Source organism: Phascolarctos cinereus, unplaced genomic scaffold (assembly GCF_003287225.1).
Source record: "Phascolarctos cinereus isolate Bilbo 61053 unplaced genomic scaffold, phaCin_HiC Scaffold_2;HRSCAF=192, whole genome shotgun sequence".
Classification (NCBI taxonomy): Eukaryota; Metazoa; Chordata; class Mammalia; order Diprotodontia; family Phascolarctidae; genus Phascolarctos; species Phascolarctos cinereus.
The window spans coordinates 324,568,937-324,629,884 of record NW_027555625.1 but is presented as its reverse complement, the minus strand read 5'-3'; the positions used below and the strand labels follow the sequence as shown (position 1 = coordinate 324,629,884).

General features: G+C 42.8%; 1 protein-coding gene across 2 annotated transcripts; it reads left to right on the top strand.

Annotated features, from left to right (window-relative positions):
- Positions 1–952: 952 nt before the first annotated feature.
- On the top strand, positions 953–51,263 carry MYBL2 (MYB proto-oncogene like 2). Of its 2 annotated transcripts, XM_020998778.2 has the most exons (14): positions 953–1,689; positions 4,063–4,159; positions 5,146–5,217; positions 7,624–7,716; positions 10,730–10,950; positions 18,119–18,275; positions 19,750–20,055; positions 29,200–29,598; positions 32,293–32,432; positions 34,481–34,580; positions 35,696–35,809; positions 41,430–41,546; positions 44,960–45,106; positions 47,209–51,263. In XM_020998778.2, the coding sequence occupies exons 1-14, from the start codon at positions 1,670–1,672 to the stop codon at positions 47,335–47,337; spliced, it is 2,112 nt and encodes a 703-aa protein (XP_020854437.1). In that variant the 5' UTR covers positions 953–1,669; the 3' UTR covers positions 47,338–51,263. The 2 variants fall into 2 exon arrangements, with proteins under 2 accessions (XP_020854437.1, XP_020854438.1); XM_020998779.2 differs by lacking the exon at positions 7,624–7,716.
- Positions 51,264–60,948: the final 9,685 nt, after the last annotated feature.

Sequence of the window (60,948 nt, the reverse complement as noted above, 5' to 3'; positions counted from 1 at the left end):
AATATTCCACACTCACATTCCCCTACTTATGAAAAAAAAAGATCTAGAGAAGCATTTTGTTTTATTTTTAAAAAAATCAAAATGTTGAATTCATCCAACTTCTCCATAAAGTCCTTCCTACTGGCAGCATTAAAACCGGGAGAATCAATCAATCTCTTAATTTTCTTAATAGTTAAAAAAAAAGTTTGCTGTGGACTATGGGTTTCAATTTTCTTTTTTTTTTTAAATTTTTTTTCCTCAATTTTTTCATCTGCAAAGTAAGAGGATGTTGGACCAGATTACTTTTTAGGTACCCCAGAGCTCTTGATCCCATGAATCTAACTTCCTATTTAACTGAAAACATCTACCCTCCACTCATCAAATGCAACAAAACTACATCCCATGATCTAAACTTTCTATTTAACTGAAGACCTCTACTTTCGACTCAGCAAATGCAACAAAACTACATTTCCCAAAACCCCTTGCAACAGGGGCTTCAGTTCAGCCCAGTTAAAAAGCCATATCTGAGCATTTAATTTGGCGAGCTTTTGGTTATTTTTGGACCCGGCGGAGCCCCGCTCCCCGTCTCGCTATGGGCTTTAAAGAAGAGTCATTTTCCAAGCGGAGGGCACCGGGACGTGTGCGGCTCCGTCCCCTGCCCGCCTTGGCTGAAGTCTCCCTGGCCCCGGGGACCTCGGGAGAGAAGAGAGCGCCGAGGGTCTTCTCGCCTGTAACCCGTAAGTTGGGGCGCGGTGGGGAGGCGTGCATGGATGGACGGATGGGCCGGCGGGTGGCGGGGGCTTTGCAAAATTTCTTGCAGTTTACCCGCGCGCGCCTCTTTTCCCCTTCCTCCGCCTCCCGCCCGCCCGCCAGCCACCCAGCACTCTGCCTCTGGCTTCCCGGGCGTCCGCCTCGCGCACGCTCGCGCGCCAGCCCCGGGGAGGGAGGGAGGGAACGAGGGAGGCGGCCGTCCGGAGTTGGCGCGAGATAGGAAAGTCCTCCAGTGTCTGCGGCGGCGGCGGCGGCGGCGTGTCCCGCTCTTCCACGCCGGCTGCAGGAGCGGCCCCGTGCCGGGCAGCCTTGGAGGGGAGGGGGCACCCCCGGCCCCGACCTCCCCCTCCCCTCCCCTCCCCTCCTCCTCTCCTCTAGCCAGCAGTGGCATTCCCTAGCGGGGGCTTCTAGCGGCTGCCGCCGGCGAGCTCCGGAGCAGGGCAGGGCAGGGCAGGAGTCGGCTCGGCTAGGCGGGCTGCTGCCCTCCCTTCTCCCCATTTCCCCCCTTCGTTCCCTTTCCCCCCTCTTCACCTCGCTCTCCTCTCTTCCCCCCCATTTCCACTTTTCTTCCCTTTCCTCCTTTCCCCCCAATTTCCCCTATTTTGCTTCCCTGTCTTCTCCCCCCCCGTTTCCCCTTCTTGCCTTCTTCTACCCTCAATTTACCCTTCTTTCCTTCTCCCCATATCCCCCATTTCTCCTTTTCCCTTTTTTCCTTTCTCTCCCTCTTCCCCCAGTTTCCCTTTCTTTCCCTCCCTCTCTTCCCCCCATTTCCCCTCTCTTCTCTTCTCCCTTTTCTCTTCCTCCTTCCCTCCCTTTCCTCTTCATCTCCTTTCCCCGCTCTTTGCAGCCTGTACCCCCCTCTCCTCCCCTCCCTCCGCCGCCTTTATGACCCCCTGGCCCCAGGGGCAGCAGAGAGGGGATGGCTCGCCGGACTCGCGGGTAAGTTGGACGACCCTGGGGGACTTCCGAGCTGTTTTATTTGTCCACGGAAACACCCCCCCCTCCCCAGTTAACTAATGGGTGAGAGGGGGTGGTTGTGGACTCCCCCCCCCCATTGCTTGCCCTGTGTGGTGGAGTCGTGGGGTTAAACAGAGCCCACTTTGTCCTCCCCACCCCCATGGGTGGGTGTCTCTGGTTGCTTTGGTTAATGGGTCAGTTTTTCAGCTTTCTGGGGAAGGAGGTCTGGAGTTCCCCAGGCGCTGCCACCCCGCCTCCCGTGGGTGGACCACAGGCCCATTGAATCCGAGAGGCGTCCCTTGGCCAGGTGCTCTGGGCTGATTGGGGCGTAGTCCGCACTCTGGGGGTTTGCATTTTGTCATTCGGTCCCCAGTTTAACACTCTGTAAAATGGGTGACAATAGGGAGTTATCAGAAGGCTCTAGGATTCTTTTGTAAGTGGTGCAAAATAATCTTTGACCCAAAGCTCCCTGAGGGCAAGGACTGGTCTAATTTACCCATCTCAGGCTTCAGCCTCTTCCTCTGGTGCGTGCCCAGTAAATGTTGTATTGAACGGTATATTAGAACTGGAAGGGACTTTAGGCCTTGTTCAGGATCAGAGGATATTAACCTAATGTCATGATCCCCTTTGGCACTGTGGTGAAATCTGTGGTTCTCTTCTCAGAGTAATATTTTTAGATGCATAAAATAAAATATGTAGGGTTACAAAGGAGACCAATTATATTGAAATAGTTATCAAAATATAAAAAACCAAAAGGCAGTCTGACGTAGGACCTCTGTATCCACCCCAGCTTTGCAAAGGAGGAATTTGAGGCTCCGAGGAATTAATTTAATAACACAAAATATTGACTATTCATCCTAAAATTGTGAGCATAGACATCATCCATAAACTTATCTTGGTTATTGTGAAACTCTGGTGTAGAGGAAATGAGTTCTTATAAATTGAGAGCTGTGGAGAAGCCTAAATCCATCCTTTCCAAAGCAAAGGGCAGTGGAGGAGAGGGGTTTTATCATTTCTCACATACTTCTGGATCATACCAGAGGGCATTATTATTTGGAGGTTCTTTGTGGGAAGTTTTGGTGGCCTGGGTTTATTAATCTCTTTGTTAAGTATGGAGGGTGCTTGTGCATGTGTGTGTCAGGCAGACAGACAGACAGACACACACAAACACACACATTCCCCCCCCTCCGAAGGTCTCCTGCCTCTTCTAGGGGATAGGCAAAAATAAGACAACATAGTGCCCCTCAAATTTTCTTGCCCCCTGAAACATAAGGCTGATGTTATTTATGAGATCATGCTGCACATATTTATTAAATGCCTATATTAATTGCCACTTTTCCTGGGTATTTTTTTGCCTTAGCTATCAGTTCCCAGCTTACAAACATCTCACTTCTCAGTTGTTCCTTGCCTGCAAACGGTCTTTGTCTGTTAAGGCTTCTTTCCTCCCTGGGGTCATGGGAACATGAGGCACTTATTTCTCTTTGCCTGTCAGCTGCTGTGATTATTTTCTCTTGTGGCCTGAGGTCCAGCTGGGTTGAGGTGGAAGGGGGTAGTGTTGCTGTTGTCCTAAATAATTAATTGGAACTTTAGATGCATTTTGTTTTCTGATAGAAACAATGTTAAAAGTGGTTAAGTTCTATTTCAGCTACATTATAGGCAAAATGGACTTTTCTGGGTTCATAGCCACCTTTTAAAACATTGTTTGTGAGGGGCAGCTAGGTGGTGCAGTGGCTAGAGCACCGGCCCTGAAGTCAGGAGAACTTGAGTTCAAATGGAGCCTCAGACCAAACACTTGACACTTACCAGCTGTATGACCCTGGGCAAGTCACTTAACCCCAATTGCCTAAAAACAAAACCAAAAAACCCCCATTGTTTCTGAAAGAGAACATTTGGAACACAACCTATTCTTGTGCTGGGTTTGACCTGTCTTGGACATTTAGATTTTGCTTCTAGGAAATTGTCCTTAAAGATCTGGTCCGGGGGTTTTTAACTTTTTTGTGTCATAGCCCCTTTGGTAGTTGGGGGGGCCCTTCTCAGAAGCATGTTTTTGATTCATAAAATAATACATAGAATTACAAAGGAAACTTGTATTGAAATATAAAAATTTTTTGTTTTAAGTTCACACTGATCTGATGAAAAGAGGAAAAAGTTTCAATCAGTTTGTCACATTTCCCCAATAGTGTTATAACTTTAAAATCATTATTCAGAACACATTTTGAAAATACCAAGTACTAGTAAATAAATTCCTTATGACTAATTGGCCTGATTCCGTGTTAAATATTACAGGGAGGAGAAAAGCTGTCTTCTGTCTTAATGAAGTCTTACCTTTTAAACGGATGCATTTGTCATTTTTAGCATCGAGGATCAAGATGAGTTGCACTGTCAGGACACAGATTCAGATGTGCAGGAACAGAGGGAAAGTAAATGCAAGGTCAAGTGGACTCACCAAGAGGTATGTGACCTAGAGAGGATGATAGCCAGGCTTACATCTTGGCAGGTATCACTTTGTTTTGAGAGAGAGACTGTGAGGAAGATCAGAAGGGAGGGATAAAAGAATGGAGGGTGTAGAAAGAAAGGGGAAAGAGTAAGATGGAAACAAGGGCTGACCTGACCATCTAGACTGTCAGCACCTTTTCATAGTGCTCTAAGTTGGTTGTAGGTAATACAGAAAAGAAAAAAGTGCAGGGGGAAAATAACTTGAATATTGTTATTGTTATAGGTAACTAGTGAGAAGGGTTTTCATCTAGTTTTCTAGCATGGCTCATGGAGGATTGGTGGTTTCCTTCCACATGGAGTACTAACCCCTGGTTAGATCTAGGGTCACATAGTGGTGGATTTCATGATTGTGGTGTCAGCCCCAGGGGCTTCCCAGGACTCTGCTCAGCCTGAGCAGAACATTCAAGTTGTGCTTTGTGAACCTGTATTCATTTCAATTTGGCAAGCCTTCATTAAACTTCTCCTACTGGTGAGGGCTCTCCTGGGAGCAGGGGGATACTGGAACGAAAAAGGAAACAGCCCCTGCCCTCAAGGTGCTTACATTCAATGGGGGGGGAGGGGGAATGTCACCTATACACAAGTAAATATAAATAAATCATGTCCAAATAAAACTGAAGTCTTTCTAAGAGTTAGAGAATACTAATAATCGGAGTGAGAGATCTGAAAAGGCTGCTTATATGGGAGGTGGCCCCTGAGCTGTGCTTTAGAGGAAGGTAAGGGATTTGATGAGAAGGAGAGTGTTTCAGGTATGATGGAGGATTACTTCCTCAAGGACATGAAGACAGAAGAGGATGCAGTGTCATCGGTGGGGAGCAGTAAGCAGGGAGGTTTGATTGGATCGGAGCAGGAGTGTGTGGGGACTGGGGAGTAAAATCCATCCGGGGGGCAGCATTTCTTCTGCAGTGAACCACGTGAGATGATGCCTTTTCTGGTCCTTTTCAGGATGAGCAGCTGAAGGCACTCGTGAGGCAGTATGGGCAGCAGGACTGGAAGTTTCTCGCAAGCCACTTCCCTGTAAGCATGGAGGCTTCTGGGAGCTCCTGGGAGTTCAGTTTCTGGTTTATGGCCTTGTTTTCAGGGAGGGAATGGATGATCAATTTCTGAATAGCCATTGGGTGTGGTACTCAGTACACAGTTTTGTTTTTTGTTTGTTTTTTGTTTTTCTCAGAGAAAGGGGATCATAGAATGTCAGAGCTAGAAGGGACCCTAGAAATGATCTAGTCAAACCCCTTATTTATAGAGGGGGAAACTGAGGTAGGGAGGTGGATTGATTTGCTCAGGGTCATATAGGTACTAGGTTTAGCAGAGTAGGGGTTAAAACCCAGGTCTTTTGACTCCAAATCCCATGCCCCATCTGTTATACCATGCTAATAGTATCTTCCCAAATTTAGCAAAAGATTATTTTAATTATTTTTTCCTTATCTACAAGTGTGAGGTATTCTCAACCTAGACACCTTGAAATTGTATCTTCAGTACAATTTTTTTGACAGTGATTTAAAAAAATCCCATTATACACAATTTTAAATACATTTGCAAATAACTTACTATAACAGGATACAGCTAGTAGCTCTTAATGAATTTCTACTTTCTTTAGGAGTAAATTAAAGATAGATGACAAAAGGGGAAGAGTAATAGGAGGCAGTATCTTAGAAGAGACCAGAAAGGTGGAATCCAGGGCATGGGTAGGGGGATGCGAAAAGAGAAGGGCACTCTCTTCTGAAAGACTGGAACAAAGAAAGAGATTAGGGACATAGTTCTTCCAGCTGTAAATCTTTTGATCCTGTCCAGATCAAGGCATGCCATAGTCCTGTTGCTTTCTGCTGTGGTTAGACTATATGTAGAGTATAAAAGGGAGTTAGTAAATAACTATAAATTATTCTTAAGGGAGATGTGATAAACTGGCCACTAGATGGCGCCATAGATAGTGCCAGGCCTAGAGTCTGAAGGACTTGCCTTCAAATCCAACCCAACACATTTACTAGCTGTGTGACCCTGGGCAACTCACTTAACCTCTGTCTGCCTCAGTTTCATCTGTAAAATGAGGATGATAATAGCACCTACCTTCCAGATTTGTTGTGAAGAGCAAATGAAATAAAAATTGTAAAGTACTTAGCACAGTGCCTGTCCCATAGTAGGTACTATGTAAATGTTAGTTATTATCATCATCATCACCATCATTGTTATTATTTTGGTAACCTGGGAGCTAGGCAACATAGTAGATAATGTCAGGCCTGGAGTCAGGAAAACCTGAGTTCAAATCTAGCCTCAGAGGGCTTACTAGCTGTGTGACCCTGTGTGTCACTTAACTGCCGTCTGCCTCGGTTTCCTCATCTGTAAAATAGGGATAATAATAGTACCTACCTCCCACTGTTATCGTGAGTCTCAAGTGAGATAATAATCCCAGTGCATTGTACTGTCACCTGGCACATTGCTGTAAGTAAGTGTTACGATCAGGTAAGTGTTACCAGGCTAGTGAAATATCTGGAAGCGCTGTCGCATGAAGAGTGGTTGAACAAACTGGGGATGTTTAACCTGGGAGAAAAAGACACTATAGGAGAAGAGTCTGTCTCTTGGCTCTCTAAAGGTTTACCAGGTGGAAGAGAGGGATTGCACTTGGTTTTGCGCCGTCTCAGAGTGAAAGTAGGATCGGAGTAGAGTTTAAAGAGAACCGCAGAAGGTTCTTGAGCAGGGCAGGGCAGGGACGGCAGACTTGTGCCTTAGGAATGTTGCCTTTTCCTTTGGAGGATGGATGGGAGAGGGGAAAGGCTGGAAGCAGGGAGGCTAAGTAGGAAGCTGTTCAGTGGTTCAGGTAAGCAATGATTGGGCAGGGAGAATCCACAAGACTTGACAACAGACTGCATGTGGGGGAGGGAGAAGGGGAAGAGAGGGAGGGGTCAAGGGTGACCTTGACTGGTGAACTTTAAACTGTTTTCCAGCTTTGGGGGAGGGGCGTGCATTTCTTCCATATCCTCTCACCTGATCCTGTCTTTGCTAAACATTTGGAAGATGGTTGATTAGGCAGAGTAAAGAATGAACTCTACTTACCCCCATGTAAGGATTGACCCTGTGGCCTTGGTTTGTGAAAATCAAGGTCCTCATTTGTGCCCTCAGTAACTGAGCTGGCCTCATTGGGCCTGTTCTGCTTATTCTGCTGTTCACTTGTTCTCTGTGGGTATGGAAGGTATAGAAAGGCAGATTTAGGCTCAGAGTAAGTAAACTTTTCTGCATTATTATTGTCCCAAAGTAGAATGGGATGCCCAGGGAGGTGGGGAGGCTGTGTCTCTGGCCAGTTGTGGAGGTGGCCGCCTGGACGGCCACTTTGTTGGGATGTCATGAAGGGGTTGGATTAGATAAGCTTCTCCGACTGTGAGATTTCTGTGATTTCTGTCTTCTCCCACGTGGCTGAATTCATCATTCTAGAATCGCAGTGATCAGCAGTGCCAATATCGGTGGTTGAGGGTTTTGAATCCGGACCTAGTCAAGGGACCTTGGACAAAAGAAGAAGATCAAAAGGTAAGGCCATCGGGTGTCCTGATCTCTAGGAGGATGTCTTTCATCTGGTAAAGAGGGCACAGGGCTTGAGTCAGGAGACCAGGGTTTGAGTCCTGGTGCTGACACACTTAATAGCTGTGTGGTGACCTTGAGCAAGTCACTTCCCCTCTCTAAGGTTCCTTCTGTGTTTATTTGTCTGAAAAGTGGGTGTAATAACACTTTGCTATCTTCCTTTGGGTTGTTTTGAGGGAAAACCTTTTTTAAAACCTCAGATCAATTCAGAAACGTGTTACTCATATGCAAATAGAGTCATTTAACTCCGGTTGCCTCAGTTTCCTCATCTGTAAAATGAGCTGGAGAAGGAAATGGCAAACCATTCCAGTATCTTTACCAAGAAAAACCCCAATGGGATCAGAAAGAGCTGATAGGACTGAAATGGCTAAACAGTGACAACAGTCTACCTCTCATTTGAGAGCTGAGGAAACTGGGGTTCGGGAAAGTTAACTTGCCAAGGTCGCAGGAGTCGTAAGTGTCAGAGGTTGGATTTGAACCAAGGTCCTTTGACTCAGTGTCAGTACTTTTCCTCTATATCGCACTGGAATATCAGAACGAATTTGACTTAGTTTGGGTGATCTTGTCAGGTTTCTCATATGATTTTCCCACCTTGACGTTAGATATGGGTTATGAAGCTGCTGTTACCTTTGTGATGCTTTTTTTTTTTTTAATAGGGGCCAGTCATTTAACCTTCTGTGCTTTAAGTTTTCTGGTCTGTAAAGTGGAGATAATAATAGCAACTACCTTCCAGGGTTTTTGGGAGTATCAAATGGGATAATATTTGTAAAGTGCTCAGCACAGTGCCTGGTACACAGTGGGTGCCTCATAAATGCTCGAGGCCTGCCTTTCCTTTCTTCTTAGATCTCTTAGAACTCTTACTAGCACAGTTCCTGACCCGAAGTAGGTGCATAACAAATGCTTGTTAATAGTTTGATTATCACCCTGTGGAGAGACCAAGGGCCCCATGAAGTGATGGTTTTTGTTGCCTTGGAGCAGAGGGTGAAATCAGCTCTGGTGGTTCCTTTGTCGCTAGCTCCATCTAGTTTCATCTTCCTTTTGTCTTCGTGGTTTTGCAAGATTGTTACTGTCGGTGTGGTTCAGTTCTTTAAATAGGAGGTCACTTTGTTGGCCACTGGACAGCGAATGTCTTGGAGTCTTTGGTCTGGACCCATGATTTCCTTGGTGTAGGGAACTCCCAGGTAACTCCCAGTGCAGACCTGTGCATATTCTGCGTCTTGTAATCTTAGAGAGGCATGAGGGGTTCTGAAAGGGAGATTTACAGAGGGACACATGATTGTGTCTGTGTTAGGATTCGAGGTGGGCCTTTAAAGAGGTCTGGTATTTCAGCTTCTGAAGCTGACGCTATCTATCATTTCGTCTGGTCCCCCTTCGTTCACATTTAGAATGCTTAATGTTAATATTTATGGGTAGTTTCAAAATCCTTAGTGTTTCCTCTTCCCTTTGCTGCCAGGTCATCACTGTGGGAAGCAGGAGAGGGCCATTTTGAGTTTTTCTTTAATTTCATAGGCTGCCACAACCCAAAAAATTAGTCATGTTGTGATGACAGGCTTCTCCATGATGAGCTAGGTTGGTTCATTTTATTAAGAAGACAGCAGGGGCAACTAGGTGGCGTAGTGGATGAAGCACCGGCCCTGAAGTCAGGAGGACCTGAGTTCAAATGTGGCCTCAGACCAAACACTTGACGCTTACTAGCTGTGTGACCCTGAGCAAGTCACTTAACCCCAATTGCCAAAAAGAAAAAAAAAAAGGACAACAAGGAAGACTGAGTTGGTTGCTAGTACTGTATTCAGAGTCTTTCCCAAGGGTAGAACAGATTGAGTTTATACTCTGCTAACATATACTTTCAGAACTAGGCATTGGACTTGGACTTTATTCTTTATTTCATCTGTAAAAATGGGAATAAAAATTCATACCCTCTTGATAGGAGAAAATGAAGTAAGATAGTTCGGTGATACAGTAGATGGAAGTCAGGACTTGGGGTCAGGAAGATCTGAGTTTTTTTCCTGCCTCAAATATTTCTTAGGGTTCTAGGCAAATTACTTAACCTTTCCCCATCCTATAAAATGGACATCATGATAGAACCTACTTCATAGAGTTGTTGTAAAGCTCAAATGAGTTTGCATATGTAAAGAGCTTTGCAAACTTTAGAGGGCTACATAAATACAGCTATTACTAATGCATATTTAGAACACTGTCTACCATGTCAGTGTTAGTCCATTAAAATCTATTGATGCCTCATCCTAGCTTAGCAGCGATCTATCCAGTGTTCTCCGAGGCTCCTCTTAAGTAGTGTTCAGGTTCTGGTGGTTCTGTTAAATTAGAAAAGTTTAAAGTCCAGGCCTAATCTGTTATTTGAGGACCAGCTTAGCTAAGTAGAAAGAAGCTATAGACTGGACCACCAGTAAGCAGATGAAGAATTATATTCAGTCATAGAAATGCTTGAAGACTATATATTTGCTGCCAGGATTCTTAACCTGGGGTCTGTGAACTTGTTTTTAAAGGGTATCTAGATAATTTCAATGTATTTCAATGATAGTGGGTTCCTTTGTAGTCCTATGGACTACATGGGACCTATTTTAAGCATTTAAAAACATTATTTTGAGGAGGGGTCCCTAGGCTTCCCTAGACTGCCAAAAGGGTCCATGACCCCCAAAAAGGTTAAGAACTTCTCATCTGCTAAGATGTATTAAGCGTCTGCAGTCTACGTAGATGGAAGGAGCATCCACACTGATGGAATCAGGGCTCCTTGTAGTGAAGTTAAAGCATAATTATAAGCTCTTAATATTTGCTCTCTGTTTGCATGTTGTATCCTCAGTGGGATATGGGATTATTCAAGGCAGGGACTAGTTTTCATTTTTATTTCTCATTTCCTCCAGGCCCTTGCACAGTAGTGGTCACTTACTTAAAAAATGCTTGTTAAGTTGAATTATTTTATGGTTATTTCCCCCATTCCCCAAAGGTCATTGAACTGGTGAAGAAATATGGCACCAAACAATGGACATTGATCGCCAAGCACTTGAAGGGACGTCTGGGGAAGCAGTGCAGAGAGCGCTGGCACAATCACTTGAACCCAGAGGTGAAGAAGTCATGCTGGACAGAGGAGGAGGACCGCATCATCTGTGAGGCACATAAGGTCCTGGGCAACCGCTGGGCTGAGATTGCCAAACTCCTCCCTGGAAGGTGAGGCAGGGTCGTGGTGGGGGGCAGGGGTGGTCAGCCTCTCCAAAATCACATCAGGTCATCATTCACAAGAGGTAGTGAGAAGGTATGAATGGGGTACAGGAAGGGTTCATTTAGTTAGCAGAGGCTAGGTTGGAGCTTGCAGTTGTCTGAAGTTGGGGCTCCCAGCAGGAGCAGATGGACAGGAGGGTAGGCAGGCAGTGGATACACATCTGGACTCAGAAGCCAGAGCCCCTTCTGCTTGTCTTGGCTTTGCTAGTGTCCATGTCATCTGGAGTGAGTTCCTTCCCGCCTTTGAGCATTAGATTCTTCATCTGTAAAATTGAGAGCCTTGGGCTAAAGGTCCTTCTAGTTCAAGCCTTCCTTTGTGGTTTTCTCTCAGCGTGAGGGCTGTGGGGTTGGGAGGAGTGGGTTTCTCCCTGTAGACAAATCCCTGCAAAAATCAACTGTGATTTAAGTATCTCTCATGCCTCTTGCTATAAATTAAAGCCTGCCGTTGTATTGTTGTATTGTCACACTGTCCTTCTCTGGCCCACCAGAAGATACACATCTGTGGCCTTTAGGGGGCAGGGGAACCACAATTTCAAGGTCAAGATGTAGTTTGAAAAGGTTTCTTAGGGGGAAAATAACTCTTTCCAGTGTATAGCACAGAAGATGGCCCAGAGGTAAAGCAAGACTCCCAGAGATCATGGAAAAAAGTCAAACCTCATCTGCTTCATCCGCAGCATTAATTATGAGATAGTGGAAAGAACTGGGCACTTTCCTCTGCCACTTACTGAATAACTGTGGACAAATTTCTTAGCCTCTCAGGATTTTGATTTCTTTATGTCTAAAATAGGAATGGAAATAATGCATATTTCACTAGACAGTTTTTTAAAAGAACAGTTTTTGATTATTTTTATGGTACCCACATATCTCTCCTTGTATCCTCCCCATTCCTCCTCCCTTATGACAGACTTTATTTAAAAAAGGAGTAAGAGGAAAAAACCTAGCAAAGCCAGTTGACATGTTGAAAAAGTCTGATATTAAATGTCATATTTTACACTTGTGGGAATCTTGCTCCCCCTCTCCCTACAAAGGATTGTCAGGAATGGGAGAAGCATCTATCTTTTGTTAGGGACCATATTTATTCTCTATCACTTTGTAGCATTTGGTTTTGATTTTTTTTTTTGTGGTGTTTTTTCCCGTTTATATTGTTTGTGGTCATTGTACATATTGTTTTCCTGCTTTCGTTTGCTTTGCTTTGCAGTAATTCATACTTCCTCTGTATTTATCATACTCACTTCTTAAATCCCAGTATATCCATGTACCATATTTGTTTAGCCTGTCCCTAATCGATGGGCATGTTCTTTGTTCCAGTTCTTTGCCATCACAGAAAGTGCTGCTCTAAATATTTTGGCATATATGAAGCAGAGGGCAGATTTGAGGGTCAGACTGCGTAAAGCATTTTACGCCTGTGAGGAAATGTTAGCTATTATTATTACCATTGAAGTGATGTTACCTGCTTTATATAGTGAGAAGGATAATAATAGCTCACTTGGCTGTAACACCCTGCAGCTCACATTAAATAAAATGTACTCACTGGGAGTTCCTTATACCAATTAACTTAAAGGTCTGGTCTGGGAAAGAAGTGTGCCTATGTGCAGAGGATGCAAAGACAAAAATTGAGCCGACCGCCTCCTGGTGAACTTGAAGATGAGCTGTCATTTAATTGGTATAAGAACTTTCCTGGAGTAAACTCCCTTCATCAATGCAGATTGCCCTCTGCTCTGCCTCTTATTAAATACAATGCTGCCTGGGGCTCTTAGAGGTTAATGACTTGCTCCAGGTCACAAAGCTAGTATGTGGTGGTTAGGACATGAGGTCTCAGGGCCCTACACTATGCTTCCTGGCATATATCAGCCAATTTAATCATGCTTGTTGGTTGAATCTTCGTCACTAAATAAATAGTAGCTTGTGTTTCTAAAACGCTTTAAGACTTATAATACAGTCCCCCAATATATAAAGGGCAAGGGGGGAATTAAACTTCATAGGACTCTGAGCCACCCAAGCTGTGGGCACGGGAGGGCCTATTCTGCATGTTTAGACACTAAACAAGTGCATGCGTCTAGGAGCCCACTCCTGCATGAGGAGCTAATGGGCCCGCTCTGCAGTAGGAAATGGAATGTTATTGTCCCCATTTCAACCTGCCTCCCACATATAATATTTTCTTCCTGCTCTTGGAAGGAAAAAAATCTTGTAACCTGGCAGTAGGAGATTTTAAACTCCCATAAGATGGCTCTTTATTCTCTGAATTAGCTAAAGGTGCTTCAGCCTTGGTTTTTCCTCTGGTGTGTGGCCTGAAAACTAGACTCTTGCATCCTTTCTAGAATCCATCTTTTCACCAGGATTACTTTGTTAATCTGTGGGCTCCTCATGGAATTAGATGTGGTTTCAAAACTGTTATTGAAGGGAAGGCATGGGGTATTCCAGTTCCCTTACTGTCTTAGTTGTCTTCCTCTAGATTTGCTCCAATTTGTCAACATCCCTCCTAAAATCTGATGTCTAGAATGGGACACCATACCTCAGAGGAGGGCTGGTCATTGCAAAGGACCCTCCTACAGACTGTAGTTCTCTTTCTGAAGCCTATAGTGCTCTCTAACATGACTGCCTTATAACTGTTATTCATTGAGCTTACAGTCTCCATGTTTGTTTCTGTACCATTCTAATAAGGTCTCTATTGTAGGGTTGTAACCTTATGAAATAATTTCATTACCCAAGCCCCGGAAGAATTGAAAGGGTGAGAAATACAGGAAGCCTTCCGCAACACTTTCTTAATTCCAATGCCTTCCCTCTGTTAATTATTTCCCATGTATCTGGTATATAGCTTGCTTTATGTGTATTTGTTTGCATTAGATTGTAAGCTTCTTGAGAGCAGGGGCTGTCTTTTTTTACCTCTTAGCACGGTGACTGGCACATAGTAGGAACTTAAATGTTTATTGATTCACTCATGATTTCTCTCCCTTTTGATTGGAACAATGATAATAATATCACATATAACACTTTTAAGATTTGTAATTCACTTCACCTACATTATTTTGTTTGATCTTCACAACAACTTCGGGAGACCTAGATGCTATTAACATTATTATTATTGTTATTGTTACCATTTTACAGATGAACAGACTATGGCTTAGAGAGATTAAGTGACTTGCCCAGAGTCACTCAGGCAGGAAATACTTGAAGTAGAATTTCAGCCCAGTTTTACCTGACTGCAAGTCCAATTTTCTATTCACTACACTGTACTGCCTCGTTGGGGGAAAAAATAGAGACAAGAAAACTCTAATTTTCTTTCTCTCGCTTTTTTTTTTGTTTTGAGAATTAAAAAGATTTTATTGTAAGTACAGCAAGTACAGCAAGGTTGCTAGGCTGATCACTGAAGATCAGCCCCCTCTAATTTTCTTTGGGCCAGGAAGAGAAAATATTTTCTTTTTGTATTAAAATATAACTGAGTGATTCCCAGTATCCATGAGAAGAATTTAGAGGAGGTAGGCATCTTATGGATGAAAATACTAAATTATATTATTTATCAAGTTTATTTTTAAAAAATAAAGTTTTTAAAATTTTTTTTAACATCACTATAGTTTTCTTCAGTATTCCTTCCCCGCCTTCCTGTATAACAAGCAGGACTTTTTAAAGATTAGAAAAAAGAAAACACAGAAAAAATCAGCATAACCATTAAGTACTTTGAAAAAGTCTAAAACTGTGCAGTATACAGTTGTTGTGGACTACTCACCTCCGCAGAGGATGGGGGGAGGAGTGGGAGTGTCTTTTCATAGCTCCAGTTTGAAGGCATGCTGGGCCTTCATAATTATCCAACCTTGACTTTGGGCTTGCTTCTTTCCATTTACGTTGTTGTCATAATGTATACTGTTTTCTTGGCTCTGCTTACTTTGCTTTGCCTCCCATGCTTCTCTGTGTTCGTCACATTCATCGTCTTTTGTTGTTTGGTCATTTCATGTCTAACTCTTCATGATCCCATTTGGAGTTTTCTTGACAAAAGATACTGGACTTGTTTGCCATTTCTTTTTTCTAGCTCATTTTACAGATGAGGAAACTGAGGCAACCAGGGTTAAGTAACTTGCCCAGGTGACATAGCTAGTAAGTGTCTGAGGCCAGAATTGAACTCAGGAAGATGAGTCTTCTTGACTCTCAGGCCTGGCACTCTATCCGTCATGCCACCTAGCTGCCCCTGACATTTTTTACAGCCCGGCAATATTCCATTACGTTTATATACTGCAGTTTGTTCAGCCATTCCCTAATTGATTGGCGTCTATTTTGTTTCTGATTCTTTGCTATCACAGAAAAAAAAATGATGCTATAAATATTTCAGTGTATATTCTGTTTTCTTCTTATTAATGATCTTGGAGTATAAGTCTGGTAGTGGAATCTCTGGGGTCAAAGTGTATGAACATTTTAGTGAATTCCAAATTGCTTTCCAAACTGGTTCTACTTATTTACAGCTCCACCCACAAATCTCTATCGGGCCTGTCTTCCTCCCTCTCCCCAACATTCATTATTCCCTTCTTTTAGTGTCTTTGCCAATTTGCTGGGTGTGAGGTAAAGCCTCAGGGTCGTTTTGATTTGCATTTCTCTAATTATTGGTGATTTCCTATTGTTAATAGTTTATTCTTTAAAGAACTTTTTATTCATAACCTTAGATCACTTATCAATTTGGGAAATTTTAAATTGGCTAATTGTTTCTATATCTTGGAAACCCTTTTTAGTGAAATTTGATGCAAAGATTTTTTTTCTCATTTAACCAGTTCCCTTCTCCACTATCCTTTCTTACTTCTTATCCTTATCTACAGTATCCCTCTTCCCCCACCTTCCCCTTAAGAATGGGTGTACTGATTTCATTTGTGCTGAAGCTTTTCTGTAATCAGAGTTAATCTATTTTACCATCTGTTATTGCCTCTATCCCTTATTTGGCTAAGAATATATACACTCATTGCTGTGAGCAATATATGATTTGCTTCTCTTAAAACATTTTTGCAGTATGATCTTTAACATAGATTCATTTAGAAAGTTTTGTGGAATATGAGATAAATTGTTGATCTAAGTCTAATTTTTGCCAGACTGCTTTCAAGTTTTCCTAGGAATTTTTATCAGATAGGCAGTTCTTTCCTAAGTAATTTGTGTTTTCTAGTATATCAAAAACTTGGGTTATTGAGATTTTTTTTTTGTTTCTGATTTCTTCCTTGTCTAGTCTATTCCAGTACTACCAGATGGTGTTGATCACTATTACTTAATAATATAGACTGAGGTTTGGAAGTGCTGTTCTTCCTTCACCTCTACCTACTTATATTTTTTCTTTTCACATTTTATTTTTCAAGTGAATTATATTATTTATCAAGTTTTGTTAAGTATCAAGTTCTGATAAATAATTGTTATTTATAAAATTCTTTGATTATTTGATTGGTATAGCATTAAAACTGTCATGTTTATTATATTGGCACAACCCATGGATGAGCACTGAATACTCTCCAGCTATTTAAGTTGTTTTTTATTTCTTTAAGGAGCACTTTATTAGTTTATTACATAGATTATTACTTTATTAGTTATTTTGTGTGCATTAGTATGTTGCTTCTCGGATTTTGTAGTTATTTGGAATGGAACTTCCTATTCTATTGCTCCCTTTTGAATTTTGTTATTATTAGTATATAGAAATGCTGTCAATTTTTGAGGTTTTATTTTGTAGCTTGCGACTTTACTGAAGCTATTGCCTAAATTAGTATCTTTGCCAATTCACTAGGATTTTCTAAGTAAAATATCATATCATTGGCAGAAAAGAGGTAATTTTGTCTTTTTACCTATCTATATGTTTTTAATTTCCTTCTCTTATCTTACTGTTTTTGCTAGGATTTCCAGAACTATATCAAGTAATCGTGGGTAGAGTTGGCATTCTTACTTTACTCTTGTATTTGCTGTAAAATATTCTAATGTATTTTCCTATATGATACTTATTTTTGTTTTTGTATAGGTAATTTTTGTATTTAAAAAAAGTCCCTCTATTCTTATACTTTTTTCTCCCATAAATGAGAGTGGTACTCAATCAGTAAGCAAACATTAAGCTTATTGTGTGCCAGGCACTGTGCTGAGTGCTGGGGATACAAAAGAGGCAAAAGTCAGTCTCTGTCCTCAAGGAGCTCGTAATCTAAGGAGGGAGTCAACTGGCAAACAAATGTATACCAACAAGCCATATGCAGGATAAATGAGAAATAATTAAGTGAGAAGGCACTGAAAATAAGAGGCATTGAGGAAGTCTTCCTGTAAAAGATGGGACTTTGTCAAGTTTTTTCTGTATCTGTTGATATAATCATGTGGTTTGGGATGTTCTTGTTTTTAATATTATTATGTTGGTTGTTTTCCTAATGTTGAACCATCCTAGCATCTCTGGTATAAATACAGCTTAGTCATATGAATGGTTTCTTAGGTGAATCACTGTAATCTGTTTTGTGGGATTTTATTTAAAAATTTTGAATCAGTATTAGTCATCTCAGCCCATAGTTCTCCTGTGTTTTGTCCTTTTGTGGTTTAGGTATTAGGACTATGTTTTTGTTTTTGAGGAAAGAGGCATGAGAGGGAAGGCAGTTGGGGCTACGTGACTTGCCCAGGGTCACATAGCTAGTAAATATCTAAGGTCAGATTTGAACTCAGGTCTTCCTGTCTCCAGGCCATGCACTCTCCTCACTGTGGTACCACTTAGCTGCCCCTACATTTTTCTTATAAAAAGCAACTGGTAGTATGCTTTCTTTCTCAGTTTTTGAGACTAATTTGTGTAGTATGGGTGCTTATTGTCCTTTGATAGGATGCTCCTGTGAATCCATCAGAACTGGGCGGTCTCTTAAGATCAGTGAACACCCCATGTTAATACCCAGGTTCTTTGTTGTTGTTTTTTTTTTTTGCTAGGCAGTGGGGTTAAGTGAATTGCCCAGGGTCGCACAGCTAGTAAGTGTCAAGTGTCTGAGGCTGGATTTGAACTCAGATCCTCTTGACTCAAGGGCCGGTGCTGTGTCCACTGCACTACCTATCTGCCCCTACCCAAGGTTTTGTACTCTGAGCGATTTTGTGCTATAGTAAGAGTGATCACAATCAGACTATAAAAAGTTACCAATCTCTTTGACAGGACTGACAATGCGGTGAAGAACCACTGGAACTCTACCATCAAACGGAAGGTGGACACTGGGGGCTTCCTGAGTGAGACAAAGGACCCTAAATCTGTGTACTTGCTGGTAGAAGTGGAGGATAGGGAGGGTCAGAGTGTCCATTCAGCAGAGAGCCAGGTAAGTCCGCTAGGCCCACTTTCTTTGGAAGAACCAAAGCCAGTTTATTAGAGTGGAATCCCCCTGAGGGTGGGTACTGTTTTGACTTTGTATCCACAGTGCTTAGCACGGTGCCTGAGACATAACAGACATTCAATAAATGTTTATTGGTTATTTCAGGTCAGTTCTTCTTTCTCTAATCCTCAGTTTCTCCATGGTAAGATGGATTGGTTGGATAGAGGATGCCTGAAGTCTCTTCCATTCCTAAATCCTCTGATTGATTAGTCATTCAGCAAATGTTTATTAAGCCCCTTTTACCTGCTGGGTCCTTTTCCTAGATGCTAAGGTAATATTAAAAGTGAATAAGATGGGTCCTGCAGCCTAATGGAGGAATTAAGATAGTTCCCAATAAATAACTCTGATGTAAAGTAGTCGTGAGATACACAAGAGGAGGATGAAGTGCTATGAGACGAGGTAAGGAGAGATCAGTTTCAGCTGGGTAGAATCAGGAAATGCTTTGTGGCACTGGTGGCATTTGAACTAGACCTTGAAAACCTAGTTAGGAGGTCAGCAGTGGGAGGAGTTGGCAGTGAAGAGGATTTTAAACAATGGGGAATGCAGAGGCTCAAGGATGCGAAAGTGTGGGATAGGCTTGAGTGATAGTAGTCCAGGCTGGGGGCCTTCAGTACCAGGCCAGTGAGTTTGATATTTAGACATAGCACTGGGGTTTTGGACAATGGAGTGATAGCATTGTACCTGTGCGTAAAGAAGACCAGTCTGGACTACTGTTCTCACAAGGAAACTATGTGGTTCAGTAGGCCTTTCTTTTTAATTTTAGCCCTTTTTTTTAAATTGCAGACTTACTACTCACAGAAGCATTTAGATAAATAACATAAGTGGTCATATAGATATGCATGAACTCCTAATTGCTTGCAATTTTTTAAAAATGCCTGTGTGGCTGGGTGTGATGGTGCATGCCTGTGATCTCTTTTACTGGGTAGGCTAAAGCCGGTGGCTCTCTTAAGCTTGGTGGTTCTGAGCTGCAGTAGGACTAAAGCCAGTTGGATGTTCTCACTGTGTATAGCACCAATATGGTAAGGCCCCAGGAGCCCCAGGGGACCCAGGGCTTCCTAAGGATGGGCAAACCAGTCTATCAGAAATGGAGCAGGTCAAAGCTTCTCTGCCAGTCAGGAGTGGGATCAGAGCCATGGGGGCCCCCTCTGCACTCCCAGCCTGGTTGAGATAGGATCTCATAAAATAAAACTGAAGTAAAGAAAGGAAAGGCAAAGAAAAGGAAAAAAAAGCCGTTATTAATTTGAATAAGGTAGTAACAAGTGTCCTGTTTGCTGTCCTGTCCCTCTGTGTGGTTTTTTTTCCCCTGGATTTTGTTGCTGCTGTTTTTATTTATTTTGCCATGAACAATTTTTTTCCTCGGCAGTGTAGATCTTTGTGTAACCTTGATTCTTCTTTCCTCCCTAATCACTGTGTTAAACAGAAGAACCTTACTACTGATTGGTCCACTGGGGTCATGGAAGTGGAGGAGGAAGTCAGTGAGGAGGAGGTAGCGGCCACATCAGGTGTCAAGGCTGTAACCACCTCTGTGGAGCAGCAGGAGAGGTCTCGTGAGGAGCCAGCCAAAGACTTGATCCCCGATCCCATGGAGGAGACTCCCAAGGACCTGAAGTCTGAGGATTCCCCCATTGAAGTTGGCTCCCCGTACAAGTGGGTGGTGGAGGCGGCTAACTTCTTGTGTCCAGCTACAATGCCAAACCTGACAGATGCCCTGGATCTGATAGAATCGGTAATGATCATTCCTTACATTAGTAACAGGAGTTTGTGACTTCATATTCCCTTGTTTTTCAGAATTTTTATTTGTGTCTTTGAATTTGGTTTTGTATGTGGTTAGTAAGCTTAGAATTTAAGAAAAAAAGATTCCTTGCATTTATATTGGGCACAGTACACAAAGTTTACACAGCGCTGTTGTTGGCTCTGACCTCATTTGTTCCTCATCAGCCTTTGAGGGAGGCAGGGTTTTTAGCATCATTTATAGATGAAAAAACTTGAGGTCCAGAAAGAGATGAACTAACCTGTCCAAGGTCCTGTAAACACTTGATAGAGAAGAGAGCCCTAGGGTGTCTTTTGACTTCTAGTGTTTCTTGATTAAAGAAATAGTTGAGAAAGAAGAAAGTATTAGGTTATGAGGAGGAGGTGTGCGGGGTCACACAGAACAGTTGTCATAGGGAAAATTCAGGGGGAAAAGTGGCTTGGTTCTGTAACCAGAAAAAGGAGCCCTGGTGGTTCTGTTACTTTGGATGACTGGTTTCCTCATGTTGTTCAAAGTGGCACCTAGCACATCATCTCCCATCACAGATAACTTTCAAATCATTGAATCCTTTACTCTTGGCATTATTTTAATACTAACAGCAGAGAGAGACTGTAAGACTAGTTGACATTTCTGTAGCACTTTGGACAGCTAGGTGGTAAAGTAGATAGAACATAGGCTTGGAATCAAATCTGCAAGACTCATCTTCTTGAGTTCGAGTCTGGCCTTAGACACTCAGTAGCGGTATGACCCTAGGCAAGTCACTTGATGCCGTTTGCCTTAATTTTCTCACCTGAAAAGTGAGCTGGAGAAGGAAATGGCAAGCCATTGCAGTATCCTTGCCAAGGAAACCCCAAATGGGGCCATGAAGAATTGGACATGCCTGTGTAGACAACAACACTGAGAGATAACCTTGGTGGTCCCTTCCAGTTTTGTGATGTCTGATTGATTCTATGAAAGGATGACTTGGAGGTGCCAACCTCGATTGAAGAGGAGAATGAGGATTTCATTGATATAAGACAATGGGTAGAATGTAACAAAGGGAAATCCAGTAGGGATAACTGTAAAGCCCTGTGTACTTCAGTTTTTAAAAAATCAGCTGCCTAACTTCAGGGTGGTGAAGTTTGTAGGAAAAAGACCCAGGAGCTCTTTCCTCAAAAAGGTTGAAGATCCTTGTGTGTGGAACATTGTATTTATTTTCAGACTTTTTTGATGTGTAGATCAGTTTTGCTGACTTTTCCCTCCCCTCTTCCTTTTTTTTTTCTTTAAAAGAATGTATTATTTGGGGTGGCTCTTTGGGAGAGGAAAAGGGATACTGGGAGAAAATTTGGTGATATTAAAACAAAAATTATCAATAAAAATTTATTTAAAAAAAAAGACCTTGAGGATTTCAGTTGACTACATGTAAGAACAATATGAATCAACATTGTGGCAAGGCTGGCAAAGTTAATTTGATTCTAAGCTGCATCAATAGAAATATATTGTCCAATTAAAGGAGAATCCCACTGTGCTCTGTTAAGTATCTATTCTAAGAAAGCCAGTCATTGTTTGATCTTTTTGAACAGAAGCCATCCAAGTTTACTGTTCCCCTTGCCTTTTCTGATGCTGGTCTAGGTAGTTGACTTTCCATTTTGTGTTAAAGAAAGTGATTTATTGTTGATTTGAAAGCCCTGGGAGAGTCAGTTCCTGGGGCCAAGCCCTGAGAGATTGACTTTAAGAGATATCTAATATGTGACTCTCCCAGCCAATCTAAAATAGTCTTTACCAGGTTGGTTTTGGAGTGACTATTGAGGTTTTTATTTTTTCAGAGGGTGGATGGTGGAGAAAGGGATTAACGTAGGTTTAGTGGTACTAAGTTCCTTAGAGCTCCTTAGAAATGTCTAGGAATTGTTTTAGACTTCTGAGATTTCCTGAGGTTTCGATTTGACAAGGGCTTGAGCAAATATGTCTCTACAAGCTACTGCTATTTTTTTATTTGTTCATTCATTTGTTGACTCATTCATTCATTCATTTTGAGGCTAGTTTTCTCGTCTTATCTAGACTGAAGTGTAGCAGCCTTTCATCTTGGCTTTGATTCTGCTGCTGATGGGCGCAAAAGCTTTAACCTGCTCTATTTTTCCAACCTGGACTGGGTTGCCGCTTCTTGCATATACCTGTGATGTTTCTATCCCCCTGCTCTTGCTTTAGTTGGGACGTCCAATTTACTTTATCATGGTACTCCAGTGAGCCACCATCCTTGATTTCCCTAGCAACAGGGACTATCTGCATGCAGTACCACGTGTGGCTAGTTTTTCAGAGAATTTGAGTTGGAAGAGACCTCAAAGGCCTTCCAGTTCAACTCTTTCCTAAAAAAACTTGTCTCCTACAGCATTTCTGATAAATGGTCATCCATCCTTTGCTTGAGGACCTCTATACCACTTTTGTATAGCTTTAATTGATTTTTGTGTTTTAAAAAAATGTTTTATTAATGCTTTTTTGTCTTTATATCCTAGCTATTTCACAAATACCCCTCTGTCCTCTATTGATTCTTTCCTTGTGACAGAACCAATTAAATAAAAACTTCCAGAACAGTCACCACATCTGACAATGTATACAGCAATTTTCTATACTAAATAATTTTTTTTTGCTAGGGATGACGTTGGTTTCACGATCTATTGCTTAGAAGCATTTTTCCCCTCCGTTTACTCATAGTTGGATTTCCTTTTAATGATATTTTCATTTAAATTATTGTTGTTATGTATGTTGTTCTCTTGGTTCTGTTTGTTTCACTCTGCATCTGTTCATATAAACCTTCCTTCCTGCAGTTCTCTGAATTTGTCCTTTTGGTCCTTTCTTACCATATAGTAATAGTCTGTAAATTCATTTACCGTCATTTTTGCAGCCATTTCCCAATGGGTGGCTACCTACTTTGTTTCCAGTTCTTTGCTGCTTCAGAGAATGCTATTGTGAATATTTTGTTCATATGTATATTGGACCTTTGTTGCTGTCTGCTTTCCTTGGGGTATAGCCCTGGTAGTAGAATGGCTGGGTGAAGGATATGGTTTCTTTTCCTGGATTGTCCTTAATTTTTTGTTGTTGTTTTTGCTTTTTTTCTTGGGGCAGTCGGGATTAAGGGACTTGCCCAGGGCCACATAGCTAGGAAGCGTCAAGTATCTGAGGTCGTATTTGAACTCAGGTCCTCCTGACTCCAAGGCTGGAGGCCTTGGCTCCAAGGTGCCACCTCGCTGCCGCCATTGTCCCTAATTGTTACCTAGAACAGTTGGTTCACTTCACAGTTCACCAACAATGCATCAGTGTTCTTTCAACACTTAACCATTTATGTCATCTTTGCTAATTTGTCAAGTGTGAGTAAGAACCTCAGACTTGCCTAAATTTGCATTTCTCTTGCTATTAGTGATTTGAGTATGTTTTCATGTGGTCATTTATAGTTTCAGATTCTTTGGAAAATCCACTCCCCCCCTTGGCTAATGGCCCTTGGCATTTATGTATGTGTCTAATCCCTGTATGTTTTGGATATCAGTCACAAGCAATGCAAACATATATCTCACTCTAATTTTTCAATTCTAATTCTATCTTCATTGATTTTATTCATTCAGAGGCTTTTTAATTTTATGTAGTCAAAATTGTCTATTTTATCTTTTATGATCTTACTCATTCCTTGTTCAATTAAGAATTTTCCCTATGGCCATAGTTGTGAAAAGTACCTGAACTCTTTAAATTTTTTTTTTAATGGCACGGCCTTTTATATTCAGTTTGCATATTTATTTTGAGAAGTCAGTGCACACCTGTCCATTGGTTGCTACTTTTGTCTATGGTCCTCCCCAATGCTCACCATTCCATCCAACGTGCTGAAGGCCCTCCTTGCTTTCTCTTGATATCTCAAGGGTGTATACTTGGGCCATCCACCTGTTATCCCTCACTCTTGCATGCCTAGCCCATTTTCTTCTGTCACACAATTCCATCATGATATCTATCATACTCATTTTTGCTTTTTAAGTTCTCATGGTTTGTATGATGCATTGTCTTCACTCACCTTTCCATTGCCCTCTGTGTGATGCTTATCTTTAGTTCTTAAGAGACCATAAAATAACACCAGTAAAATGTTAGTATTTAAAGGACAGGCTTTTGTGTTGTGGGAAGCTTGGGGTCAGTAAAAATGCTTTGCTGTTTCCTGCAAGCTTTCTAATCCACTCTCTTCTTTTTCAACTCTTGGCCCAGTTCATTGTCCATCTGTATTGTCTGTCCCAGATATAAAAACTCTAGGCCAAGCTCTATGGGGTGTACATTTAGATGCATGTTGGAATCAGGGCAATAGATATGCTTTATCTTTTTGGTCTTTCCTGTGTTAATGGACCAGCTAAACTCCTTTGAGTAATAATAGAACACATCCAGGAGGCTCTGCAATGTCTTGAAGCTCAATACAGTCAACATAGTGTCATGCACAAGAGTATCTTGAGGGCCTCATCATCCATAAGGAATGCTTCCTGGCCTGGATTCTGTCCTGAATCTCCTGTCAAAATGGCAAATGCTTTTGGCAAGCGTGTGCCTCCTTGTTTTATCCCTTGCTTGATATTTATTATTAATTATTAACTGTTATTATTAAACAACCCAGTTATAAAAGATCTGGCAAATCCTACTGAGTTGGCTGTTTGTTTTTTTTTAATTGACAAACATTAAGCAAAATGCAGTCTTATATTCTCTACATATTTCACTCATTGGCAAGATGATAAAGACTTGGGCCATTGTTGAATACTGATTGAGAAAGCCTAATTGTTACTTTATCAAGGATGTCCTCAGTTTGTATAGAGATGTCTTTTTTTCTTAAATTCATTCATTTATTCATTTATTTATAATACTCATTTTTTAAACTATGAGTTTTTTTAGTTACATGTAAAAACAATTCTTAACATTCATTTTTAAAAATTTTGTGCTCTAAATTTTCTCCCTCCCTTCATTCCCTCCTTTCCCTGAGACAATAAGCAATTTTGATAAAGGTTATACATGTTCAATCATGTGCAACACATTTACATATTAGTCATGTTGTGAAGGAAAGTACAGACCAAAAAAAAAAAAACCAAACCCAAGAATAATGAAGAAAGTAAAAGAAGTTTCGATCTGCATTCAGACTCCATCAGTTATTCCGATGGTGGATAGCATTTTTCATCATGAGTCCTTTGGAATTGTCTTGGATCATTGTGTTGCTGAAAATAGGTGTCGTTGACAGTTGATTATCATACAGTATTGTTTTTACTATGTACAATGTATAACATTAGTTTTTTAAAATTTTGAGTTCTAAGTTCTTTACTTCCCTCTAGCCCCTGCACCACCTATTGAGAAGGCAAGTAACATGATATCAATTATATGAGAGATTTCTTAATAAAGATTTTGTATAGATGGAGCATAGGTATAAAGGTTGGTAGTTTTGATACTCTTTTGGTCACTTTTTTTTTTTAATTTGCTACCACTAAGGTCCCAAATTTTCTGTCTTTGGTATCTTTCCCTCCTTTATGGCCTTCTAGCACATATGTTTGCTCTTTTTAGTCCTGTTTTTACTTCCTCTAACGCTCTTCAGAGACTGATGTTAGGGACCAGGTGTGGTGGTTCCACTTGATGGAGAAAACAAGTTTGTTCTAATAATCGTTGCAAATCTTGTCCATTTTTCTGAAGTTTGTACCCACCCTAAATGGCCTTAGGATGATTTTGTTCCATTTTTCTGAAGTTTGTACCCACCCTAAATGGCCTTAGGATGATTTTGTTTAGTTGGCTGTCTTGTCATTTTTTGGATTGGTTTTACCTTTCGCTGCTTGTCTCTTCTCTATGGAACTATACTATCCATAATCGTCATCCTTAAGATTTATTTCTATTCTAGTTTATACTCTTACCCAGGGTTGTTTCTGGCAGCCATCTGTCTTAGATGAATCAGTACAGTGCTTGCTGACTAAGCCAGAGGGACAGGGGTGGAGCTGGAACCAGATTAAAATGTAATTAGGAAATTTTTAACAAGATAAATTAAAATACAATACAAATAATGTTAATTTGTGGTTTTCTACGTGACCCCAGGGATCGCTTTCTATTTCAGTTTGACATCATTGGACTAAGACACTTTGGGGGCTCTTTTGGTTGTCTTTTGAGTAGCAATTAATTTATTGGTTTAACTTTTGTATATAATTACTTTGGACAAATGTTGATGCCATTTCTGTTTATTTCCTATTTTTAAAATGTTTCAATAACCTGTTTAAGTAATTCAGGGTCAAATCTTCTTAATTGTGTGCCATATTTTTTTCTTGTCTATTATCAATTCTGATCTTTGCTCTAACAAGTTGGATTGTATAGGCAGATGACTTAAGGAAAATGCCAATTTCCATGATAAGTCTTTTCCTCTCTGTTAAAATATAGTCCCTTTTATTCTTTTATATTATTCGGTGCTTTCCTGTTCCTTTTGAAGGAAGTAGTTGTTATGTTGTGGATTGTGGTATAAAATGCTGGTCTAAACTTAATTTCTGCCAAACGGCTTTCCAGTTTCTGCAGAAATTCTTGTCCGGGAAGGAAGCCTTTACTATAGTAATTTGTGTTCTGAGGTCTGGTGATGTTTGGATAGTTTATTTGTTAAGAAATTTTTTTTTAAATTAGATCTTACTCTGCCTTTCTGCAGCTTATCCACGTGTTGCTCATAGTTCTGTCACGTGAGGCCTGGTGGAACAAGCCTAATCCCTCTTTCCTCCTGACAGCCCACCAGCTGCTGAAAGATGACTATCAGATCTCCATGAAGTCTTCATCCCTTCAGGCTAAGCAATCCTAGTTCCCCAAAGTAATCCCCCTATCTGTTGGTCTTGTTTCTGTAGTCGTTCTTTTCAGTGTATCTGTTGCATTTGACAGCACTGACCCTCCCTTCCTCCTGGATGCTCTTGTCTTTTCTGAGTTTTGAAATATTCTCTTTCTCTGTTGTCCTACTTGTCTAACCACTTCTCAGGCTCCTTTGCTGGCTCATCATCTGTATCGTTGCCCAAAACTGTGGATGTTTCCCTGGGATCTGTGCTGAGTCTTTTCTCTATACTCTCTCATCAGCTCCCAGGGATTTAATTATTATGTCTATGCAGAAAGCTCCCAGATCTGTACATCTAGTTCTCATTTCTCCCCTAAATTTTACCCATCGGACATCAAACTATATGTCCCAAAGAGATCTCAAACTCAACATGTCCCTAACCCTAACCCTAAACCCTTTCCCTCAACTATTTCTCTTCCAAGTTTTCTGTTTCTCAAAAGTACTGCTCTTCTATTAGTCTCTCAAGCTTATAACCTCAGCATCATCCTGGATTCTTCTTTCTCTCACCCCGTGTATCTCGTGCATTGGCCCTTTTCTCTTCAATCACATAGCTAAGGACTTTGCTTAGGCCCTTATTATCTCTGGCCCAAGTTATTGTACCAGTCCCCTAATAGGGTCTCGTTGCTTCCCGTCTCCAGTACACTGCTGCCATATTTGTTTTCTTTAGTGCATATCTGACTCTTTAACTTGGTCAATTTTAGTGGTTTTAGGATAAAATAGATATTTAGCTTTTAAAACCCTTCCCATCCCAGTCCCAACCTGCCTGTCTAGCCTTATACATTTCTTTCTGGCAATCTGTAATCCAATTAAATTGGCCTTCTCTCTGTTCTTCACATGTGACCTTCCATCTCATTTCTATATATTTAGGGATAAGGATTCCACCTGTGGTTTTTTTTTGTATATAGTATTTTATTTTTTCCAATTACATGTAAAGATAGTTTTCAGCATTCATTTTTATAAGATTTCGAGTTTCAAATTTTTCTTTTTCCCTTCCTCCCCTCCCCCCAAGACAGTTTGCAATCTGATATAAGCTATGCATGTACAGTCATGTTAAACATTTTCACATTAGTCATGTTGTGAAAGAAGAATCCAAACAAAAGGGAAAAAGTATGAGAAAGAAAAAACAAAAAAGTGAAAATAGTATACTTCAGTCTGCAGTCAGACTCCATAGTTGTGGATAGCATTTTCCATCATGAGTCTTTTGGATTGTCTCAGATCATTGTATTGCTGAGAAGAGCTAAGTATGTCATAGTTGACTCTTGTACAGTGTGGCTGTTACTGTGTACAATGTTCTCCTGGTTCTGCTCATTTCACTCAGCATCAGTTCATTCCACCTGTTTGTAGGGGGGCTGCCAGTGAGACATTTGCTCTACCAGTTCAGATTGGCATCTTCCTGCAACTTTTATTGTCTTGGGGAGTTTTCTTAGAGAACTAAGAATTTAAATGGCTTGTGAAACCAAGGCTACTCAACTCTGAGGACAGCTTTCTATCTATTACGTATACCATACTACCTCTCACTTTGTATTTATTTAATTCTCTTTATATTATATATATATATATATATATATATATATATATATATATATATATATATATATATATATATATACATATTTATATTTATTTACGTTTATACTTTTTGTCTCCTCTGTTAGAAGGTAAGCTTCCTGAGGGTAGGAATTTCCTCTTTCTTTATAGTCCTCTCTAGCACCTAGAGCATGCCTAGGACATAGAAAGTACTAAATGAATTCTTAATTGATTGATCTGAACTTCAAGGTTCTTCCCCATCCTGGTCATCCTCCTTTGGACATGCTCCATTTGGCCAGTGTCATTCCTAAAATGGAGTTAATAGAACTTAGCTCGGCCCTCTAGTATGGTCTGATGAGGGCAGAGTGCTGCAGGATCATCACCTTCTTGGTTTTATATACTGTGCCTGTCTTAATACAACCTTAAATAGCATTAGCTTTTTTGATGGTTATCACACTATTGACTTATTGGGTTCATAGTCCCCTAAGACCTCCAGGTTCTTTTTAGACCCATACCTCTCCAGTCTCATACTTGTAAAGTGTGTTATTTGAACCCAGTCATACTTTTATACTTATTCTTATATTTAGGTGCATTTTCCTGTGTTTGTTGGACCATTCTAGCCTGTCACCATCTTCTGGATCCTCAGTTATCAAAGTTGAGAAGCGTGACTCGAGTAGAACTCCCTTGCCCTTATGCCAGACCTGTTTTTGCACTAGGGAAGTTAATCTGAGTTGAGTTGCTCGTGGTTTATTGGTGTCACTTATTCTGCACAGGATCCTGATGGGTGGTGTGACCTAAGTAACTTTGACCTGCCTGAGGAATTATCCAACGGTGGTGGTAACAGCAGCAGCAGTAGCAGCAACAGCCCCGTTAAGCAGACATTCAGCAAACCTACAGTCTCTGCCCACAGCATGACGGAGTACCGTTTAGATGGACACACCATCTCCGACCTGAGCAAGGGCAGCCGCGGGGAGCTGATCCCCATCTCGCCGAACACTGAAGTCAGCTTTAGCACCCCTCCCTCCATCCTCAAGCGGCAGAAGAAAAGAAGGGTCACTCTTTCTCCTGTCACAGAGAACAGCCCCAATGCCAGCTACTCCTTTATGGATTCCTGTAATAGCCTCACCCCCAAAAGTACACCGGTGAAGACACTTCCTTTCTCCCCATCCCAGGTGAGTTGCCTGCCAGACCTTAGCACTCTTGAGGTACCCCAGGGTCCCTGGATGTTATACTGGATGTGCTGAGGAAAAGATTGACTAAGAGACCAGGCACATTCTGTGATACCACTGAGCCTAGGAAGCAGCTCTGGTCACTGTCCTGTGAGCCATTCCTGCAAATGGCTGGAACCCATTTTTAACCTGATTCATTCTTTATACCTGTCCATTCTTTAAACTGGTTTGAAATGCATCTTCTTGGGGTTTGGGCGTGGCTGATCCTAGCAGGGTGTCCAGGCATTGCTCTTCTCCGTGATGTTCCATGACCCCCATTCCGTGAAGGTGTCACAGAAAGATTCACTGCTCATATATCCACTAGAGACAGGTCAGTTTTTTTCTTTTTCTTTTCTTTTTTTTTTTTTCTGCAAGGCAGTCAGGGTTAAGTGATGTGCCCAGGGTCACACAGCTAGTGATCCTGATCACGTATCTGAGACCATATTTGAACTCAGGTCCTCCTGACTCCAGGACTGGTGCTCTCTCCACTTGTATTTTTGTTTTTTGAAAGGACCTTAGAGGTTATCTAGCTCAGGGCTTCTTAACCTTTGGATCCCTTTTCAGAATAGTGTTTTTAGATACATAACATTAAATAGAGGGTTATAGAGGAAACCAATTATATTGAAGTACAATTATCAAAATGACAAAATTTTAAATTATTTCAATAATTTCTATTATTCCAATTACCAGTGATAAAAAAGCATGTTCATGGACGCTGTTAAAAACAGTGGTCAAGCTAATACACATTTTTTAGATGAAGAAACTGAGGCCATTAGTGGGATGATGACTTGTCCAAGTTGATTTCCCACAGTGGTAGACTTGGGACTGGGACCAAGGCCTTCCCATTCCTCATCCAGTATGTTTCCCGTTATACTCAGCTATCTTCTGCTGAGGGAGGAGCTTTATAGGCTCATAGATTTAGAACTGGAAGAGGGGCTTAGAAGTCATCTGGTCCAAATCCCTCATTTCTTAGATTAGGGAACTTGCCCAAGGTCAGACAGGCAATGATGGAAAAGCTGGGATTTGAACCCAGGACCTGAATCCTAGTCCTGTGCCCTTTCCACTGTACTGTCCTGCCTTTCTAGCTCTAATCTTTTGTTTTCTAGGGGAGCCCAGGACCCTGATGTGGTGATTTTATTCTTTGTCAAGAGTTATACCATGGCAGTAATGGCCCTTGGAATCAGGAGAGGCCTTAAGTTTGCACACAGATCTGTGAGAAAAGTAGAAGGAAACTTAGGGAACCACAGTTGTCATTGATTAGGGGTGAGCCACGTAGGGGCAGTTGCCATCACCCATCTCTCATTTTCTTCTTAATCCTAACCCAGGAGTTGTTCCTGGTCCAAGGATGGTATTTTGGGGTTGAGGCCAGGAGTCTTAGTTTGAGTTTCTGCTTTGCCCATTGTGGGCAACTGGGTCACATAGTAGACACCCTTGGCAACAGGACGATCTGAGTTCAAATACTGCCTTAGACATTTATTAGCTGTGTGACTCTGAGCAAGTCAATTGACCTCTGACTGCCTTCATTTCCTATTCTGTAAAATGGGGTAATAATGGTATCTACTTCTCAGGGTTGTATCTTATCTGAGTACCAGATAAGATAATTGGCAAACCATAAAGTGCTATATAAATATGATGATGGCAGTGGTGGTAATAGTGGTGGTAGTCATGGTTATATTCCATGGATTCCCCAGGTTTTACTAGCCTCTGTTCCCTACTGGTGAAATAGAAACAAAAGATTTTTCTTTTGGCAGGTGATAATTGGCCTTTTACTTGTTCCTATCCAGATAAAGTAGAGGTTAAGGGAAATTTTAGATGATGATGATGGCTTTGATTTAAAAAAAAAAATCTAGTATCATAGTCATCTTTCTGGTGCTGTCTTGTATAAAAGCAGCAATTGAAGTTTCAGCATGCCTAAAAACAAGCTGAGTTCAGGAACCATCACCTTATACCTATAATCTGGAGCCAGGGGGCAGCTTGTCTAGGTTTATTGGATGACTTCTCCTCCTTCCCCTCCAGACCATCACTTCTTACCATTCTCAAGGGGTAGGAATAGCAATCACAGCAGCTTATGCCTCTCTTAGACATTTAGGAGGCTGTTTTCTCTGACAACAACCCTATGTAGTATAGGTCAGGCAAGTAGTATCCTCATTTTACAGCTCAGGAAACTGAGGCAAAGAGGTGAAGTGTCTTGCCCAGGGTCACCCAGCTGGTTATAGTTAGTACCAGAGGCTGCATGTAAAATACCAGGCTTCTGATTCCTAAGTTGAAGATATTTCTACTGCCTCAGTGCTGATTTTTTTTTTTAACAAAAAAGTCCAGTGGGAAAAGAAATGGAATCTAATGACTAAAAGGGAATTTTGTTGCATGGGTCTTGGAGATTTCAGTTCTCCATTGCCTGGGGTAATTGAAAGTTGACCATAAGTGCTGAGCACCCCAAATTGAGAGTTGAACATAAATGCTGGTGAGCACCCTCAAATTTTGGGAACGCCTTTGCCCTTCACTGGGCTTGCATTTTCAACTAAATGCCCTCTAAGGTCTTTCTTTTCCATGCCGGAGTTTTATAAGACTGTGATTAGAGAAATCCTCTATGGGGGCTTCCCAAAGAGCCCAGGGCCTTATTTTATTGTTATCTTCTCATTTTTTCTTTTTCTTTTGCAGTTTTTAAACTTCTGGACCAAACAGGACACTTTGGAGCTAGAGAGCCCTTCATTGACATCTACACCTGTGTGTAGCCAGAAGGTCATTGTCACCACCCCACTGCACCGGGACAAGACCCCGCTGCACCAGAAGAGCAATGCGTAAGTCTCCCTGCACCCAGACTTAGACACTTCCGGGATTTGTACCTCTAGATAGTTACCATGTGACCTGACAGGGTCTCCATCGCTTCACCAAAACCTCTTCTTTTCTCCCTGTGCTTTAGTTTCCTAGGTAACCCCAAACAGCAAATGTGAAAGAGGCTAATAACAAACCAGCACCTAACTGAGACATTCTCTCAGATCAATTAACAAGCATTTATTAAGTGCTTTCTGTATGCCAGGCACTGTACTAAAAGCTCCGCGGTTACAAATATGAAAGTTTTTTGCCCTTAGGGAGCTTACAGGATATAATCAAGAAATTAGAATCATAAACTTCAAGCTGGAGAAACCTTGGCGACTGTTGAGTCCTACCCTGTTACTTTACAAATGAAGGAACTGAGGCACGGAGAGGTGAGGCTGCATCAGACTGCCTGGCAGGTGTGAGTCCCAGCTCTGACACCTAAAAGCTGTGTGACTAGAAAGCTTGCTGTACCTCTCTGACCCTCCATTTCCTCATTTGTAATATGGGAATAATAATAATAATGTTTGTACTGTTTACCCTTAGGGATGTTGTAAATACATTGCTTTGTAATTCTTTAGATAGGGCTTGGACGTCTAATTGTATTGGCATAACATTTTCCCAAATGAGGGAAATTCCTTCTACCAGTGCAAGTTGGCATCTTCTCTACAGCTCACTTAAATGAAAAATTCTTATGTAACAAGCAAATGTGAGAGGCCAGGGCAGAGCTAGCACCTAGAGCCCCTAACTGCTAGGTGATGTCCTAGGTAGAGCACTGGACCTGGACTGAGTTCAGATCCCACCGCAGACACTTCTTAGCTGTGGGTCACGGGGCAAGTCACTCAACTCTTGTCTACCTTAATTTTCTCATCCGTAAAATGAGGGTGATAATAAAAGTACCTCTCTCCCAGGGATGATGTGAGGATAAATGGATATAATATTTGCAAAGTACTTTATAAAGGATAGTGCCATATAAATGCTAGCTAGCTGTTCCTCTCCCCCTCACCCCCCAGTATCTTGCTGTCTTCCTCTAAAACACCACTGAAAAAAAGAGGTCTTTGGAGAGGAAGTAAGTCTCCATTTAAAGCAAGGCTTTTTAAACCTTTTTTGTGTCCTGGACCTCATTGACAGTCTAGGGAAGCTTATGGACCCCTTCTCAGAGTGATGGTTTTAAGTACATAAAATAATCTGTAAGATTACAAAAATAATAAATTACATTGAAATTTGGTTGATTCTTTTTTTATATTCCTAGTGTTTAGCACAGTGCTTGGTACACAGTGGGTACTTAGTAAATATTTATTGACTGGTTATCAAAATAATTTCAAAATTATTTCCCCCCAGCTTAAGAATTCTTGGCTTAAAGTATTTTATGCTGGGGACAAATACTCATAGATTTGTTGACTTGGGAATATTGAGAACTTATACTCTATCAGGGATGGGGAACCTTTGGCCTCTAGGCCACATGAGGCCTTGTAGGTCCTTGGGTGTGGCCCTTTAATAACAGAATTTGTTCTGTAAAACTTGACTCAGTCAAAAGGCCGCACCCAAGGACTAGAAAGCCTCATGTGGCCTGGAGGCCCCAGGTTTCCCACCCTTGCTCTAGGTACTAAATTACAAGAGTTACAAGACACACTGTCTTTTCTCCGAGAGGATGGAATAGTGGTTAAATGCCGAATTTGGAGTTTGGGAAACATGATTCCAATCCACCTTATCCATTCATTTGCTTTGTGACTCTAAGCAAGTCACTCAGTCTCTCTCAGCTTCAGTTTTCTTATCTGTAAAATGGGGATAATCATGCCTGTAGCACTTACCTCCCAGAGCTGTTGTGTGACTCAGATGTGATCGTGGATGGAAAACACTTGGCACATGTTAAAGGGCTACAGAAATGCTGGCTATCACTATTATTATGAATAAAAGGTAGAGAATGTGTTTATGAGTCAGTTGGGAGTCTCAAGCAACCACAGGCATCGGAGGAGGGAGGGGAGGACGTCTGTATTTGCTGGCTCTGAAGTGCTCCTCCATTTACTGGCAGTTTCGTTACCCCGGATCAGAAATACTCGATGGACAACACTCCCCACACACCCACCCCTTTCAAGAACGCCCTGGAGAAATATGGACCACTAAAACCTCTGGTACGTGCCCAGTGTTACAAGGATTTCCGTCCTGCCTAGGGCCTGGGATGCTCTCAATGGCCTGTGCTTCTTCAGACTATTTTTACTCTCGGTGCAATTGAAAATTAATAGTAATCTGAAACTAATAGGTTCAGATTTTTCTTAGACTTCCCTTGCATTGATATGTGCTGGTATTTCACTATGGAAACTCAACAGGTCTAAGGCGTGCTTGAGCATGTTGTCCTGAAAGTGGGTAGTTCCTTCATCAGAGTGACCTCTTGGCCTTTGGAATCTAAGCTCAAACCCAGCATTTCTAGAAGAACACTTGGAAATTTTTTTCCTCCTTCAGTTGAAAATAAGGGAAAGATGAGGTTTTTGCCAGTGCTTGTGTTTATTCTAAGCTGTACCCCAGTGAAGAAGTTATGGACCCGAGGACAAGTACAGGCTCGGTTGTTCCCCCCGAGCTATATTAGCACAACAGGGTTTCTTAAATTTTCAATACTTTTAGAAAAATCTTACTGGTAATATCTAGTAAGACTATCTAGAGAGAAAAAACCACAGCAATTTAATTTAAGCATAAATTTACCCTCAAGCACTTGGCATAAATGTCTTTTTATTTTTTGTTTTTTTAAATGAACTTCTTGTGAGCTCATGAAATTTTAGAGCTGGAGGGGACCTTTATAAAGACTATTGAGACATAGAACTGAGGAGAACTACAGTGGCCTTAGAGATCATCTCTTCTAACCTCCTAATTCTACACGTGGAGAAACTGAGGCCTGGAGAAAGGCAGTGACATCTTTGCAGTCATACAGTGGGTTAGTGCAAGAGCTGGAACCTGTGTCTTCTGACTTTTGGTCCAGAACTTTTTCAGTTTACCATACTGTTGCCTATCTTTTTTGGGGGGTGGAGGTGGGGGAGAAGAAAAGATGCCAAAAGACCAGGGAGATTGCTCTGTCGGAGGGTAGCTGGAGAACCAGGATAGTGTAGCATTATAAAAGCAGAGCTGCTATCTTCCAGGGGTTATCTTCCTATCCTCAGGGTCCATAGCTGGCCTTCTCCAAGTGGGTTAGGTTACTCTACGGGTACGTGTTGTGTGGCTTTTCTTGTAAATCTTCTATAACCGTGACACTCCTCAGCCCCAGACCCCGCACCTGGAAGAAGACTTGAAGGAGGTTCTTCGGACTGAGGCTGGCATTGAGCTGATCATAGAAGATGACGTGAAGCTGGAGAAGCAAAAGAGGAAACAAGGAGTGAGTTGGTCTGGTCTTGCTGTTATCAGGGTTGAGGGGTTTTAGTTTTTATTTTTAATAGTATTTTGTTTTTTTCAATTACACGTAAAGACGAATTTTAGCACTCATTTTGAAAAAATTGTGAGTTCCAGATTTTCTCCCTCCCTCCTTTCTGAGATGGTAAGCAGTTTGATACAGGTTATACATGTGCAGTCATGTAAAACCCATTTCCATATTAGGTTGTAAAAGAAGAAACAGACCAAAAGAAAAAAACTGTGAAAAAAATAAAGACAGTGAAAATAGTGTGCTTTGATCGGCATTCAGACTCCATCAGTTCTTTGGATGTGGAGAACATTTTTCGTTGTGAGCTCTTTGGAATTTTCTTAGATTATTGTTTTGCTGAGAAGAGCTAAGCCATTCATAGTCATTGTACAATGTTACTGTTACTGTGTGCAGTATTCTCCTGGTTCTGCTTATTTCACTTTACATCAATTTATGTAAGTCTGTCCAGGTTTTTCTGAAATCTTCCTGCTCTGCATTTCTTATAGCACAGTAATATTCCATTATAATCATATACCACAACTTATTCTACCATTCCCCAATTGATGGGCATCCTGATTTGAGGGGCTTTTTAGAAGGAAGTGAAACACTTTATCTGCAGCTCCCTGGCTTCCCAGTGTGAGTAGTTCTGGTATCAGGAGTATATATGTGAGAGTGGCCAGGCCAGGTGCTTGGTTTGAGGTTGGGGAGCAGCAGCACTGTGGTTCCTTATGGCCTTCCTCACAACATCTCCTGCAGAGATGGCACCTTCTGGTGAGAGGGAGCTGGAATTAAAGAGCTTGGGATGGAAAGGGTAGGTGTATAGGCAGAGGGGATTGCCAACCACTATTTCTGTCTCTTTCCTCTTTATCAAGGTCTGTTTGGTTGTTATTTTTGTATTCCCAAATCCCTTGCCATGTTGTGGGCAATTAATAAATGCTTGTTGATTGATAGTGACATTGGGGTGTCCCCCAAAATGTGATTTTGGGTCCCCTATGACCTACAGGGTTCTTCATTTAAAAAAAAAAAGAATTTGATTTTCAGTTCCAAATTCTCTCCCTGTCCCCTCCTACTCTCCCTACTCCCACACACATTGAGAAGGTAAGAAAAACAAAGCTCATTGCTAATACATGTTAGCTATTGCTAAGGCAAAAAGAGAAAGAAAAGAAAATAGGATTCAGTCTGCACTCTGAGCCCGGCAGCTCGCTATCTGTATTATCTCCTAAGATAATATGTTTCATCCCAGGTCCCCTGGAATTGGTAGTTGATCAGAGTTCCTAAGTCTTTCATAGTTCATTGTCTTTACGGTGTTGTTGTTACTGTTAAGTGACTACCGAGTTACTTCTCAGGAGCCTCACCAGAGCTGAACTCAATCCAGTTGAAACAATACAGCGAGAAGGGACTTTAATAATCATCCAATTCAACTTCCTCACGTTACACACGAGGAAACTGAAGTCCAGGAAAGGGGAAAGGGACTTGACCAAGGTCATACCACCAGTCAGTATTAGAACCCAAATTAGAACTTGAGTTCTCTAATTTCCAGTACAGTGCTCTTTCCACTTGGCCAGTAATTTGTCATTTAATAACAGTAAGGGCACTTTTTCAGGTCTCATTCCCAATCCCATTTCTTCAGTCTCTATTTTCATTGTCCTGGCTGTACTACTTGAGACAGGAGGGCAAATTGGGACATCCAGCAACTGGTTTCTGGAAAATTAAGATATGCTTGTCACTTTAGTATTTAAGTACAAAGGAGAAAGAAGCCATCCCAAAAAACTTTGGGGAAAAAAAGATTTTTAATGCATTTTATTGATGCCTTTTCTTTCTAGCACCTTCATTTTCTACTCATCCTTCCCTCAAAATTGAACCCTCCACATGGCAAAAAAAACAAGACAAAATACCAGAACTAAAATAGAGATCATTATTTGCAATGTCTATGCTACCTGTCTTCTGCTTTGAGGGAGGAACCATTTTAAATTATCTATTGTTTAGGACCTTCGTTGGTTTTTCAGCTACTCATATTTTGACTTGGCTTTTTTGTCTTTCAAAACACATCTTTTTTTTTTTTTAGATCTTTTGTTTTAAAATCACATTTATTTCTGAATAGATTTCCCTCCTTTCTTACCTACCCAGAGAGTCATCCCCTTCTAACAAAGACTTAAAAGAAAGAGGAAAAATGCAATTCAGCAAAACCAATCAACATGTCAGTCCAGTCTGACAGTATTTGTAGTGTTACACCCTCATGCTTCCTTTGCCTCTAGGTAAAAAAGGAGAAAAGGGAGAGGATGCTCCAGTTTCTTAACTTTTCTATGGGCCTTGGTCATTCTAATTATGCAGCATTCAATTTCTTTTTAAAAATTCTCTCCCATTTACGTGGTGGTAGTTATTGTATATTGACTTTCTTTTAGCTGCTCTATCATTCACTTTGTTGTAGTCATAGTGTATAGTATATTGTTTTTGCTTGTTTCAGTCTGTCACTTTCTACAAATCTCATGCCAAGATGCTTCTCACAGTTCCATCTAATGATTGGAAGTTGGGAAGCTGTCCCTTTGTTTAACTGGAGGACGCTAGGGGGAGCAGCTTGTCCGTGTATCAGGAAAGAAACAGAAGCAAAGTTCAGAAGTGGGTGTTCTGTTCTAAGGATTTCCGAAGTCCTTTTTGGCAACTCTCTATAGGAGATTTAGTGATGTGTTAGGGTAAGTACCTCAAGGACTAGTAATTTCACCGGTATGAAGTACATTCTTCCCCGATGCAGCTAGCTGCTCTGTGCCTAGGTTGACCTTTGATGTAAAGGACACAACTTGGAGAGGAAGGACCCCAGTTCAATTCTTGACTTTATTGCTTGTTACTTGTGTGATTTTGGGCATGTTATTTCCTCTCTATGGGACTTGGTTTTCTCATCTTTAAAAAGAAGGGATTACGCTTAGTTCCCTCTACCAAGGGTACTCTGCAGCTCTAAATGTATGATTCTGTGATGTCTGCACCAGAATGAGGCATGGTGGAGGACCTTCGTGGAATAATCTCAGATAACTGGAACAGAACAGAGAAATAAGAGCTGTGGTCATGTAGAAAGGATGATGGTCTGGTTAGTCAGGACTCCTGGCTTTAATTTTAGGCTGTTTCATTCTCTACCTATGTGGCCTGGAGCAAGTCTCTGAGGATTAGCTCCCTCATCTTTGTCTGATACTAAAGAACTAGCTGGATTAAATTGGAAGAAGCCTGTTGCCTGCGGGCAGACCTTCTGGGGACAAGCAGCAACTCATGTAGCCTGCTGCCTCTGTCCATGGAGGGAGGGCCCCCATTGATGGAATCACAGTGTTTGATAGGCAGTACAAAGTGCACTGATTGTAGTCCGAGGTCTTGAGTTCAGATGCCGCCCCAGTAGGACTCTCCTCTTCCTTCAAGACGCTCTTGCATCACTTTGTACTTGAAGCCTCTCTTGGTTGCCTCAGTTTTGAGGGCCCTTCCTCTCAAAGTGCTCAAGCTCATTTATAGATTGCTTTAAGATTTACAAAGCTCTTTACATATAGACACCTCCTTTGATTCTGCAGTAATCCTGTGAAATAGGTGCTCTTAGTAGTCCCATTTTTACAGATAAGGACACTGAGGTTCAGAAGGGTTAAGCAGCCTGCCTGGGGTCCCACAACTATTGTCTCAACCAGAATTTGAACTCGGATCTCTCCATCTAGTATGCTATCTACTGTGCCACCTAGCTGCCTTATTTATGGTTATACTGTACATACCTGCTCATGTCTCTGTTCTCATGAGGAGAGGGAGGGATTGTTCTTTTCATTCTCTTTTGTAATCCCAGTGCCTGGCATGTAGTAGGAGTGCGGGGCCGAGAGTCAGCAAGTCGTTGTTGAGTTAGGTCACGTCCGGCTCTCTGTGACCCCATTTTGGGGTTTTCTCGGTGAAGAGACTGGAATGGTTTGAAGACGAGTTAATCTGGCCTCAGACTCTCATGAGCTGTGTGACCCTGGGCAAGTCACTTAACCCTGTTTGCCTTAGTTTCCTCATCTGTAAAATGACCTGAAGAAGGAAATTCCAGTCACTCTGCCAAGAAGGAAGAGTCAGACGCGCCTGAAACAACTGAACAACAGCAAATACTTGTGTATCGATTGAATTTGGGCAAGTTACTTGACTTTCCTGGGCTTCAGTTTCTTTATCTGTGAAATGAGGCGGTTGGTCTCCGGGGGCTTTTGAGATTCCTTCCAGCTCCAAACCTATGATCCTGTAACCTTTGGAAGCATTGCAGTATGTGTGAGTAGTAGAAATACATACATACGTTTAATGCCCATAGCAAGTTCTCTTCCACTTCAGTCCTCCCATCCCTCCTCCACTGCTGCTAGAGTGTATATTCAGCTGTGTGAATTTGTCATACAACTGTTATCTGTATGATACACCAACATACATGTGCATGCACATCCTAAATGCCCTTCTTTCTGCCAAACCGGGTTCCTTCAAACGTAGCTCCTTTAAGGCTGTGATTCCTGGACCACCAGTGCAGACTAGCTCTGTCTTGCTGTAATAACTCTGTAAACAACTCTGTCCTATAATAACTTTAAACAACCTAATTGTCTTCCCTCTGCTTTTTCTTGTGAATGAAAAAGAATCACCTCTATATTTATCTATGACCTCTGTGAAATGGTTTGTGGGGGGTGTGTGTGTGTGTGTGTGAGAGAGAGAGAGAGAGAGAGAGAGAGAGAGAGAGAGAGAGAGAGAGAGAGAGAAAGCACACATGGATAGGCTGTCTTCTTTAAGTTGCGGGGTCCTCTAAGGCAAGGGCCATCATTCCATTAGACTTTTAAAAACAAGCTTTATTCAAAAGTGAGCTTTCTAATTATGATGACCTGACCAGAGTTGGCCGTGGGAAAGGGTTCAGAGAGTGCTCCTTTTTCTCTTTGAAGAAATGGGGTGCTCTGGGCATTGAATACTACAAATGCTCCCAGATGGGTATGATGTGTAGATGAGTTTTTCTGAACTCCTTCTCTTTCTTCTCCCCACTCTCCTCTTCCTCTTTTCTACGCTATCAGTAAATATTTGTTACACATGGAACCTTTTTCCTCTCCTACTGCCGGCTTCCATGACCACCAGTTGTTTATAACAAGGTTCCAGAACCCTGGGGCAGCAGAGTCCAAAGGCCCACTTCAGCCCAGCCCAGCCCAGCCTCTATATGCTTTGCCTGGGGCTCAGACTTTGGAGAGAGCTTATCAGGGCTTTGGGTAGAAGCTTCTTCTCGCTTTGTTCATTATCATCTTGTCTGTTGACAGACCTTTCTGTTTGAAGACTTTCCTAACTGCTCCCCGCAGGGGAAAATGGTTTCTTTTTAATTTTTTTCCTCCTTAACTCTTGGGCCTTCTCTTTTCTTTGCTCCTATCTTACTCTGCCTCAGATAGTCCGTATTTGTACACATACTGTGTCCTCCCTTCATGTAGATCCAGTAGCTTCTTGAGGAAATGAAATTGTATTTTTGTGTCTCTGTCCTCAGTGCTGAGCATGATGCCTTAAACAGAACAAGCACATGACAGACATTCGCTAAATTGAGTCATACGTACTCATCCCTAATCTCGTTCCTTGACTGCCTTTTTCTTTGTTTGCCTTTTAGCTACATCGGAGTCCAATTAAGAAAGTCCGAAAATCTCTTGCCCTTGACATAGTGGATGAAGATCTGAAGCTTGTGGTGTCTTCCCTGCCAAAGACTGTGTGTATTAAAAGAAACCAGGTAAGGGAATGCACTTGCCACACACTGGGAACTCTTCCCTTACCCCGCAGGTTTTCAGGGGAGGGTGGGTCAGCTCATATCACTACAAGGAGAATTAATCATAGGCATCCTAGCCCTAACCCAGAGTTGCAAAGAGTTTAGCCTAAATAGTGTGGAGATTGTTCAGCCTTTTGTAAAAGATGCTTCAAGGCCTTTTGTCTGTGGCTAAGCTTTGTAATAAATGACATTTATAACATGAGGGTTGGACGTGACTTTAGAAATGAGGTAATGCAGCCCCTTCATTTTACAAGTGTGGAAACAGTCCCATTCTCCGACCCCTCCTCAGGAAAAGGTTTCTCAGGGTCACACAGAATTAAAAGAGCTTTGACTAGAATCTAGTCTCTTAACTCATGGTTTTCTCTGTCACAGTTTATTGCTGAAAAAGGTAGGGCTCACTGGATCAGGATCATCCATGTCATAGGGAAATAAGAGTCACATATATATTGGTGGCATGGTAATTAGTCCATAGTTTTGAACAGTTAGGCTGAAGGAGGGAACCGCTTGGGCTCCCAGCAGAAGGTGTGCGGGAGGGTGTGAGACAAAGGGTATTTTTGTTGAATCTTGGACTTACTTGTGAGAACAACTGCAGGTATCCCAGGAGATTGAAGCAGAAATGAAAGTGTCCTTTTGATCCTTTTAAAGAAATTTTGCTCTGTCCAGTGGAACAGAGATTGAAACAAGGCTCTCTGTTTACTAACTAAACCTGTTTGGCAGTGAAGCCTCTTGGGCAGCAGGGGCTTACAGGCAATAACACCAGTTATTCCCCTTGTCTGTGTTATTCCTGTACTTGTAGCTCTCTGGTAGGGCAGATGTTTTGATGTATCATTGTGGATTAATAGGTATCTAGCCTTGGTTGTTCATTACAAATTCTCCCAAATCTAGAGCTGGAACGGGCCTCGTGTAGGCCAGTCTTTTCATTTTACAAAGGAGGAAACTGAGGTCCAGGGAGATTGACTTGTCTCAGGTCACTTAAGTAGTAAGTGACATTGTCTGGATTTGAACCCAGGATCCAGAGTGCTTTTTCTACTGTACCAAGCTGGCTGCTATTGATTGCATGTTTACATACTTCGAGGAATTAAGATTTCCATTGAGGGGTGTGTGTGTGTTTTCTTTGCTAGTGCTATAGGCTGTGGTAAATATGTTCTCCATGACCTGTTGTGTCTGAAAATAATAATTAAAGATGTTGGGGGGGGGGGGTTTGGCAGCGTGGCGTAGTGGGAAGCGCCCTAGACTGAGCCAGGAGACCTGGGTTCTAGTCTTGGCCCAGTCACTGACTCCACCTGCCTTTCTGATCTTTACTTTCCTCCTGTGGAATAATAGTACTGATGATAATAGCTTTCATTTATATAGTGCTCTAAGGTTTGCAAAACTCTTTGGATTGTCTCATTTCATCTTCAGCAACCATGTGAGATAGGTGCTACTATTGCCCTCATTTACAAATGAGGAAACTAAGGCTAACAGAGGTTAAATAACTTACCCTCCCTAGTTATACAGGCAGTAAGTCATGCGACTAGTCACATATAGCTAACTAGCTGTCATATAGCTAGTATAGGCAGCTAATAAGCATTTGAGGCAGGATTTGAACTCAGCTCTTCCTGATGTCGAGTCTAGCACTCTTGATTACAATATTTAGCTACTTTTTATAAAATAAAAGTTTAGTCATCATCAGTCAGCTAATCAGCAAACATTTATTAAGCACCTACTATGGCACAGGCTCAGGAGTTAAGTGCAGGGGGTACAGGGACAAAAGCAGTAATGAAGGAGACAACACTATGTAAGAGGTACTGGAAGATCCCCGTGTGGTGGACAGATGGCAGCCTTAAAGGGGCAAACCCTAAGCAGCTGGGGGCCTGAGCAAAGGCCTCCTGCAGAAGGTGGCATTTAAGCTCAGTCCTGAAGGAAGCCGGGGATCCTTCAGAGGCAGCGGAGGGAGAACTTTCCAAGCATGAGGGAGAGCCAGTGCAAGGATGTAGAGGTGGGAGATGGAGGAAAATGAACAGGCCCGAATGGCTAGAGTTTGTAGAGGGTGTATAAAATAAGAAGGGTGGGAAAGATTGGAAAGGACCGAGTCATGAAGAACTCTCAAACAATTTTTGTGAAAAGCTTTAAATTCCAAACAGAAATTTCTACTTGATCCTAGGGATAATAGGGAGCCAGCTGCTGGAGTTACTGAGTTTGGGAGTGGTGGTGGCATGGTCACACCAATCAGTCAGTTAATAAGCAATTATAAATGCTTGTTGAGTCAGGCACCTTACTAAGCTCTGGGAATCCAAAAAGGTAAAAGACAGTCTCTGCCCTCGAGGAGGGGCAGCTAGGTGGTACAGTGGCTAGAGTGTTGGGCCTGGAGTCAGGAAGACCTAAATTCAAATGCAGCTTCAGACACTTAGCTGTGTGACCCTGGACAAGTCACTTCACCCCGTTTGCCTCAGGTTCCTCATCTGTAAAATGAGCTGGAGAAGGAAATAGTAAACCATTCCAGTATCTCTCCCAAGAAAATCTCAAAATGGGCTCACGAAGACACAATGGGAAAAATGATTGAACAACACCCTGAAAGAGCTTATATACTAATGGGGTAAGCTATATACAGGGTGTAAATAGGGAATATTTAAAAGAGAGGAAGCACTGAACTTAAGAGGAATTAGGGAAGACTTCCTGTGAACGGTGGGGTTTTGGTTGGGACTTAAAGCCGCGGAGGTCAGTTGTCAGAGGAGAGAAGGGAGAAGTTCCGGGCACCAGGGGGACAGCCTGAGAAAATGCTCAGAGCTGAGAGACAGAGTGTCCCGTTTGTGGAAGAAGAACAATTAGGAGGCAATAGTCGGGGTGAGAGGAGGTGAAGGCCTGAACTAGACCATGGCCCTTGGAGTGGAGAGAGGGGGTTGTGTTGGAGAGATGTGAAGCTAGAAACCGCTTCTAAAGTCCTACCAGTCTCTAAATTCATGAATCTCCTTTCCGTTGCCTGCTGAGCTAGACATTCTAGAACACGGGGATATTTTGGTCCTCTCCTTAGATTTCCTGTTTCTCTTGGTACATCAAAGATTACAGTCTAGCCAACCTAGAGATCTCCTGCTATTCCACTGGGCCTGGGGTTGAGGGTCTGAATAGAACACAGGAAATTGGAAAAGGACCCTTTTAGGCCTTGAATCGTGTCCATTCAAACAGTCTATACAGTTGAGGGTTGAGAAGGAGCGGAAGGACCTTTTCAGAGGAGCATGATGTCATCTTGATGTGTTTAGGAGCACTGGGCTAACTTGCTGCCTGGTGTCTGCCTCTGCCGCCTGAAATCTTGGCCTGCTGTGCTGAGGCAGCCGTAGAGCAATTCTGTCTGTGCTTGTCCCAGGCTACATGATGAAGTCTCTGCTTGATTTTCTTTCCAGCCGACAAGCTTCTTGTCCAGCTCCCTCAACCTGACCTCCTCAAGCAGCAAGGAGGACAATAGTTTGCTGAACCGAGGGTTTTTACAGGCAAAGCAGGAGAAGGCTTCTTTCCCGAAGACACTGAGCCATTTCCAGGGCCCTGCCCCGGTGAGTCATGATGTGGCTGTTACTGAGATGTAGTGAGCGGTCTTGAGACCAGAGCCAGCCGGAGGCCCTCAGGGGACTGGTTGTTGTTTCTGCTTCTTAGGGTTTAGTGCATGGAGGGCTCAGGCAGCCAGAAATAATGAACCACCTTCAGACTTTCTCCTCCAGGAGGAGTCGGTGCTCTGGCTCTGGAAGGTGCTCCTGCCTGTGGGGGTTCATGATGGGATCGGAAGATGAACCAGAAGGAGCATGCTGTGACTTGGCTAATTCTTGCCTTGCCAGGGCTTTGTTCACCTGTTAGGAAAGCAAGGAGGGGGGCAGCTAGGTGGCACAGTGGGTAGAGCACCGGCCCTGGATTCAGGAGGACCTGAGTTCAAATCCGGCCTCGGACACATAACACTTATTAGCTGTGTGACTCTGGGCAAGTCACTTAACCCCATTGCCTAGCCAAATATAAAAAAAAAAAAGGAAAGCAAGGAGGGAGAGAACCTTGAACCTTAAAAGCCTGTTTATTTCACTTGTCATGTTGCTTGTCTGTAGTTGGACAAAAGCCACCCTTCTGGAAGGTTTTGCTGAGGTTCAGTGTGTGAGCCTCCTAGTGAGTCTGTCTGAGAATGTAATTAGTCCTTCTGCATGGCGGTGTCTGAGGGTCGTACCACGTCTTCCTTCCTCTCCCCTCACCTGGGTGGGGGAAGAGTGTCTGCCCTCAGGCATTGGCCTGAACTGTCATAGTTCTGATTATTGAGTCCAGATTTGGGTTCTAAAGATGAGGGTGGGGAGGGGAATCTATGATGAATCCAAAGGGCATAGGGATTTGATATTGAGGGGCCTGGGTTCAAATGCTGATGTTGCTACTCACTAGCTTTGTGACCATGGGCAAGTCACTTACCTCCATAGGCCTCGGTTTCCTCATGGAGGGGGTTGAACTTGATGGCCTTTGAGCTCTTTTCCAGCTTCCATTCTCTGATCCTATGAAATTGAAGTGCGAATTCCTCTAAGGTCACAGAACTAGTGATTGGTTGAGCCAGGATTAGGATCCTGGTATCCTATACATTTAGTCTGTTATGCTCTGAAGAGTTCAACTTCACTGCTTCCTTTCAGTGGGCAGGGAGGAGAGCCTTCTCTATGTCTACTGGTAGGAGAAGTAGTATTGATCACAACTCTCATTTGTTTCTATCAGATTTTAAGGTTTTCAACTCTTTTTTTTTCTGGCAACCATCCTTTGAGGGTGGGTAGTACAAATTGCCCATTTGACACTTGAAGATACTGAGTCTGAGAAAGGAGAAGTCAGTTATTCACCTGCTGTTAGAGCTGTGGCTCACAGCCAGGTCTTTCTCTCCATTATGTCTTGCTGCTCCCAATTCACCTTCTTTGGGAGCAAAGGTCGGCTCATGAGTAGGACAAGCCGGTATAATAAAGTTGATGCTGTTACCTTAAGTTAATCTATTTAATGCCATGCTAATCAAACTACCAAAGGATCACTTTATAGAACTAGAAAAATGATGAAAGGTTCAAATGAGGAAACTGAAGCCTAGGGAACCTGAGCATCTTGCCTGTAGGCATCAGCATAGCAAAGGGCAAAGCCAGAGTTTTGCATTTGCATCATTTCGCTCCAGGTCCAAGACTCCTGCTGCGTCCCAGCAGGGCAACAAGCAGAAGGATTTCCTGCATCCCAAGGGATGTTTCTAGGACTAATTTATTCAAGCATCTAGGACCAATGCTTATTGTTTGCATCTGAGTCCTTTGCAGCAGACCTGAGGCTCTCGTTTTCTGCAGTGGCCCCCTGAGTTGGGGACTTTGGGGTTGGAGTCAGCAAACATTTATTCATTTAGTGCCAACGGTATGTCAGGCACTGCACTAGGCTCTGGGGATACAAATATGGGGAGTAAACCGTCCCTCCTTCAAGAAGCTTATATTCTAATGGGGCTGGGGCTAGGGGCACAGCATAATAGAAATCAGAATGTAGAAGATGAACACAGAATAGAGGGAAAGTAACCTTAGAGGGGATGGCATCAGAAGTTGGGGCCAACAGGGGACCACAAATGCCTTCTGGAAAAGATTAATTTGATTCTAGATAGTAACAAACCCTTTTTCCTCCTTCCCAGATGTCCAGTGCTTGGAAAGTCGTGGCTTGTGGTGGAACCAGAGACCAACTTTTTATGCAGGAAAAGGCCCGGCAGATCTTGGGTACCCTAAAGCAGAGCCACACTTCTCGGACTCTGATTTTGTCATGAAAAATATGGAATTTTGACGTCATTTTTTATTCCTTTTCTGACTTTTCTTAGGGGCATAAAAATGTGTTCCCTGCCTCAGATGACTCCTAAGCAGGGTATGAGTTTGAAATTTTATTTTTTCAAAATAACTTATTCAAAAATTTCAAGGGGCTTAATTGGAATTTGTGGTGCAAGAGAGAAGTCTGCCTTTACACACTCCTTCTGTGGATTCACACAGTGCCTGCATAGAGAGAAGTGTGATTTTGGATCTGTCCTTTGGGGAGGATGAGTGCTGGACTCTCTCCTTGCTTCTGCAGAATCTCTGCCCTGGGTCTGGGTTTTCCCTCCCCTTAACCAGGGTGGAAAATTACCAGGTGCTTTCAAGAATCCTTCAGACTCAGTGTCCTCCTGCCTTGTTAATACCAGGAAAGTTGGGTTTTTCCCTAGTTGGCATGTTTTCAGCATGATCTTGCCTTCCTGTTGAGGACCCTGAAAAGGAGGATCTTCCAGGAGTTCCTGTTTAACTAGAACGCCTGTTCAGCCGAGACAAGGTGGTGTCCAAGGGGCCGTAGAGAGTGGTATTCATTGTCTCTCAGCTCGTCCTTTTCCCCTCTTTCCATTTTGTTGCATTTAATATTATTATTAATTATTAATTTTTTTAAAATAAAAGCTCCCTGAAGCTTCAGTCTTCCTTGTTTTCTACAGGCTTCTTTCCTCTGTCTCCCCATCTTCCTTTGTCTGTCTGTCTCTCCCCCTCTCTCCTCTCCTCCTTCTCTCTTTCTCCCCCCCCCCCGGCTTCATTGTTTCTATCAGTGATAGTCATTCTCTACCAGGCTTGATAACTGTGGTGGTGTAACTTTCTCGACCTCTGTTTGTTTCCTCTGTGCTTTTTTGTGTCCTTCCTGCCCTGCCTTCTGACACTGTGGTTCAGTCGCTCATCACTCTTCATGACAAGTGTGGGTGCTTCCTAATGGGTCTCCCTGCCTGCCTTTGGTTTCTGCCCCTCCTTTGCATCCTGCCCATGAGGCCAAGGGAAGCTTCCCAAGTCTAGCTGTGAGCACGTCACCCTCACCTTGGTGGTTTCCTGTGGCCTGTAGGTTCAAGTCCATGACCATTAGGTCAGCATTCAAGTCCTCTACAATTTTACCCCAGTTTACCTCCTGCTGCATTCTGACGTTTCTTCCAAAAAAAATTTTTTTTTTTAGCAATGGCTTTTGTTTTTGTATCACTACATTACCTTCTGTATCCTTCCCTGACCTCCCTCCTGCAGAGCCATCCCATAGAAAGATTATTTAAAAAAAAAATCAACAAATCAGTCAATACTTGGAAAAAAAAATCTGAAAATATACGCAATGCTCCATACCTACAGACCTCACCTGGCCTCTGGAAAGGAATTGGGGGAGCTGTCGTCTCCTGTCTTTCGTTGGGGGCCAAGTTTTTCCTTGTCATCTCATGCCATTCTGGTTTGTGGTGGTGGTGCTTTCCATTGTCCTGTTTTCTCAGCCCTACCTAGTTTACTTTTTGTCTGTTTATCTAAGTCCCTCCCACATTGTTATATTTCATTTGTTTCACTCATACTTTTTGTCTGTTGTCTGCAAAATGCTGTGTTAGGATATGGTAGAGATGCAAAGGAGAGTGACTTAGGCCCTGCTCTCAGAGGGCGTTCATTATAAACTAATGAAAGATGAAACATGTATACAAATAACTAGGGGATGCAGGGTAATATGGTGGAAGGAGTACTGACTTTGGAGTCCTAGGACCTGAACTCAAATCCCGGCCTTGCTGCTTATGTGACCGTGGGCAGGTCATATCACTTCTCTGGGCCTCAGTTTCCTCATCTGTAAAATGAGGGAGTTGGACTCCATGGGTCTAAGGCCCCTTCCAACTCTTCATTCTGGGGTCCTGTGAGTTGTCAGTAGGATTAGAACTTTGTGTTGTGAGATCGAGGCTGGTGGAGAATCCATGTTTCCTAATGGTACTTGGCTAACTGTTTTCCACGTAGAAAGGAAACTTGGTGGAGAGGAGAGAATTCTGGGTTTAGACTCAGAAGGCCCAGGTTTGGGGCTTTTCTCAGCTGCCTCCGATGCTTGGTGTGCCCCTTCCCCCGCAAATTACTTGGTATTTATTTTGTATGTATTTTGCTTATCTGTGCACGTTATTTCCTACTAGTAGATTGTAAGCGCCTTGAAGGCAGACTTGTCTTTTTTTTTTTTCCCCTTTGTTACTCTAGCAGGGTTCCTGGTGCCTGGTGGGTATAAGTCCTGGCTCTTAACATTTACTGGTCTTGTGACCCTGGGCATGCCATGGCAATTTTGGACCTCATCAATGAAATGGAGAGAATACTGGCATTACCTCTTTCTCAGGGTTGTTGTGAAGGAATCCCTTTGTAAATTTTGAAGTGTCTTAGGAATGAGATTGTTTTTATTATCTACCAGTTTACCCAGTTGTCAGTAGTAATAGTTATCATTTACATAGCGCCTCAAGGTTTTGCAAAGTGCTTTCTGTGTGTTATCTCTTTCGACTCTCACAATCACCCTGTGAGGTAGGTGCTGTTTTTGTTTTTATTTTTTTTGGTAGGTGCTATTATTAAACTGAAGTAGGGTTAAGTGACTTGCCTAGGGTCACAGAGCTAGTAAATGTCTTAGATAGGATTTGAACTCAGTATCTTCCCCACTAAAACTCCCATATTGTCACTACACCACCTGGCTTTTTGTCAAGGCCCAACTCAAGTCCCTTATCCTTTATGAAACCTCTCATCTCCCAGCTGGCTCAGGGGAATCTTTTTTTTTTTTTCCCTTGGAACTCCTATGGCTCTTGCTGTCTGCATTTTTTCTCCTTATGTGCAGCATTGTGGTAGAGTGTATCAGAGCTCTGGATCTGGCATTCAGGAAACATGGGGTTTGAATACTGCCTTAGATGGTTCCTTGCTGTGTTATTGTGGACAAACCACATAACCTCTCAGACACTGTTGACTCATCTGTGACATGAGAATCACACCACTCGAGCTACCTACCTCACAGGGTTATGAGAAAAACACTTTGCAAACCTCAGAAGTGCCATTATGAATAGCAGTATTATGACTTGTTATGTACATGCCCTTTCTCCTCAACTGGAAGGGGTTTTCTGAGGGCTGTTTGGTGCGTCTTCTCTCTTCTGGCCTTGGCCCTTGCCCTCCATCTCTCCCCCCACCCCCTCATCAGGTGAGTGGTATCACTCACCCTTCAGTGATATCCCGGAGAAGAGAAGGCCAGTGCTTGGCTGGGGATCTAAGGAGGTTTCATGAAGGAAGAGAGCGTGGCCCTGGAGATTGAGTCCACTCTGGATCCTCTGGTGGCAGTCAAAACCTACAGAATAGCTAGCCTACACTGCCTTTGGTTCCCCTTGTCTTACAGATTCTGCTCCCTGTACCCTCCCTCCAATTTTTTTAAAAGAACACTGCCTTGGAATCCACATTTTACCTTCAAATTTGAAAAGACCATCTTTGTTTCAGTGGTTTTCCCTGTGTTCTTAAAGGCATAAATAGTTTATCTTGGATCTTTAATATCATATTGAGGGCTTTTAATAAAGACCGTTTTCGTCAGGGCCGCTCTTGGGTTTTATTAACCCGTTATACCTTGTTACCCCATAAAGCAGGCACCTCTTAGGCCCGGCTCCTTTATTGAGCTGGCTGGGTAGCATACACTACGGCGGTCTTGTGGGTGTTTCTTTCTCATCATTGCGCCTCAAAGAATTTATTGTGAGTTCAGAAAGATGCAGAAGAGAGGATTCCAGCTGGGAACAAGAAGACAGGAGAAGGCCCTAGCCTCTGTCCCCAGGCTCAGAGCTAAGGCTGTGTTGTTGGCACGGTGGCTGTGCTGATGCTGTGGTGTCTTGCCTGCCTCACTGGGTTGTTGTGAGGATAAGATGTGAACCTGTTTGGAAAGTGAAAGCACCTTGTTGATGTTGGATGTCGTCTTTGTAGTTATTTTATTCCCTTAGGGTTGGGTAGAATTGGAAGAATGGAGAAGGTAGGTAGGTCTTCCAGGGGAAGTGGGCCTTTGGGTACGTGGTTTTGCCCAACAGGAGAATGCATTGGCAAGTGCATTGGGCAGAATGCTCTTTTTTTAAGGGCCCTGGACCGGATTGGGGACCAGAACTGGACTTGAATTCTGGTTTTGGTGTTGCTCTTTATGACATTGGGTGTGTTATTTCTCCATTCTGGACCTCGATTTCCCATCTGTAAAATGAGGTCGGACTTAATTAAGGTTCTTAACTTGGATTGCGTGACCTTGTTTTTAATTTTTTTTGATAACTGTTTCAGCATAATTGGCTTCCCTTATAATCTTATGTATTTTGTGTCATGCCTTTAAAGATTCTTAGAAAGGGCCCATGGGCAGCACCGGACTGCCAGAGGGATCTGTGGCACAGGACATGCTAAGAACTCCCGGAGTCCTTAGTCTTGAAGGTCCTCTCTCTCTGACATCTCGTCATTCTGTTAGTGTTGGCCTTGGGCCACACTGCTCCTCAAGGCCAGTCTCTACCAGACGTCAGTGACTCAGAACAGACCTAGCTGTTCCCCCTATCCAGCCCACGTTAACCTGCTGCTGCTTTTCACTTCCCCACAAAGGTCTAATAATAAATTCAGCAAAAAATAATTACTTCACTAGCTAGTTGAGTTATTAGCATATGAATGCCGGCTGAACATGTGAAAGGCCTTTGGATGCTGAGCAAGACAAAGGCTGTAACAGAATAACCATGGGCAGGTTACATGGGAGGAAGGCTGTGCCAGGAGAGCCCCATGGATGTGGGGGGAGGGGGAGAGAGAGGAGACTCCCTGGAGAGCTGGCCTCTGTTAGGAAGAAATGACACGGTTTCTACTTAATGTCTACAAATAACAATTACTCATGTTTACATATCACCTTGGGGGCAATGGGCAGTTGGATGGCAAAGTGGATGGAGCCCTGGGCCTGGAGTCAGAAAGGCATGAGTTCAAGCCCGGCTTCAGATAGTAGCCATGGGACCCTGTGTAAATCAGTTAACCCTGTTTGCCTCAGTTTCTTCATCTGTAAAGTGGTCTGGAGAAGGAAAGGCAAACCACTTAAGTATCTTTGCTAAGAAAATCCCACATGGGCTCATGAAGAGTTGGATGTGATAACAACACTTGAAGCAAAGCATTTTATGTGTTATCTAATCTCCACAACAGCCCTTTGAGGAAGATGCTGTTATCCCCAATTCACAGATGAGGAAACAGACTGAGAGGTTGTGACTTGTTCAGAGTACCTGAGTCAAGCGTCTGTGGTAGGATTTGAATCCAGGCCTTCCAGAGTACAAGTAGGTGGCACTGTGCTGTGATAAGAGTACTGGATCAGTCAGGAAGGTGACCCTGTGTTCATATCCAGCCTCAGACACTTACTAGCAGTGTGACCCTAGGCAAGTCATTTTACCTCCTATTTCCTTTTCTCATCTCTAAAATGGGAATAATAAGACACTTACCTCCTGGGGTTGTCCTGAGGATCAGATGAGATAATTGTAAAATGCCTGGCACATAGCACTGTATAAATGTTAGCTGTTATTATTAATGCAGCTTCATTGCTCTGTGCACTAAAGTAAGCCTGAAAAGGTGGGCTAGGGCCAGATCATGACAACCTTAAAGGCTTGCATGATAGTATGGTCATTCCCATTCTATGGATGGGTTTGTCAATGTGCTTCTTTTATGCCAGGCACTGTGATAGAAAGTGAGACAGGCCCTGCCCAAGAAGAGCCCACGGTCGAGCTGAGGAGACACAGCAGGGGTTACGAAGTCCGATGAGACAAGGCTGCCTGAGTGCAGTGCCTGTGCTAAGAGCTTCAGCTGAGTCTGAAGGAGAGATGGCACAGACCCCAGCATCCTCCATACCCTTCACCCTTGCACTCTGCTCTCCATCTTTTTGGAGTTCCTTAAGTTTACTGTTTAATGCATGACCTTTCCTCTTGTTTTGACAAGTAGTTGGTGGTGTGGGGATTGCCTCAGGATACAAACTGAGTGAGTGCAATTTGCCAACTGTGATGTAGGAAACATGAGCGCAAGAGAAACTCAGAAGTGGACAGGCTAAAATGCTGTCTTTCCTTGTCACCGGGTTAGAAAACACTGTTTATGGAAGTACACATGGGCTCTGAGATGTTGTTCCAGACTGGGAATTATGGGGCCCACAGTGAAAGTGGAGATCACTGGAACAGAATATTTTGTGGCTGTGAAAGTGCTTTCAAGGAGAAATGGGATCTCACCGGTCACAGAATATTTACAAGTTGTTCACTGAGCAATTAGAGCATTTTTTTAAGAGCAGGCAGTGTGGTATTATGGAGAGAAAGCTGGCCTTGAAGCCAGAAAGACCTGGGTTCAAGTCTTGCCTCAGACACATATTGGCTGTGTGACCCTGGGCAAAGTGCTTAAGCTCTCAGCATTCCTGGCACTCTTAAGATCTCCAAGATTCTGATTTTCAGAAAAGGTGCCAACCTATGTGAGTAGAAGGCGATTCCTCACTTAGCAAGGCAAGGCAGTTGATCAAGCACTTATTTTGTGCTAGGGCTCAGGGGTGGGGAACCTGGGGCCCTGATACACATGGTGGCCCTGTAGGTCCTCAAGTGTGGCCCTTTGACTGAATCTAAACTTTACAGAACAAATCCCCTTAATAAAACTTGCACTCAGTCAAAAGTCCAAACCCAAGGACCTAGAAGGCCACAGGTTCCCAATCCTGTTGGGCACTCTGCAAAAACTGGGGATACAAATAAAAACAAGAAAGTCTCTTACATTCTAATAGAATTAACACCTGAAAGGGAGCTGAAAAGTGGGGAAGGGGAGGAGTAGAATGAAAGTTAGCTGTCCTGGACTCCTCTCCGAAATGGAGGCTCCAGGAGAAACAGATCTCTGGGAAAAGAGAACCAGCCTGGCAGATGGACGCTTCAGAGTGAGGGGGCTCCAGGTTCCAAGAGAGTCCAAGATGTGACAGCAGGTGTGACATCGTAGTGGCAAAGTCCAGGAACTTGGGAGTTCCCTATGTTGATGAAATCGCAGATTTGTTCTCTTTCCCTGTAAGGATCTCTAAGGTCCTTCTACTCTAACTGTCCCATTTCACAGAGGGGTGAGTGAACCCTAGAATTTGAGGTGAGAGGCTGTGATTCCAACTCAGCTTCCCGGACTCCTAGACCAGGATTCTTTTGTTCTAGGTACCAGACCTCCCTTCCAGGGTCACTCCTTCCTGGGCAAGCCTGAGATAATCTGTTCTGAGAGAAAGGAAATCTTGAAGGATTTTGCTTTCCCTCCCAAGCCTGAGGGGAAATGAAAACACCCCTTAAGTTAATAGGGTTAGAACAAGTAGCCCCACATGGTTTACTCTAGCATGGGATTCCTTCAGTTTAAGATTTATTGAGATAAGGGTCCTGAGCATTTCAAACATTCAGAATGGGCATCATAGACCCTCCAATTTACAAATGAGGCAATTGAAAGGGTCTGAGAGAGGAAGTGCCCAAGTGCCAATGGCAGAACTGTTGTTTGGAAGGGTGTTGATTCTACTGTGTACTTAGCAGTGGTAGGTGCTTAATAAATGTTTATTGATTGACACAACATTTTTCAGTTTTTTTCCTTTCTCTCCACTCACCTCTACCTTACTTCAAGTCCTTACCTCTTAATCCCGACTATTGAAATACCCTCCAATTGGTTTCCCTGCCTTTGCCTTTACAGTATTTTTGATTTCCAATCTATTTTTCATGAAGCTGAAAAATTGATACTTCTGAAAAACCAGATTTGATTGTGTCTACCCCAACCCACCTATTTGCAAAAATTTTTTGTGCCCTCTAGAATAAAATACAAAATTCTTGGCCTGGTATATAAAGCACTCCACAATCTCATTCTGATTTAACTTCCAGTCTTATTCTATATAACTCCCTCATTTATATTCCCTCTTCCAGTCAAACTGGACTTACTAGCTGATCTCTATACATGATGTGGGTAGCTACGTGGCACAGTAGGTAGAGTGCTGGATCTCAGGTTAGAAGTTCAAATCTAGCCTCAGATACTTAGTAGCTACGTGACCCTGGGCAAGTCACTTAACACTTTGCCTCAGTTTCCTCATCTATAAAATGAGCTGGAGAAGAAAATGGCAAACCACTCCAGCATCTTTGCCAAGAAAACCCCAAATGGGGTCATGAAGAATTGGACATGACTGAAAATGACTGAATAACAAATACATGATTTTATATCTCCTACCTGCCAAGTCTTTGCACCATTGAGTCCCAGTGTTTGGAATTCTTGCCATTCTTACCATCACTTCTAGTCTCTTGCTTCCTTTTATCCTCAAACTTTCTTTGAAGCTCAGCTGAGGTGCTGCTTTTTATCTTACATAAGGTCTTTCCTGATCTCCCCCCCCACCCCCATCATAGGAACCGTCTCCCTCTTGCAATGGTTATGTACTAATTTTAAACTTACATACTTGTGAGTATGTTGTGTGTCCCCCCACCCCCGACCCCCAGAGTGCAATCTCCTTATGGGTAGGGACTCATTCTTTGCCTTTCTATCCCTAGCACTTAGAAGAGTACTTTGCACATGGTAGGTGTTTAACATGGTTATTAAATCCAAATGGGCCCTGGTCTTCGGGTTCCAAATCTGGCACTCTAACCGCTCACCACTAGCCACCCTGTTGTGTTTTTATAATGAGATTCTTTAAATGGGAATTGAAACTGAAATACAGAAAACTTCCAACAAGGAATGGGTATGGGCATCTTTTGCCATATAGATAAGTAGGTGGAATCTCAATGCATATTTAGTCAGCAGATATTTATTAATTGCTTACCACATGCCCAGGAATTGTACTGGATGCTGGGGATACAGAGAGAGGCAAGAATGTGGTCTCTGCCCTCACAGAGCTCACAGTCTAATGATATTTGAGCACCACATCACTGAACACTGAACTTACGCAAATGTCACACTTCCTGTGACAGCTTCCCGATGTGCAGGTGGTCGATGTTTCCCCTGTATTGTTCACATCTCAAGGCACCAGGGCTGCTAGAACTGAGTAGCTGAGAGGATGTTCAGGGGCCTCTAGCATATGCCATATGTATACTTTAAGTGGAATGCGTTAGGTCATCCTGATGGCACAAGAGAGACTGACTGTGCTTTAGGAAGAGAACAGAGAGGCATGAAGCCCACAGGAGGGCAGAAGTGGCCTGAGGTAGGAGGGCCCCTGGGAGAAGATGGTGAGACAGCCCCTGATTATATGCCCTTCCGAGGACCAGTTCGTGAAGCACAAGATTTCAGCTTTCAACTACTCAACTGTCCAGGGAGTTGAGTGTCCTTCCCAGAGTGGCAGGAATGGATAATTTTCACCAGCCACACTGTAAGATGGGGTGAACTGGGACAATGATCCTTTCTCCACTCCACCTCAACTCTGAGCTGAGCACCACCTAGTATAAAGGCTTGTCTTGGTAACCATGAGGAGGAGCAGAGCCCAAGAAGGGAAGGGTGGAAGTTAGAAAATTCAGGCTCTCACAAGCGGCTGAAGCCTGAGGTTTTAATGCTGTGCCTAGCACTTCTGATGTTATGAACACATATAGGTGAATCTATGTGAAAGAGTGATCCTTTCTAGTCAAACGAAATTGGGAAAGAGATGAAAATCCTAATGGAATGGGGATCAGCATGAATTTGATGAGATTCAATGATACCTTTAGGTTAGAAAAAACCTGGAGGAGTTAACCAGGGGAAGTTGTGGTCCAAGCACATTTTTTTTCTTTATTTTGAGACTGGGTCCATCCACCTGCCCCAGATGGAAAGTGCAGTGGCCATTCATGGCCTGATGCTTATACTGATCAGCATGAAAACTTTTAACTTGTCCCATTTTCCAACCTGGGCTGGTTCTTCTAGACAGCCTTTCCCAATTTTACTTTTGAGTTGGTAGAGGGTCGGGGAGGTGAGCTCATGATATTGGTGCCAGTCTTATCGTAGACACCCAATCCTGATGCAGCTCAGAGCTCCAGAGATCGAGATCCATCAGTGTCAGCTTTTCTAGCAGCAAGGATTACAGGCCAGTGCCACCACCCCGAGAGTTTCTAAATTGCTTGGACAGGAGAGCAAGGAGCTTTTCACACATGCACGTTGAGTTGGAGCAGCTCAGTCTTAGAGTGCCACCTGGTGCCTTAGGCAAATTATGCCCACTGAGTCACCAGCTATCCCAGCCACCAGTGTAACCCATCTCCCCCTCCATGCCAGTATAAAGCAACTGCTCCTGTGAATGGGGCATGCATCCTTTACACGAACATCGTGACTGACGCTGTGAGGGCAAAGCGACATGGGCTCCCATGCTAGAGAAAATTGTGCCAGATCTATGTGTTATTCTTGGAAGGAACAAATAAGCCTGCTGTGACTAACTGTAAGAGGCAGGTTATAGGCCACTCTGGTAGCCATGCCTCTGGAAAGCTGGGTCTGGAGAAGGGCATTGCTTCTAGGCAATTTTATACCTCTCTTATTAACTCCCTATCCCACTCCCCATAGTGGCTCTTTCATACCTTTTCATCCCTCTAACTCTCATGGCTCTTTCCTCACTCTCTCAGCTGAGAATCTTGCCTTATATGTTACAGAAAAAAATAAGGCCGTTCTCCACGAACTCTCTCTTCTCCCTCCTTCCTCTTCTCAGGTGCCTTCTGTCTCTACCTTCACCCGTTTCACGTGATGAAGTGATCTCATTCCATCTCTCATTCCAAGTGATCTCATTCCATCCCTTTTCCTCTAACATGTTGCCCTTTCTGTCATCCTCACTCTTCCATTTATTTTCAGTCTCTCCATCTCTACTGGCTCATTTGCTGCTGCTGACAAATATACCTATGTCTCCCCTATCCTGAAAAAAAAAACCACTCATTTGATCCTTCCATCCCTGCTAACTATTGTCCTATATCTCTTCTGTCCTTTATAGCTAGGCTCCTCAAAAAGATTGTCTATATTAGGTGCCTCCTCTTTCCTCTCATTCTTTCCCTCTCTCTCTCTCTCTCTCTCTCTCTCTCTCTCTCTCTCTCTCTCTCTCTCTCTCTCTCTCTCTCTCTCTCTTTTTGGCCAGGCAGTGGGGTTAAGTAACTTTCCCGGAATAACACAGCTATTAAGTGTTACGTGTCTGAGGCCAGATTTGAGCTCAGGCCCTCCTGACTCCAGGGCTGGTGTTCTATCCACTGTGCTACCTAGCTGCCCGCTCTCATTCTCTTCTTAACCTCTTCCATTTTGGTTTCTGACCTTAGTCCACCAAAACTGCCCTCTGTAAAGTCACTAATGATCATTTAGTTGCCAAATCCAATGGCCTCTGCTAGTCCTCATTCTTCTTGACCTCTCTCAAGCCTTGAACAGTACTGATCACTCTCTTCTCCTTGGTACTCTTTTCTCTCTAGGTTTTCAGGACTTCACCCTCTCCTGGCTTTCCTTCTATGCATCTGACCTCTCCTCCTCTGTTTCCTTTGCTGGATCATCCTCTAGATCAGGCCCTCTAACTGTAGGTGTCCCACAGGGTGCTATCCTGGCCCCTTTGTCACTTCTCCTTCCATACTTTTTCCCTTGGTGATCTCATCAGCTCCCATGGATTTAATGACTCTCTTTATGCCGATGATTCTCAAATCTACCTTTCCGGCCCTGATCTCTCTGCTAACCTCTAATCTTGCATCTTTAGCTGCCTGTCAGACTTCTCAAATTGGATATCCAGTAGACATCTTAAACTCAAAAGGTCTAAAACTCATTATCTTTCCTCTCAACCCTCCCTGCCTCCTACCTTTCCTTTTGCTGTGGAGGGCAACACTATTCTCCCAATCCCTTAGGCTTCCAGCCTGGTATTCCTCACTATCTCCCCTAAATTTGTTGCCGAGGGCTGTTCATTTCACCTTTGCAACTTTTCTCGCTAGGCCCCCTTCTCTCCTATGACACTGTCTCCATTTTAGTGCAGGTCCATATCACCTCAATGGCCTGCCTCAAGTCTCTCCCCACTGCAATCCATCCTCCAGCCAAATCTGATCATGTTATCCCCCCAACTGCTCCCCTGCTCAATAAACCGTGGCTTCCTATTGATGAGGTCTGGATTCTTGGGGTGCTGGGACCTCAAAAAGGCACAGCGGCCCCTGCCCGAAAGAATTTGACCCAAATCTTTCAGCCAGAGACAAAGTTTATTAGGGATAGGCCACACAGGCCAGACTCTTAAGGAGTCTGAACATTAGTGACGCCAGTGAGGACCAGTGGATGTGAGGAAGCATTTGAATGGAGGCCAAGGTGGATCTTATAGACACTCAGATAATTTTGGGTGTTCAGAAGAGGGTCTGGGAGAAAGATCCTGAAGCTAGGGTGAGTTTAGGGAGAATTCCGATGGGAATGTCTGGGAGGTTGAATAGACAATGGGAATAGATAATGAAGGGAACTGGAAGGAAGAGGTTTGAATGGAGTCTTGATAAGATCAAAGGTGGGAAATAAACCAGGTTCAAAGACTAAGCTTCCTTCATTCAAAGGGAGATTGGGAGAGTAGATAAGGAAAGGCCATTGAGTGGAGTATAGCCTCAGGTAACTGTTTTGAGATCAGAGTGAGGTCAAAGAAAGTTTAAGGGTTTTATGGGACCCATAGACAAATGGGACCCAAATTCCATTTGGGGCAAGGGGCAAAGGTCTTGGCTTGGGCCCATACCGCATCACTGTTGCCTCCAGGAGCATATATAACATGCTCTATTTGGCGTTCAAAGCCCTTCATGACCTAGCTCCCTCCTACCTTTCCAATTTTTTCTTTCTTTTTGGTGAGGCAGTTTGGGGTTAAGTGACTTGCCCAGGGTCACATAGCTAGTAAGTGTTAAGTGTCTGAGGCTGGATTTAACCTCAGGTCCTCCTGACTCCAAGGCCAGAGCTCTATTCACTGCACCACCCAGCTGCCCCTTACCTTTCCAATTTTCTTCTACCTTACTACTTCCCAATAAGTACTCTTCAATCCAGTGACTGGTCTCCTGGCTGCTCCTCAAACAAGACACTCCATCTCTCAGCTCTGGGCATTCCCTCTGGTTGTCTCTCGTGCCTGGAATGTTTTATCTCCAACGCTCTGACTACTGACATACTAGCTTCCTTTAAGTCCCAATTAAAATCCTACCATCTACAGGAAGATCTCCCCAATCCCTTTTAATTCTAGTACCTTCCCTCTTAATTATTTTCCGTTTATCCTGTATATAGCTGGCTTTGTATATATTTGTTTTCCTGTTGTCGCCTCCATTTGATTGTAAGTTCCTTGAGGGCAGGGACTGTCTTTTGCTTCTTTTTGTATCCCCAGAGCTTAGCACAGTGCCTAGCAGATAGTAAGTGCTTAATAATATATAGACTGATCACAGGCAGAGAGATAATTGTGTGAAAACAGGCTGAAAAGATAGAAGGATCACAGATAGGGAGATAGTTAATAAGGATATGTAAAGTTGTAGGCAGTATGGTTCAGTGGGTAGATCACCCACTCTGAAGCTGGCTTCAAATCCTGCCTAATGAATTATCTGTATGACCTTAGGCTCCCACTGCATGTTTAGACTCCCACTGCCTCATTTCCTTATCTGTTCATTGAGGGGCCTCTGAAGTCCCTCTGTAGATCTATGAGCCTGTGAGGCCTCTTCAGTCTTTAAAATTGCAGACTGAGAGGG

Bases quoted from the DNA above. Each gene is read 5' to 3' on its own strand.
- MYBL2 (XM_020998778.2), top strand. From the start codon at position 1,670: ATGGCTCGCCGGACTCGCGG. The intron at 35,810-41,429 runs GTGAGTTGGTCT...TTTGCCTTTTAG, and splicing joins AGCAAAAGAGGAAACAAGGA to CTACATCGGAGTCCAATTAA. The intron at 45,107-47,208 runs GTGAGTCATGAT...CCTCCTTCCCAG, and splicing joins ATTTCCAGGGCCCTGCCCCG to ATGTCCAGTGCTTGGAAAGT.